Source organism: Ambystoma mexicanum, chromosome 2p, assembly GCF_040938575.1.
Source record: "Ambystoma mexicanum isolate Mex_15411 chromosome 2p, UKY_AmexF1_1, whole genome shotgun sequence".
NCBI lineage: Eukaryota > Metazoa > Chordata > Amphibia > Caudata > Ambystomatidae > Ambystoma > Ambystoma mexicanum.
The window spans coordinates 296,043,842-296,115,930 of NC_090923.1; positions in this window are offsets into that span (position 1 = coordinate 296,043,842).

The window sequence follows — 72,089 nt, forward strand, 5'->3', positions numbered from 1 at the left end:
TTGTCACTGAGCTCCTTCCAAAAATTAATTGAAATTTCAAACTGCATTGGCACCACCTTGAATATAGCAATGTCTGAGGTAAACTCAGTGTATGCTTTGTGTTTTTCTTTAGTAATGTTAAAGTGGACACGTGTGGAGGGAAAATTCATGTTTTCAATTAAAAGTGTCACATTTTTTACTAAAGTTCCTACTTCCATGTTTTGGACCAAAGGGAATAATGTTCTTTTTTTAAATACTTTAAATGGTTGCGGTTTATTAGGCAGTCACACTCAACTTAGGGTGTTCCTACCCACCCAAGCAAGGTGGCACACAATAAAGTGCTTTACGGATTAAATTTTGGTGAGGGCTCCAACCCATCTTGCACCCAAATCCATTAAATACCCTGTGCCACCAATGGGCTAGGAACCAGGCCGGTGTATAGTAAGACGATATATGTATTTATTTATTTAAGATTTAACAAAATGTTAACAGCCAATATCAGCCACTAATGCTGTGGCACAGCGAATATCACAGCAATAGCTCTGCTATTCAAACACAGAGGTGAAATCTTAAAACATGCAATAACAACTTACAAAAATGTAATTTCAATTTAACCAATAGAAAACATTCACAATACAATACAAGATCCACAGCAATTACTTAATTTGAAACAATACTTTTCTCCCAGCATCTCCACCCTCCAGGCCTCAATTAAATATTTAAAGGGAAGATGCAGAGAGTGATAGCACAATGGAAACATCGTTTTGCCTACTTATTCAAAAAGGCGCTGCTTGGGAAGGGAATTCAATGGGAAAAATCGTTTTGGGCTTGTTACTAGAAATGCAATGTTAGGGAAAAGAATACAGCAGGGAAACATTGTTTTTTCGCCTTTTATTTAAAAGGCAAGGTTGGGAAAAGGGACTCAAATGGAAATCGTTTTCCAACACGCATGAAAATAAAAAGCAGGTCTTGGTAATTTGGGGTCAGCGAAAAATGGGAACAAAAGGGAAATTTCGTTTTGTAACACACATACAGATGAGATGCATTAATTACATTGTTATTCTGATTTAAGATGAATGGGGAATTTCGTTTTGCAATGCACATACAGATGAGATGCAATACTTTGTAATTCTGATTTAAAATGAATGAGGATGAATGAGAAATTTCGTTCTTCCACCCTGCTCACTGATTTGAAAGGTGATGTTTTGTGGATTACTTATTTTGGGATTATGGACACCTCCCACCCCTTAGTATATAGAAGTCAAGGAATTCAGAAAACAGTTAACCAAGTCATTATGGGCTATACTGGCTCTAACATGCTAGGCATGAGCTTTATTATTTTTGAATTTTAACACTCTTCCCGTAATTTTCTATATGGCAATTAATTGATTTGCTTTAATCAAATGTGCTAAGAATCTACACAGTGTCTCCCCCCTTGCCCTACAATTTAATGGAACGGATTATGGCATGCAGTTCCCAACACAATGCGATTTCAACAGAGGGGTGGTTTTCTATGGGGAAATAAGTTGAATGAGTTTTAATAAACTGTGCGAAGGGCCTATCTAGTTACATCCACCCCTTTACTACCCACTAATGGAAAGGGATAAAGGCAGGTGGCTTCCCACACATTTGATGGCTTTGGGATATCTACTTACATGGGAGCTCTATGCTCTTTGGTCTGGCAGCCCGCCATATTTTTAGTACCCTCTTTTGGTAGGCAGCTCACACCAGGACTCTCCCACAGCAAGGTTTCTCCAGATAGGCCTCTCTCAGATAGGGTTCCCAGGTTTCCAGGCATCTTTCCCTGATGGTCTTGTAGCTCTCCTTTCCTCTCTGCTAGTGGTTCCTTGCTATAGTCCGGCAGCAGGCTGTCTCCCGGAATATTTAGTTACTTGTTTTGGCATTTGTAAAGCGCGCCTAAACCTGAGGCATCTGGGCGCTGAAATTCTTAGGAGGTACGTACATAGTTACATACATTATGCTATCATTGTGTAGCATGCATATTGTCAATGACAGTTAGTTACATTTGGCGGTGGAATACATGGTTAAAAATTCTTGGGTGGTATGTACATAACGTTATCATTGAGTTGCATACAAGTTATCAGAAATAGATGGTTACATCAGTCAGTGTGTTAAATACTCAGTGCATAGCTGTACGCTGAGTGAAATTGGGATGGGGTGGCAAGCAAGATTCATGGTAGTTATGGAAGGTGGGCTATGTGGGCTGTGTTGGCTAGTTTAGGTATGTTGCTCAAGTGTGAATAGTCAGGTTTTCAAGTTTTTACGGAAGGTCCAGAAGGAGGTTTCAGATGATAGAGCTGTTGGAAGGACATTCCGATGTTTAGCAGCTAGCACTGGGAAACTATTGCCTCCTGCTTTCTGAAGTTTGTATTTGGGAATTGTGAGTAGATGTGTGTACGCACTGTGCGTCAGTCTGTTGGGCTTGTATTTGGGGGCAGGTTGTGAGATGCATGTATGTGGCAGGGATAGCGTTTTGAAAAGGTTGCAGTTGTGAACTGGTAGCCAGTGAACCGAACGCCTAGTCTCGCTGATATGATTTATTTTGGGAATATTCAGTGCAGCTTTTAGTGCATTATTTTGGATTAGCTGTTTCTTTATGTTGTGTTTGTTAGTTTGTTTGATTATTGCAATAACTCTATGTAGAGTGCATTGCAATAATCCAGTCTACATAGGATGAGGGCTCTGCATAGGGTGATGCAGCTAGCTGGGGATAGGGAGAATGTGCACGCATTAATGAGCTTGAATATGGAGGCCGCTGCGGTGGCTGTGGCATTGAGTTGTCTCGTTAGAGTGACAGTAGAGTCAAAATCGATAACCTAGTGTTTTTACTTCCTTTGAAACTTTGATGTTAATGCCATCTATCGTGCAGGAGTTATAGGATTTGTCAAATTTTTGTAATCAGTGTTGAGATCTGATGAGGAGGAGCTCTGTCCTTTCATCGTTAAGGCAGAGGCCTTGTTGGGCCATCCATGCCTAGATTGTTTGGTAGATTTGGTTTAGCCCTTTTCAGTCATGCTCCTAGAAGCCTGTCTGGGGTATGAGAATTTGCGTGTCATCTGCATAGTTAGTGTAGGTGACACCCAAGTCATCCAGGTGGTCAAATAGAGGTTTAGTATGTTGTATAACATGGGCAAGACGCAAGATCCTTGCAGCACTCCACATGGGACTGGCGCTGGAGGTGCTGATGCAGAGGGGGAGAATACTCTTGTGGTTCTGTTGGAGAGGAAGGATTGTGTCCAGATTATGGCATTGGAGGAAAAATGGGTTGCTGAGGTGAGGTGATTGCAGAGTATGTTGTGGTCAACTAAATCAAAGGCTGCTGATAAATTGAGTAGGAGGAGTGCTGACTTGCCGTTGTCTTTGAAATCATCCATTTTAATTTTTAAAACAAGCAAGGCTGTTTTGGTGCCATGTACTGGTCGGAAGCCTGATTGGCGGAGACCTAGAAGGTTCTTGGATTCTAAACATTTTTTTTATTTGCAGGTATGCTGCTCGATCCAGTATCTTGAGAAGGGATGGCTCAGTTTTTATGGGGCAGTAATTTGTAGGGATGTTGAGGTCAAGTATGGGTTTCTTCATAAGTGAATAGTCAATAGATCCGCGGAGTTGGCTGCAGAGTTGCAGTCTGTGGCAGTCACTCCAATCCTTCTCTCAGAGACAGGAGTCTCTCTACTGTTTCCAGTCTTTACACGTGGGAGGACCCATAAAACCCCCACCCAGCCGCGGAGCGGCTGCGGAGTTGGCTGCAGAGTTGCAGTCTGTGGCAGTCACTCCAATCCTTCTCTCAGAGACAGGAGTCTCTCTACTGTTTCCAGTCTTTACACGTGGGAGGACCCATAAAACCCCCACCCAGCCGCGGAGCGGCCGCGGAATTGGCTGCAGAGTTGCAGTCTGTGGCAGCCACTCCAATCCTTCTCTCAGAGACAGGAGTCTCTCTACTGTTTCCAGTCTTTACATGTGGGAGGACCCATAAAACCCCCACCCAGCCGCGGAGCGGCCGCGGAGTTGGCTGCAGAGTTGCAGTCTGTGGCAGTCTGTGTACGTCTGAAATGACTGAAATGGCCTCAACATCAGCGGACCCTACTTCCATGGACATGGCCACGGACTGCGAACGCGCGGAAATAAAGGAGGGTCGTTTGCTCCGAAGCGCGTGCCCACGCCCTGCTGCAAAAGGCCTACAACATCGCGGGGCACAACTACACCATCTGCTGGGTCTACCTCATAAACATTTAAAAACCCCAACAGCAACAATTGCAAACGCCCGCTTGAAACGGGACCTTCTCGAACAACCTGGGCCAAAAACTTCAAAATCTGCAACAACCTGCCAAAAAACACGCCTAGAAGAAGCAGAGGACCCGGATCAACAGATACCTGGAACCGCGCCTCCAGCGCTGAATCCGCTGAATCCGGACCCTAAAAGTGTCCCGCTGGCGCTCCCTCACCCGCGCCAACAAGTTCCTGCTTTGGAAACGGACTCCGCCAGGACCCGGCCAGCGCTCCCTCGCCCGCGGCCCCCACCCTCACAGCTCCGGGACCCGATGACCTCCGGAGGGAGGATCGAGGACCGTGAGCGGGGGGTGCCCGCACCTGTGGAAAGTGCGGACCAGATGCCGCGAGCCAGCCCGGAGGGAGAACAAAGTCCTGCTCCCTTGGTAACGGCCATCCTGGAAATGGCCCTGAGAGAGGCTGCGCATCCGCGGGCCTTTCAGGGGGAGGAGCCTGGCTCCATCGCTCCTCCCTCTGCAGGACGCGATCAACAGTGGGAAGGGCTCGACGGTCACAAGGCCACGCCCCCCACTGAGGAGGATTTGCAGCCACCTCGTCCGCTCCGAAACGGATCAAAAGACCTCTCAGGAGAGCACAGAGGTCCCGAAAGTAGTGCAGCATCAACCAAGAAAAACCGAGACACCAATTTGTCATTACAAACCGAAGCTCAAGTGCATTCCAGAAAGCCATCAAAAGTCTTTCCTCGTAACTCGGTAGATGAGCACAGAGCCTCGGGGACCATAGGAAACGAAGACCAGGTCTCAGGCCTGGAAAAGTCTACGCCCCCCTGCCTACGCCCCTGGCAGGGTTGATAAACAAAAAAAAATGCAGCAGGAAAGAGGCGGAGTCCCCCGACACAGGAAACTCAAGACCCTCCAGGAAGAAAGTACCCTCAAAATCTGCAAATAAAACACAAAAACGCACAAACAGGTTACAAATGTCAAAAAACAAAAAAAATGGTCAAGCACCAAAAAAATCCAGGGGCTCGGAATCAATAAAGCCATCGGTCGCTACCCTCGTAACCGACTTCTTTCATGCTTTCGTGCCAGAGCCCCACTCCAGGCAAACCGACCTTACCGACGAGGAAATACTGGAGGCAATAAAAACCTGCCAACCCCCTGAAAAAGCGAGGAAAATAAACCCACTGACAAATCCGTGTGTTCAGCCCCAAAACTCTGCAAACGACATACAATCTGATTCTCCTTCGAAACGGGCCCCGCAGGAGAAATCAGCAAAGCAAATTGACCCAATTCCACACCGAGTACTGGGGCCCCAGCACACATCTAAAAGGGAAAATACGTCAAAACAAACCTCAGAAACCGATCGAGCTATCATAGCCACAGAAAAGCTTGTCGGCGTGACGCCAATAGCCATACCCAGGGAAAAATCGACTCTGGTCAAACTTAAAGCCTCACAAATCCTCAGTAAAGGCTCCCCACATCCAACCCAACCGAATCCAAATGCTTTCCCTGAAACCCCAGGGCAGTCAGGGACACAGTCGTCTCAAGATCAAGCAGCCGAAACACAGAGGCCAACCCCCCCGCAAACTGAACAAAAGCCTGAAACTCCCTCACACAATGTAGCCTCACCCAGAATAAACAAGGAACGGCCGATTGGCACCCGGCAGGATGGCGCTCCAACCGTTCTTCCACTAAAATCATACCTTCCAGGGCGACTCAGTGGTGGCCCACCTGATCTACCTCCTTCACCTGTAGTAAGACTCATTTTCGCCAGCTCCAAAACAGCGCCCACCACCCCAGGGCTCGCCAATGGAGCCTACAGCGCAACACAAGAGAGACCTTCTCTCAATAATGTCAGCTGTCACCATCTCAATGAACCCGTTTATCAAACTATACGAAGGCATTAACGAAAATTTGAAAGACAACACCGCGATGCAAGCAACAATGCTCTCGAAACTAACCTTCCTGGAAGGATACATCACAGCCTTAGACGACAAATTTAAAACCCTAAAGTTGGACATGGAATAATGCCATAAAGACATGGCAAACCTCCTCACCTCATCCTACTTGGGGGCCAAACAGGGAGGCCAAATCTCTTTAGCACAACCTTCACTTCCACCCTCTAGAACAGTCCCCCACCAGCTATTGGACCGTGGCTCACCAAATGCTGAAACGCAAGAGGTGATTGACATCACAGACGAAACAGCTAACGCTTCGCTTCCCTCGGAACCGCCAGTGAGGGCGGCAGACCCCTCGTATCCCCTGTTTACAGGCACAAGACCAGAAAAACCACCCCCTGGGGGAAAAACCAAAACCCAGAATCCAAACTCAGCGAAGCAACCAAGTTTATGTTCATCTAAAAAGAAAGAGAAAGAAAGAAATCTGGCCCGGAGTCCGGCCGCAAACCAAACAACATCAAAAGCATCAAAAGCCTCTCCCAGAACATCAGAGGACTTTCTGGAAGACGAGGTCCTGATGAATATCTCTCAACACCTAGAGGACACTCAACATACATCACCGGACAAAAGTGGGAAAATGCCCCAACCACCAAATCCGCAGACTCCTTCACTTGAAGGTGATCAAAATGCTAAAAAAGAAAACCCAAAGGAATCGTCAGAAGAGGACTCCCCATACAATTTTACCACCTTGGAAGAACGTAGGAAAATCCTCCAACGTCGGAAACCCGCTACCTCCCGTAGCCCTATGAGCTCCCGAGCGGTGTCATTCACATACCCACCAGCTCACAAGGGGTCAACTTGTAAAAAGTCAGCCTCCGGCGCCCAACACAGCCTACAGCCGGCGCGACGAACTCAGGACCTCCACCTAAAGTCCAAAGAGGACACACATTTGGAGCCAAAGAAAACCGACAAAAGGGGGCAACACCCGCGACCCCACTTCATTTCAAGGACTGAACAACACCGGAAAAGACATGGCTCCGCGAGGGAGTCCCCCATCAAGCTTGAACAACACGCTGAAAACGACAACGACATCATACTGAATAGAAGAGGGATTCTCACGCTATTCAGCCTGATCCCAACCCTCCGGAAGATCAAGTCCTCCGATCTAAAAATCATCGACCCATACCACTCTAACGAAAGAGCGAAAGCCTATATCCATCCAGTATCAAAGGGCACCAAGACGAAAATTGCGGACGCAACAAACGACCTGGCTGCGCTAGATTACATTGTGCAAAGGGATCCTCAAAATTCCCAACGTCGGGAGAAGGCTCAACCGGAAAGAAAACCGGATCGAAAGGACAAAACCCCTGAAAAAGAGAAGAAAGCGGAGCTACGAAGACCTTCAGAACTCACTCGAACAGTGGTAAACTCATCCTCAAAGCCACATGAGAGCCACCGAGAAAACAAACATGTCACCCCCAGGCGCGAAAAGCCGCAAAAGTCCATAGAAGCGACAACTTCGAAAGTCTAAACAGCCAAAAGCAGACCTACTCAATTTGACCAAGACCGTGTTTACGGCGCAGAAAAACAGGACGAACATTGGAGCCCCAACAGAGAGTGCCTCTACATCCTCAAAATCAGTCGTGAAACTACAGGGGCTGTGGGCCTGGCTCCCTAAGGCCTTATCCCACACCACAAAATAGCAATCCGCAGGTCGGCCCGCTGAGCCCACGGGAAAACGGAAAGTCGACCACTTCATATCTTCACTACATCTTTGCTCATGGAACACGAGAGGACACTTACATCTTACAACAATGGGTGATGCAAACCTAGCCTCATTTGACATCATTTGTCTCCAAGAGACCTGGCTCAGACAAAATCCAGCTATGGATGGATATGATGCAATCTTGGCCCCAGCCAATAAAGGAGCCCTAGGTCGGCCGACATCAGGTCTCCTTCTGGCCTGCCGACAGGGAATTGGGCTGACACTCAAGTCCACCCTTCAATCGAATCTCTCAATATTAGCAGTACTACTCGAATGGGCCGAAAAAACCTTCTCCAGTCCATCGCAAATAGCGTTGATTAATACCTACTGGAAATCACCGACCTACCTTTCAATGATGGAAAACTTGCTTGACGAAATTCAAGCAACACGACAGGTCTCTTCAATCATTATCTGTGGGGACTTGAACGCCAAATGCTCCAAGGAAGCGCGAATACCGGATGCATCCTCTCAAACCACAACAGCAGCGAAAAGAGGTTACCTATGGTCTTCCTTGATGTCCTCCAGAAAATTCGATAACCTGAACTTCGTCTTCCCAAATGAGAATCGTCTGCGGACTTGGGAACAAGGCTCACTAAACGCGACCATAGATTACATCTATGTATCCAGACCCCTCCTGAGCAAAGTATAAACCTTTGAAGTCCGACAGACCACAGCCAGCGACCACAATCAGCTGACGATGTCTCTGGTAAACCACTTCAAGGCGCCTGAACCCTACACCATGGAAATAGAATCAAACGCCCGTGGAAACCGCCTAAACCTGACAACTCGAGCGGTTAAATCTTTGTTGGCAAATTGTACTGGGGAAGAAAGATCCAAGGGCGCAAACAGTCTCGACTATGTACCTCTGCTGTTAAAACACCAGGTGAACTTAAAACAGAAAGCCTCGCCCTCCACATCTCCAAAGCATACTTATGATACCACCCTGGTGTTAAACTGAAGGGAGCTTCAAAAACTCAAAAGACAACTAGGCAACGATCCTTCAAATAAAGAAAAACTAAAATAGGCAATCGTAACCTATAAATCATGGGTGAAAGAACACTGACACCGACTATACCAACAAGACGCGGAAATCATGCTAAAAGCCATCAGTGGCAACAAAGCCAAAGAATTCTGGTCTTTGCTGAAATCTGCAGTGCATTCAATCAACAACTCTCCAATCAACGCAATGTCGGAGCACAATGGATCACACACTTCTCTACGGTCTTCCAAGTCCCCGCTCAAACCACCTGCCGGGATATCACAGACCAGACGACAGCCTGGATCCAACTGGACGACCAACAAGAAATCAGCAACCATATCAAAAAACTGAAGATTTCTAGAGCAGCAGACCCGGACGGGATCTCAAACATCGACCTGAAAAATAACTGTCAGGAATGGGCAGCGCTGTTAGCTTCCATCTTTCAGAAATGCTCTGAGCTGAAATCCCTGCCGCCGTCCTGGACAAAAGCAATCATCGTTCCCATCTACAAAAAGGGGGACATTACTGATCCCCGAAATTACTGTCCAATGCACTGTTGGACTGCATTGGCTAAGTCTTTGGAAGTCTGCTTCTGAACCGCTTTCAATCTTGGGCTGAATCTGCCCCATGTAACGACAAATACCAATCGGGCTTCAAGAAAAACATGGGCACGGCGGCGAACATCTTAGCGATCAGCACTTTGAAAAGCAAAGCCTTGGAAAAAAAATCTCGAATCTTTATCGCCTTCATCGACCTCTCACAGGCGTTTGTCCTTGTCAACAGATCTCGCTTATGGGAAAAACTGGAGAGGTGGAGCTGCCCACAGGAAATACTACAACCAATCAAAGCCCTCCACACGGACACTTCCCTCAGGGTTCGACTTTCCCAAAGAGGCACCCTATCAGACGAAATTCAGATTGGGTGGGGGGTAAAACAGGGATGCCCGCTAGCTCCTGCACTGTTTCTTGCATATATCAGCGATTACGGGGACTCAGAAGACCTGGAGCATACTTTTCCACCGGCTGTCGCATCCTCGAAAATAAGCCATCTGTTGTATGCTAATGACTTAATACTCCTGGATCAGACCCAGATCGGCCTCCAGAGACAGCTATCCAACCTCTTGAGCTACACTGCTGGAAACAACTTAAAAATAAACCAATAAAAAACAAAAATAATGATACTGGAAGGAGGCCAGAAGAAGAACAAAACCTCTGAAAAATTCAAATGGTTCCTTGAGGGAAAAGAGATCGAGAGGGTCACCGTCTATAAATACCTAGGCGTCCAGATTGACCCCTCGAAAAACGAATTATCTATGCAGAGCGCCCTGGAAACCAAGCTAAAGAAATTAGCCTCTCAAGCAAAGGCGATCGACTCAAAATGTGGCAAATTTTCGTGCATCCCTGCAATAGACTTTTACAAGAAAAAAGGTGTCCCTTCAATTACCTACGGAGCTGAGGCTATGCCAACAATCCCAGAAAGAACCTGGCAAAAACTGGAAAGCAAGTTCTGGAAAACGGTCCTGGGTCTTCCAAATTCCACATCCATTGCTGTAATCCGCCGGGAGCTAAGCTTATTGTCACTAACAGCAACAGTCAACCTAAACTCACTCAGGTTATTCAGGAAATGTATCACGGCCGACAGTGAGCAAATCTTTGGCCTGTTCAACAAAGAACTACAAAGTGGCAAAGTCAAAATGCTAACAACTTGGAAAGGCAAAAACACGTCCCTTTTGGATTCAGTGATGTGCTCAGAAGCTGACCTCATCACAAATCCTTCGAGAGTTTACAAGAAATTGAAAGAATTAGACTGGATCCAGACTCAAGATCTAGCCACCAGAAATAAACTCCTTCTTCATCTTCCCCCCTCGCTCTCTAAACTAAACGAGCCGATGCAATACCTCCAAAAATTCCCAAACAGGGGGGCACGAAACTACATGCTAAGAACCAGGTTGAATCTGCTCGAAACCAACGAGATTTTAAACATCAGAGGCCTATCAGACTCCAACACGTGTCGTCTGTGCAACGCCAAAACAGAATCCATCAGGCACTTACTGCTCTCATGCCCAGAAACCCTAGATCTGAGATCGGCCTACATAAAGCACTTCAGCTCAGAGGAATGTGGGTGGGACGAAGACATCTGCTGGAAAAGACTGATAGGAGGGGACCGAACCTCCTGGCTCCTAGCAACAATCAAAATACTGCAACATACTCTGCAGAGGATAGAGGGTTGATGGTCCCACCCTTGTGCAGTTACTGGACTTTTGTTTTTGTTTTCTCTGCGCAACTATCTTCTCGTCTTTTTGTAAAGTTCTTAACAAACATACACAAAAAAATAAATAAAAATAAATTGTGAAGGACCCATGTGTCTTTGAGGTTGGAGGGGACAGTGCTGGTGTCAAAGAATGCGTTGATTAGTGATGTGATGAAGGGTGCTATTTCGGATGCACATTCTTTCATCAATGGGGCTGGGCATATGTTACCTTGACATCTAGAGGGTTTAAGGCTAGTGATGATATTCAATGCTTCCAATGATGAGACTGGAGCAAAGGTGAAGTATGAGTTAGGGTTCTGTGCTGAGTATATGGGGATCTGCACTGGTTGGTTGTGTGTGAGATTCGGTTTTTTAATTCAATTTTGGATTGGAGGGTGGTAATTTTGCCAATAAGAGCTTTTTGTATGTCTGTGCACCAAGCTGCGTCTTTGTGACAGGCCTCTTGTGGGGGTACTGGTGACTGAAGCTCTCGTAGTATAGTAAATAGTTCTTTAGGGCCTGAGTTGGCGTTGGTGATTTTATCGTTGTAGGTGGAGCTTTTGGTTAGGAGGACAGCCTTTTTATAATTGTTCGAGGTGCTGGTGAAGATTTCTTTATTAAGATCTGTGGGTGATATTTTCCAGTTACTTTCTGCAGTTCTTTTGGAGCTATGTAAGGTTTTGAGTTCTGGAGTGAATCAAGAGTTGGGGTGCGCTTGGGGTTTGGCTTTGTGCATGCTTAGGGGTGCTACCTCGTCAATGGAAGGTAAGAGGGTTTAGTTGTAGAGCTCTACCATAGCAAACAGTTTATTGTTGGTATGATTTAGGTTTATGATTTGGGTCAAAACTGGCAATAGTTTCTCTTGCGTAATATTGCAAGAGTTTCTCGATGGGGCTGCTGGTGCTAGGGGTGGTGGTATGTAATGGGTTTTGTTTTTCGGAATGGTGAAGGAGATGATGTGGTGATCTGACCATGGGAAAGAGACGTTGGAGATTATTTTGGTCTGACTGTTGTGGTCAGCTAGCCAGTCAAGTGTTCGGCTTTAGTGTAGGTATGGTGTGTGGTATGGTGTGTGAAGCAAAGTGCTTCAATGGTGTTGGTAATTGTGGTGGCATCATCCTCATTACGGTCATAGAGGCCCAGGTTTAGGTCACCTAGCAGAATAATTTGCGAGGATGGCGTGGTATTTGTTGATAGGAGTTCAGTGACGTCTTCTTCAAATGTTTGTACGGCTCCTAGGGGTCTGTAGATTAGGTGGATGATCGCTGTGCTAACGTGTGAAAGTGACAATTTAATGGTGAGTAATTCTCCTGAGTGAAATGATTGGTTGGGGATTTCTCTTATTGGGAGATGGTTTTTGCCAATGAAAGCCACTCTTCCAACTTTGGCACCCTGTCTATCTGATCTGAAGGTAGTATCAGGGATGGCCAGAGAGAGCAAGGGTCCAGCTGCAGCGTGGAACCATGTTTCAGTGATGGCAAGTACGCCCATATTATTGGCTTTGATCAGGTCAGTGATGTCTAGCTCATAAACTGGGAGAGACCTTGCATTGATAAGGGTGCCTCTGAGAGTAGGGGCTTCCTGGTTGATGGGAACATATGGTGTTGGCGGGCTGGTCACAGTTGCAGGCACATGGATGTGTGGGGAGGCCACTGTGGGCGCGCTATTGATTCTGAGGGTGTGGCTACAATGGTCTGACTGGTTAGATGCGATTGATGTGGCTTTCCAGATGGCACACTAAGTATTTCGCTTGGTGACTATAGGATATGCATAGTGGAGGATTTTAAAGGTGGGGAGGCGAGTTCTTAAATTAAGATGTGTATTTCTCCATGTAAGCGAGGGTGTGGTGCATTGTAGTAGTGGTGAGCCTGTGGCTGGATGAGGCATGGGTTGTTGTTTGTCTGAGGCACGTAGGTGTGGTAGGGCGTGGATGATTGTTGTGGTCTCTAGATTGAGAGTAGTGCACGAGAGGGACTGTATCATGGGCTAACCATGCTTGTGTTCATGGTCTCTGGAAGTTGGGTGGTCATGGGGGAAGGTTGAAGGTAAGGGTGGTGGACAGTGGGTGGGAGGTATGGAGTGACAGGTAACTGGGTTGCCATGGTGATTGTGGTATTGAGTTTGTGGTAGAGGTGGTTAAGATGGCCTAGAATGGTGGGGATAGTGGTGGAAGGCATATTGGGAAGGTGATGTGCAATGCCTCTGTTGGGAAGTGCCTGGTTTGGCCTGAAATAGTGGGGATGATATGCTCAAGAGCTGTGTGCTAAGTTGGAAGTTCTTCGTGTTTTGGAGGTGGAGTGGTGTGGGGATGTTTGGTGAGTCTCAGATGGTTGATATTATGTGAACTTTGGTAGGATGTGTGTGGGTGCACCGCACCAATAGAGTGATGTTGTAACTAAAGTGAGGTATTTGGGCAAGTTTGTGCAGAAGGATGCTGCTTGCTAGTTAAAGTCTTGCAAGTGCATATGTGCTGCGCTAAAGTGATGATACATTAGCGCAGCATTAGGGAGAGCAGGCTTGGATGCATTCCAAAGTCCATCGTGTCAGAATGGTGAAGGTGTCTATGCTTTAATAGAAGCATGGTCATGCGTGTGAGTACTTTAGTGACGGAGCAGGGCTGAGTCGCAAACAGATATTTTTAGCAAAGGAATAAAGTCCAAAAAGCCCTGTTCTGCTGCAAACATACCCTTTTATAGGGCTAGTGACACTGTAACATGGTCATAATTCCGACGGTCAGGATTGGCTAATACGCGCTCTTCACCACCCTCCAAGACGCCCACTGGCTGCTGATAGGAGCAGAGTTGGGAGATTTGTATAATGTAGGATGAGGGAGGAGAAAAGATACATCATTTCAACATGACAGGGAGTTTCAAAATGTGTGTTCTGAAAAATCCCACTAATATCTCCCTTAATCTTACAGATAACCCCATGAAAATATATATATATATATATCTGGTTTCTATAATGTATGGCGAGTCAGAACATACTAATTTTATTTTGGCACACCCTTCCTGGGTGGAGTTATCATTTTGTGTGGTTTTCTGCTGTGCCGAAGTAGTTAACAATTTTACCATTTCCAATTCAAACCTTGATTTCATGATAAATCCCATTGCCTACTTTCCCATTTCTCAGGTGTATGAAAATGGCTGAATCATAGTTTTCCTCATAATTAAATTATGTACATCACAACAAGTTTGTTTTTACAGGGACATAACAGGTGTTTTCTTCTGTTTAATATGAGCCTGGATTGAGCTTGTTTGGACATCCCGCTGCACTTTTTATTTTAAAAAAAAACCTCTGTCCAACGTTTAATCAATGGCAATGCATTACACATGTCAGTAAGTTCTCTTTTCCTTAAGATTCTATTTTTGTTAGAACATGTGACCAGCTATCTGGTTTATTTTAACCTTTTGCTCAGTGCTTAATCTACAATTTATGGGAAGCTTGACCTTAAGGTCACTTCTGCAGGGCATGTTATCAGCAACTCCAATAAATAAAGCAGGGTAAAATCTGCGTGGGAGACCTTTTTCCGGACTGAATACAATGATAAATAATGCGTATGGTTGGGAACTAGTACAATCTTTCACTCTGAATATTTTTGTACAGGGTTCAGTACTTCAGTTAAGATCTACTGTTATTTACTAGTTATTAACCTTTATTGGAAACCGGCAATGATTTCATCAGAAAATTTTATCAAATCAGTGATGGCAATTATGGATCCATGTTTAACATCTTACCATGATCTAACCATTCTAATATGTGGGGATTTTAACTTCTCTTGGTTTGAGAAAAAGATCACAATCCAGTATGAGATCTATGAGAGGAGACAAATGGTTTGATGCCATGATAACGACAAACTGTGAGATGGTAAATGGCACTATCCGTGGGGATATTCCCCCTAGACCTACCTGGCAACGAGATACATCTAAAAAAATACTGGATTACATCTGGATTTCCTCGTCATTTTGCCTGAAAGTGGAAAGCATGTCCAGAATTAAAACACTTGCAAGCGATCACAATCTATTAGAACTAAGTTGTACATTGGAACGGTTACCGACATTGCAACAATATAGCTTTCCACTTGAAGTAAATGATGGATTGAATCGTTTACGAATTAAAGACCAGCATATTAGTCAGCTGAGTGACCGTCTTACAGATAAGGCAACCACACTTGCGGAAAAAAATAATTATGCACCGCTCTTGATACAATTGGGTTCTAAAACAAGGAAAACAAACTATAAAGGTCAACAACAACAGAAAAAATATGTGTTTAGTGCTCAAGTAAATCACCGTAAGAAACAAATGCATAAGAACATTAGACAAATAAAAAGGAAAGACAGTGCAATTATCGATAAAGAAGGAGCCATTAACACCTGTAAAATGAAATATCGAAATTAGCTAAAATCCTTTAAAATAACTAGAGATCAGGAACGTGCAGAATTGATGCTTGGTCTTATTATTCAACGTAAATCCAGAGACATATGGAAGATCTCAAATAATAATCAAAATCAAGACTCAAGTCTAGCAAATGGAATTTCCAGATCAACATGGGAAAACCACTTTAGAAAAGTCTTTGCAGATACATCATCACACGTTAAATTAGAGCCCATGATATCATCAGAACCTTGGGATGTGTGTGAATCCAGAGCTAATATTATTTCACGAATAAAACAACTAAAGAACTCACGTGCAGCAGGCCCTGATGGGCTTACGAATATAACGATAAAGGAGAAAATTGAGCTTTGGGCTAACTTTATTGTGGAACTATTCAAGGTAATTTCAGTAGCTAAAGAAATTCCAGTCTCCTGGAAGACTGCGGTTATCGTGCCTATTTTTAAGAAGGGCAATAGGGACGATCCTGCCAACTATCACCCTATTGCCCTCTTAGATACAATAGGCAAAATATTTGCGACCTGTTTACAACTGAAACTTGCCACATGGGCATCAACTAATAACCTATTGGATAGACGGCAAACTGGCTTTACAAAGGATGTTGGAACCAAAGTCAATCTCTTCATAGTGAACACATTAAAGCTTGAAACCTTGATGTTTAAGAAAAAAATATTTGTTGCATTCATCGATATGCGTCAAGCTTTTGATAGAATGAATCGCATAAGATTATGGAAGAAATTAACAGCATGGTCCTGTCCATCGACTTTACTTCAGCCACTTATGGCCCTCCATAATGAAACCTCTATAAAAGTTTGGATAGATAACATGGGCATTAGCAGCATTGTTATTTAAATAGTATATTGCTGACTTACCTTAGGCGCTAGATAACATACGCTGTTTTCCTCCGAAATTGAACAAACAACCAATAAGTTATGCAATGTAAGATGATGATATTGTTCTTTTTGACCAAACCGAAATAGGTCTTCAAAGCCTTCTACATGCTTTGGTCTTATATTTACAAGCAAATGACCTCGAAATCAATGCCGGTAAATCGAAGATCATGTCATTTGTCACAGCGCATAAATTAATGCATAAGAGCTTTGGTTGGTCAGCCGCAGGTGAAAAGATTGACTATGTACAATCAATACGATATTTGGGGGTACATATAAACAAATCAATCAGAGAACAGGCTTGGATTGTAGACTTGAAGCAGCAAATGTCAGCATTCACTTTACAAGGTAAACGGCTGAACAATGAATACGGTAAATTTACTCTGATCCCTGTTATGACGTTCTATCGTCAGAAAGTCATCCCAGCTCTGACATTTAGAGCGGAGGCAGGTCTGAATATCGACAACCGTATTTGGGCAGCTTTAGAAGGTCAATTCTGGAGAGGATTCTTGGCGCTACCAAGATACGTGTCTATGGTGGCGTTAAGGCATGAATTGGGCTTAGAACCATTGGCCGGCCTAATTCAATGGAAATCTATAGCCCTTTTACGCAAAATTAATCTGAACAGTGTGGCACAGGCTTATGAAATCCTAAAAGAATCTGGCAAACAACCGTATGTAGGGATTTTAGCTACATGGGCAATGAAAATTAAAAAACTGTTTGCAATTACTGATATGTCATGGACAACAGTGCGAGAAACCCCACAAAATAGCGAAATGCGTGAGGCGATGCCAACTTCGCTAAATTTGGGTTTATCATGTAATAATCTAGATAAGTTGCCAAAATATTTAGTGAGATTTCCTTCAAGACCCCATCGAAATAAATTCTTAAGACTAACATTTACCAAAGAAAAGAGATGATATACCTCAGACATGAAAAAGACACAACAGATTCAAGATGCAGGTTCAGCAAAAATGCATTAGAATCGCTTAAACACTTACTTATTGAATGTAGTCTGGTGTCTACTAAGCAAACTTTTTTTCTGCAGCATCTAAGATTGATTCTCCAACAAACTGACAATTTGTGGTATACATTGATAGCTGGAAATAATGTCAGATTAACTTGTGCTGTGGTGGATTTTCTTGAAAATATTTTAGAAGATGATTTTTGTTCAAATTAAATTTAATTTGGAGGAGCTTGAAAAAAGAAAAAAAATGATTTTGATCAATGTGACTATTGAGGTATCAAGTTGGCAATTTGGAGAAAAAATAATGAAGAATTTGTTCACAATATTCTGTAATTAAAGTTATGTAAATAACTAATTGTTACAATAAAAAAAAAGTTATCAGCAACTCCAATAAATTCAGTCTACTTCTTTGTGTATCTTAGCATTTTACACTGAGAGCCAGCCCTGTTCTCTATGGTGGGCACAGCCAAAGGTCTGGAGTTCAGATTTTCAAAGGGTCTTTATTCAGAGCTAATGCACTTTCTATGGGGAATGTGAATTTAAAGGTCGTTACTGTAAGTCATGTTATCAGAAATCCACCACAAATTCAATCTCTTTCTCTGTATATTTAAGCATCTACTTGAAACAAGTCCTGCATTCATGGAATGCACCAAACCAAAGGGTGGCAAGGTCAGAATCCACTCACACTTATTCAGTTCACAGTTCAATGGGGGATTTCAGCTCAGAGACAAAAACAAGGGGCAGCATAATATATAAAGCATATTTACATATGAAAGGCAGAGTATATACTGTATTAACAGAAATAAGTTCACTTTATCCACACAGATAGGTCATAGTTACATAAGGAAGCAGTATTCAAATCTACACTAAACGAAATAGGCCCACCCTTGTCCATGCTGTCAGTTTATATGGAGAAGTTAAGCCTCTTTCCTCCTGATTAATGTAATGTGCCCTTCACTTTATTTCTGAATTTCAAAGGCATTATTCCTCTTTTTTAGCGTCCAAATGCACAACTATTTATTGTCAGCCCATGTGCACTGCTGCAGTTTTTAAATCTGTCCATATGTATTGTATTTCTTTATTATAACACTTGAAAGGCATGAGTATCCCTTCGGTATTGTCCATGCAGAGGCCATTATTTACCATTAACTGTAAGTTTATTTGTGAAAAGTAAGTGTCTTTCTCCCCTTGCACACGTGTCCATTGCAGTAGCATTTAACTAGGCCCATTTGGCCTTAAGTCAGAAAAAGAAGTATGTCGGACTGGCCTGCATTTTTCAATGGAAAGAACCAGCAAGCTTCACTCCACTCTTAAATATTGGCCTGGCCTGGCCTTTTTATTTCTGTCATTCAGGGGCTATATTTTACCCCACATATTCCCCCCCCCAGATCTTACATTCAGGTGACTCAGAGCAAATAGCAAGAGAGAGTGGGGTTTTTGTTTCCTTTTGGCCTTGGTTCATTCCATGAATTTCCACCTCTGAGCACAAGAGCTTTTTTCTCGTCCTGAGGGAGTGGCGCTCTGGTCTGCACTACACTCTTTTTGGATTTTTGGGTTTGGTCCGGGGACCCCTCCCTTTCCGATAGCTACACCTCCGGTCTCCAGAGGCAAGGAGTTATTTAATCTGCCTAGAGTTAAAGAGGGGTTCAGTACTTTATAGAGTACTTATTTCCCCTGTATTATGGACATACACATTGACAACAAAACAACAAGTTATACATTACTTTTAACTTGACATATTCAATTCACAACTTTCTGTCATTTTCATACATTCCAAGTATGAATAGTTTTTCTTCCTGTAAATGTGTGATTGTCTCCATCTGGGTTTCCATTCTTTCCTTTCATTCTTCAGATCGTTCCTGTGCTCTACCCTCACTGGGTTCATCAGTCAGTTGCAAAGTCTGTCTGGAGTGACAGCTTTTCAACTGATTGATATGGACACATTTCTCTTCTGTCTGTTCTCCTTTAGGGACCTGGATCTTATAGGCGACAGGTGGTATTTTATCGACAATTTCAAAGGCACTGCACCAAGAGGGGAGGCACATCTACTCTTTGGTCTGGTTCCTTTAGAAATTGTTCAGGTAGACCCTGTCTCCTACTTCAAACTCCTTCTTGTTATTCTTTAAACCGTGGTGGGTTTTCATCCCCTCTGCCGACTTTTCAAATTTTTGCTGAGGGTAAGCAAAAGCATGCTGAATGTGTTTTTCATACATTTTCAATGTACTCATGGGTCGTGGACACATTGATCGGGGCCTGCTCTTGCATTCTGTAGAGCAGATGCTGAGGTAGCACCATTTCTCGTCCAGTCATGACCTCAAATGAAGACATTTTTATTTCAGAAGATGGTGTAGACCTAATGGCCATCAGGACAAGAGAAAATTGGATGTAATTGGATGTCCCAACTAGGTCCAGAGTCCACCCACAATTGTTCTATTTTACCTCACAACTCCCCTGCTCGAGTCTGGGAGGTAGGCAATGTGGAGTTTTCTCTCTACCCCTAGTATCTCCCACATCATTGTCATCACCTCGCTGGTAAAATGACTTCCTCGGTCTGACTCAATCCTTTGGGGAAGGCCGAAATGAGATAAGATGTGATTGATCAATAGTGCGGCAGCTGTCTCTGACTTACAATTTGGGGCAGAAGACATTCCACCCACTTGGTAAACATGCATTTCATGGTCAACAGGTACTTGTTTCCTTTAGAGGAGCGAATCACTGGCCCGATGAAATCAATTTGCAAATCTGACCAAGTCACTGCCATTCCACTTTTTTGTAGGGGAGCTCTGTTTTTGCGCAAACTTGGCTGAAACTGCATACACACAAGACACCCCTTTAAATATAGGTTGAGGTCCTGACCCATGTGTGGCCAGTATGCAACCTCATGCATGATTTCTAATGTTGTATGAAAACCCCAATGAACGGCAGTGGCCGTGTCATGGGCTTGACTTAACATCAGGCCTCGTAATGAGGTATGTACCACCCACTGGTCACATCCAGATATGAATTTCTGTACCAACAAACCTTGTATTCAGAAATTTTTTGAAAACTTAATCATCACCCGGAGATCCTCCTTCCTTATATAATCGGATACTGTCAAAGGAAATTCACAGGGTCATCAATATGTTGATAACATTTCCCAATAATTGGGTCCTCTTTTTGTGCAGTAATCAAATCTGCATCTGGGGTTTCTTTACTCCACAGGTCAGTTGAGAATTCATTTTTGTAATGGATTTGGGACCTGGTGACAGCAGCAACCTGGATTTCCCCCAACGGGGATTTGGTTTCTAGGAGATCCTTGTGAATGGCTCCAGTTTTGGCCAACTGCTCCACCAAGTCATTACCAGTTTTGTCTGGTCCCTCTATTTTGGAGTGACCTCTGATCTTTTTCCAATAGATGGGCATCTCATTAGAGGTTTCCAGGTCATCAATTGATTGGATTAATTTTCAGAGCTTGCGCGGTTTGTTATTCGCACACAGCATGCCTCAATTTTTCCAATTAATCAGGTGTTCCACAAACCCATTCCTGACATAATCTGAATCAGTGATTATGACCAGTTCTTTGAGTTGGTGTTGCACAGCAGTGAGAATGGCTTGATTTACCGCCATCAAGTCTGCCACCTGACTACTTTGGGGATCTATTTTGTACCAGTGTTCTGGGGCCTCATTTACCCAGGCATTCCATATGGAAGGCACTAGTCCTTTTTCCCCTGTGATTGTCATTGTGGTAGGAGCACCCATCCACATAAACTGTGGGTATCCCCTGACATGTGTCTTCCTCATAGATTTTGTGCTTGGAAGTAAGGTATGCCCCCAGATTTTCTTTTAGCCTTAGACCTTCATCCTTGATACAGTTTTCTTGAGCACACACATGAAAGTCAGCCAATCCTTGAGCTAAAGGACTCTTCTTGTTTTGGTCATACCTGACCTACACAGGAAATCCTTGCATGGACAGAATCCAGGAAGAAATTCTGGAATTATTCACGTTCCCTGTTCAGATTCAGTCACTTTGGAGATATTTCAAGGGTTGGTGAGAAGTCTTGACAATGATGCGCTCCCCCTGGATGAATGGGCAGTAATTCTTCAACACCCACACCATTGCGAGGAGTGCCTTTTCACAATCGTGGAATTTTTCCTTAACAGAGGACAAAGTCTTGCTCGCGTACAAGATTACTTTGTTGACCTTGTTGTGCTTTTGGTACAATACCAGCGTTAAGCAAGTATCTGAGAACCTTGTTTCCAAGAAGATTTCCTTGTTCTGTATAGGGTAAGCCAAACAAGGGGCTTGGGAAAGGCTTCTCTTTAGTTGTTTTACTGCCTCGGACTGTTCCAAACCCAACTCCCAGTTCACCCCGACTTTAATAAATGGACTATAGGTCATGTCACCTCTGTGTAGTCTTCAATGAACTTTCTACTATAATTAGTGCGTTCAAGAAGGCTTCTTAGTTTTTGCAGAGAAGTAGGGTATTTCAGTTTCAATAAGGCTTCCACCTTTTTCACCTGGGTCCTGAGACCCTCAGGGGTGATTTCATGCCCTAAGAAGTTCACACAGGTCTTACACCACTGTGCCTTCTGAAAGGACAGTTTTGCTCCAGCTTTCTGCAACTTGGTCAGAACATAGTGTATTTCATCTATATGTTACTCCACAGTTGAGCTCTTGATTAAAACATCATCTGCATAGGCCAGGTTTCAACTTTCGCCCAAGTCGGGCATGGCCTTATGTAGGAAGATATTACATTTGTTGCCAGAGTTTATGTACCCAAAGAGGGTTCAGGTCCACATGTATTGCTAACCCCCCAAAATTAAAGGCAAGCTTGTACTGGTATTCCCTACTCACACATTCTGCCCGGTAACGGTTGGTCAGGTCAATGGTGGCATACACCTTTGATCCTTGGATCTGGGCCAGTCTCGGATCGATGTAGGGGAGGGCCATCTTGATATGTGGATATGTTTATTTAACTCCGTAACATCTGCGCTGAGTCTCCATTAGCCATTGGGTTTGAGTAACCCCAGTACCGGGTTGTTAAAGGTACTGTGGATTGGAAAAATTATCCCACATGATTCTAAGTTTTTAATAATCTCTGTGAGTGAGTCCATAGACGCGAGAGGCAACTGGTACTGCTTCACAAATACTGGAGCCATCTCAGGGTCCATGGTTATGGTGGTTGAATGTATTTCTGTGTTTCCACAATTATAAGACTCCATTGCAAAGATATCATGGAAATCCAAAAACATCGGTTTTAGCTTCTGCTTTTGCTCCTCGGTCTCACAGGCATTAGCGAGATTGATTTGTTCTTTGACCATCTGCATAAAGCCTGGAAAGACCTTGAACTTGGCAATTTCAGCACTATCCTCCAGTTGGGTGGAAAGATCTCTTGTTATGGTGTTGGCCTGGATGTGAGGTTTCAAGGATCGGAGGTAGTCACTGTTGACTCAGAATACCACCTCGTCATTCCTGATGTCACAGGTCGCCTCTTCCCAAGCATAAGGGTAGGAAGAGTACACCAAGAAATTCCCCTGTTTCCTGATGAAAATCTTTTCTGGAGGGATATCGTAGTTAAAACTGTAGCATTCATTTGGAATTGGTCCAATTATCTCATTACCTAAATCAATAGAATAATGTTGGGCATCAAACGCCATTCCAATAAAGGTGTCCGTGACCAAAGTGACACTTCAAGGGTCACTGTTATCCACCAATATTCGAATGTGTCATGTTCTAGGTCAACTAGGGATGTCGGATGGAAATACAAACCTTGCTGTTGGAGATAATAATTCATATTTATATAGACGTCCTTGTTTTTGAGGTTCTGTCCTCGCTTAATTTTTAGGGGAATTGTAAATTGTTGCACCTGTCCTGGGATGGTAACCTCTTCTCTCACTTGAAGTTCAACTGCATATAGCAGCAATTGAGTTGACCAAAATGCTTTCTCAGTGTTGTCAAAGCCATGGGGATACCCCCAAGTTGGGACCCGGCCTGGAGATTACTTAGGTCCAAATTAATTGTAAATCGATAGAGGATGTCATTGCCTAAGTAAAATGCGCAGGGGACATCTCTCGCAACCCAACAATTGTTCTATACTTTTGTCGCAAATGGAATTTTTGAGCATCCACCTGCTAGGCTGGAGATGGTTAGAATTTGGAGTTTCCAGTCCCATTTCCAACTTATCAATCAATTTAAATGTGGGAACGGTCTGATCTTTTGGGAGTTTTGAATAATGCTTCCCTGATGAAGCTTCTTCCATTATTCAGGCATACTCTGGCGAGACCAGGCACCTCCCCCTAATTTACCTGAATGGGGGAAAAACAGCTGTTCACCCTTTATCTGGATGTGGGTCAAACTTTGAGCTGGTTTTCCAACATCTTTTGTTATGTGATTTGGTTTTTCTTCTGATTGTGGATTGGCATAACATTTCAGAGTATTTTCTTCCAGTGTGGAATGCCACTTAAAATTGGGAGGAAGGTTAATTTTAAAAAATAGAGAAGGATTTCCATCACCAGATCATTCTCATACAGAGATTACAGTGATGTATGGGACTTGATTGTTCCATAAATGGAATTCTATTTTGGCGGTCCATTGTTCAATGATATGGCATGTGCCATTCAAGCCTACATTGTTGGTGCTTTGTTTTAATTTGATTGGCCAGTTAGTCTAAGTCCAGAGGGCCTTCTTCACGCAGTCAATCATGGGTGACAACCTCCGAAGGAGGTCGTTCCCCAGTAGACAAGGTGTGCCCTCTGCAATGACGACTATCACCGGGTGTTTCTGTCACGACTCGCTCCCTTCGCTCCCGTTCCCACCACTTGGGGGCATGATTTGGGGTTTATTCCCTACTGGACTTTTCCTCCGAACCTTATGCTACAGTGCTGTGATGAGTTGGGAGCGCTAAATCCCTATTTTCCAAGCTACTTCCCTTCCGGATCCATTCCAGGTTTTTGGCAGCCAGCATGCTTCTTTAACCAAATGACTATGCTTCCCAGAATGCCTGGCCCACTGCTTCACCTCCACCCTTGCAGGACAAGGTTGGGTGGAGGATAGGCAACACCTGTGGCTGCAGGTGCAGCAGTCAGCACACCTGAGGCGTGTGCTCGTTAAGCAGCTTTAAAAGCCTCAGTCTTACTTCAGTCCAGCGCTGGTCATCGTTTGCAGTGTTCCTGTTGTGACTAGTCCCTTGTTCCTTGTTCCTTGCCTTTGTTCCTAGTTCCTGTTTTCTTGTTCCTCCGCCCTGAATCTCGGATTCATGCGCTAATTGATTTCTGCTCCCTTGATTCCCTTTTTGTCTTCCTCTGTTTGCAGGCAGCATTTCTCAGTGCTTTCCCCTTTTAGATGCAGCCCAGTTTGTCTGTGTTCTATATTTCTTTGACTCTGTCCTTTGCTGCTGTAAACCCGTATACCTTAGCCTTCCTCTTAGATTAGCTTCCTGTCTTTTCCTTGGAGGGGTAGGGAGAAGTTTGCATTGGTTATTTCGTTTTTCCCTGCTCCTGATCCTTACTTTCTATTGAGATCCATTCCATGTTTTCCATTGCACTTCTGCATTTATTTCCCATTTGATTATTAGGTGTGGTGTGCGGTTGTAGCTAGCTCCTGTGTGAATGCTTATGTTTTCCTCACTAATTTGTAATCACTATTCCAACTTAGGTATTTAGTTTTCCTCCCATTGCTGTTCTAGCCTTTCGGGGTCCCAGTTTCATCAACAGGATTCGTGGGCTAGCTGACATTCAAGAGGTTATCTCGTCCTTGTGAGTACAGTTCTTTAGTTCCCTTATTTAATACCATCAAGAGTGTTAGTTCACAGATCCTGTCATTGCTTGCCCTCCACGTGGGTTTAGCGCTGTCAGTACCTGTAACAGCAATTGGGGGTAAGGCACTTGCCGACTTTCCTCGCGGTCAGGTGCTTACCCCACATCCCTTTTCATATATTGGTTTTGTTGTCACACTCTATTTGCACTCCTGGTTTCTAGCATACATGGGTCGTTGTTCCTGTGTGCACGTAGTTTAATTCGAAGCTATTCACTGTGTGATTTAGTGCACATTTCCCTTGCCATATTCGCTGCCTTTGTACTCGCCTGACTAATCCTGACAGTTTCACCCTATGTCGCCCAAATTTTATCTCAACATCCACAGGCCCTTTGATGGAAATATCATTCCCATTGAAGTTTTGGAGTTGTGCAGGAAGAGATGTGAGGGTAAATTGGTGACTCTCACCCGTTCCTGAATCTAGTTGCTCGAAGGCATTTTTGTACATGCTTGGGATCCAGTATCCACCAGCACTGATAATGCACATTGACCCTGTACATTGACAGATCTTGGTCATTTTTCTGTGTCGGAGTCTGTGAATCTGCAAAGAAGACTTTGCACTCAGGAACAAGTGGGATTGGGAAGTCCCCTTTTTCCCCTGATTTTTCCCCTGATTCTTTTCTGTCCCCCTTTTCCTGGAGACAGTTGCCTGAACCTGTTTGCGGGGAGGATACATCAGTGCTTTCAGGGGAATCTGGGTGACATTGTGCGAGTTTAAGACTGTGTTGCTCTGGGTCAGTCTTAATACTTATCCAGTCTAGATCACGGTCTTTGTGACCCATTTTTCTTTGGAGGGATCCCTCCACCCCTGAAAGAGATGATTCTCTTCCCTTAATTCTCCAGGGAGTCTTCTCCTTCAAAAGGGATGATGTGTACGTCCTCCACAAAGTGAGTTATCTTTTGCTTTTGATTTCTCCTACTTATCCTCTGTTCCCCTAGGTTCCAGCTTTTCATGGGTAGAAGATGTATGTTCTGGTTCAGAGGTTTCCAGGGGTTTTGTTCTGGTGGGAAAGGAAGCTTCCTATAGGGCTTTGCATCTTTCTTCTACCCAGGCCCCCACCTCTGGAACCTGTTGGTTGTCAGAGGTTTCTTCCCCGTCATTGCTCCGGGGCACCAGAACCAGATGTTGAGTTATTCTGGGCAGCAGTTTCCAGTTGAGGGTTCTGCTTGAGAATATTGGTGAGTATTATACTGTTGCTGTTGTATGTTGTGATGAATCTTGTTCTTTTCTGTGATGTTGTTTTTTATCATTTTGTTCATTAGAAGATCTGTTCTTGTTCTTTGATTTGTTTTAAGAAAACTTCTTTGTAGGAGTGTATGGTTGTAGCTACGATTTTTTAATTTGCTGATACATTCATTTGCATGTGTTAAAAAGTCTTGAGTTTTGGTACAGTTGCGTTTTATCCTTAGTAGTTCACCGTATGGTATGTGTCTAGTGATATGATGAGGATGGTTTCTGGTGGCATGTAATATGCTGTTTACTGCTGTTTCCTTGATGAAGAGTGTGGTGTGTATTTTTTTGTCTTCTATGTACAATTTAAGATCCAGACAGTTAATGCTACATTTGCTATATTGAATTGTTAATTTCAAATTATAGTTGTTCGTATTCAGGTATTGGTGGTACCCTTTAAGTTGTGTTTCTGTTCCATTCCAAATCATCATGATATCATCGATGTACCTGCCCCAATATGTGACTTGATTGGTTGTGCTGTAGAAAGGATGGGTCCGTGCATGCTCTGCCTCAAAATGTCCCATGTACAGGTTTGCATAGCCAGGGGCGTATTTTGCCCCATCGCTGTTCCTTGAACTTGTCTGAATATGTCCTTATTGAATGAAAAAATGTTGTTGCAAAGTGTAAAATCTAGCATCTCCAAAAGCATGAGGTTTTGTTCTAAGAGTGATGTGGATCTTGTTTTAAGGAACTATTCTGTAGTGAGTAGACCCTTTCATGTAGAATGCTAGTATACAAACTCGATGCGTTCAATGTGACTAACCAGAAATTGGGTTCCCATTCAATATTTTCAAACTGCTGTATTATGTACTTGGTGTCTTTTATATAGGATGTGAGTCCTGCTGCCCATGGCTGTAATTGATAGTCAATATGCTCCGAGGTCCTCTCTGTTAGAGACCCTATACTGTTAATTATGGGTCTACATTGTGGTAGTGCTTCAAATTTCTTGTGTATTTTTGGCGTGAAGTAAATGGTAGGTATGATAGGATGAGAAATGTTCATATATTTGTATTCTTCATCTGTTAGAAGTCCAATGTTTCTCCAATGTTCGCTCATAATTTGCCAATCTTCCTGTAATTTGTGGATGGGATTGGTAATTAGTTTTGTGTAACATTTAGTATCTCCCAAATGTTGGTTTGCTATTGTTATGTATCTGTTGTTTTAAGTAGGACAATGTTGCCTCCTTTGTCAGCCACTTTCCCCGTTATATCTGTGTTACGTTTGAGATTCTTGATTGCCTCTTTTTCTGGCAAAGTCAAATTGTGTCATATTTTAGGTTGACAATTTTTAAGGTATACCTGCCTTAGATCTTTGTGCACTGCTTTGTAGAAGATATCTACCACATTTCCTTCTGGTAGTTGCGAGATAAATGTGGATTTAGGTTTCAAGGGGGTACTGGCTGATAATCCTAATAGTATATTCTGTTCTTCTGAAAAGGATTGAACCCTGTGTAATTCTTCTGTTTCTGGTAGATTAAGGAACCCCACGTTATTGAATACATGTCCACTGAGTATTCCGATATTGGTTGTGTCTTGAACTTTGGGTTTATATCAATATTGTTTTGAAAATGTAATATCCCGAAAAAAAGGTCAGATTTGTATCAAAGTAGTCCCAATTGCTAGATGGGAAAAATGAGAGTCCTTTGTTGAGTGCTTTGATCATTTGGGGTGAAAGCTCTGTATTTGTCAAATTTACCGTTAGGTTTTCTTCTGATATAACAGGTTCTTGGATTTTGTTTGTACTCCCCCGATGTTGTCTGCTTGATTGCTTCTGAACGTATGATATGTGTCCCCTTGACCCCCTCCACCTATGTTTGATTGTGTGTTGGGTACTTTGGCACAACTTGGGTAACTTCTCATTTTCTTGTATTGCTGGTATTCTTATATAAAAGATGTTGTAGGTGGGCTTGAATGTATTTCTTTTGCCCTAGTATTGTCCACTATGGGATGTGATGGATCCAAATCTGTATCACTGATAGAATATGAGTCTGATGTTTGAGGTGTGTGCTGTGGCGTTGGTTGTTTGGGTTTATTGGTGATCGGTCTTGATATAAATTTGCCAGGAGGTTTCTGGAACATATAGACCCTCTTAAATGTATAGTCCAATTCATCTCTTACAAATTGACATTGCTTTTTTAGTTTAGTTGCTTCCATATGTTGGTCTATAATTTTGTCTAGAATCTCATATTTTTTGAAAGTTTTCTCTGGAATGTTGAGTAATTCAATTTGTTCCTTGATGGTCGCAATTTCCTTAAGTAGTTTTTCATGAGTTTTCTTTGAGTTAATGATTAATTTGTGAATCATTTCTTTCGATGTATTCGTTAAAAGTTCTTCCCAGTCTTTTAAACTATCTATGTCGTCTTCTTCAAATGAAGGGAAGATACATATCCTGAGACCTCTTGGGATTCTTCCGACTTGTAGATATTTTTCAAGTGTTTTTATGTCCCACCATCTCTTGTTTTAATAGTTTTTCTTGTTGGATAAGGAGTTGTCTGAGAGATTTGGTGTTAGCCCCATTATTTTCTGATGTCCTATTAGTCTGGCTAGAGAAGAGCAGTTCTGCTTCTTTATCTCGATTTGCAAAGTTTTCAACATGTTCAAAATGAAGATTTTTTTGTATATATGTTGTTGTGGTCTGCCTTTGTCGCTTGGTACTAATGCAAATTGAGGATAAGAAAAATCAGCCTGGTTGCGGCTACTGGCGCCCTTGTGTCTTTATACTTGGTTAGAAAATGTATAATTGAAAAATCAACGAAAATGGTATTCTAGGATGGCAGCTCAAATTCAAAATACAGTCACCCTCAAGCTGACCAGGGGTATAAATAATAAACAGAAGAAATGATACTGTTTTGCTTGAAATGGCGCTGTTATTGGTCTTTCAGGTGTTAATCACATAATGCTTTTCACTGGAAATTATTTACTTCCTCTTTAAATCTCCTTGTATATTGTAGTTTCTTCTACATTGCTTTAAATGCCCTTCATTCACAAAAACAATCACTGCGACATTATCCATTCAGTTGGTTTGTGTAATGATGTTCTTTTTATGAGTTGTGTTTCAATCCAATTGTGATAGTTCGTAGCTTCTTCTAAATTTCTCTTTTTTAAGCTCATTGTATTTGTAGGTTCCTCAACACGTGTTTCCCCGTCTAAATATTTGGTGGTTCCTCAGGAGGTTCCTATATAAATGTTGCACTTTACGCAATCCTAAATTGTCAATAGGTTCTGTTAGTGATCACAGAGTTCCTTTCATTCTGTTAGAAATAACAGAGTTCCTTTTTAAACATTGTGAAAAAGAAATCAAATTTCATAGGTTTCTGTTAAATATCACAGAGTTCCTGTTTGCGAAAATTCAGAGATCTGTTGAAAACCACACTGTTTCCTCATTTGCCTGTATTTGTGGTTTCTTTGTTAGCTTAGAGTTGTTGAATGGTTGCTGGAAAAGAAACCCAAACATTTAATTTAATAATTGCTAAATGTTTATTAGCAGTATTTTTGTTCCAATAATGGCATAATTGAGAGAGAACCACATTTTTTTGTGAAAAGAGAGAAACTTCTTTTTGTGCATAGGTATGGACAGCATGTTTGTAATACATAAAGAAATGTTGCCTCAGAAGATAGAGTACCCCATTAAAACTGATATTTTAGTTGCAAACATTCATATTGATATAATATTTGTTTTTACCTTGTGTTTCTACTAGTCAGATGCAGTACAAAGTGTTTATTCGAAAAACCATTCTTTTCCAAGAATTATAAAGGTTTCCTGCACGGGAAAGGCAAATGTTTGTTACTGTTGCCTTTATACAATATCTTAAAGTTTCATTTGAGTCACAAATTAAATGCACTTGCTGTAGCGTTGTATTAATGTTAGCCCTTGCAGTCCGTATGGAAAACAAAATGCCATGTTTACCTTGACTTTGTTTGCTTCCCGAGTGTTTTCAGCTTGGCGCTGTTCGCCGATTAGCACCTTGGTCCATGCCGGTAAAATACCGGCACCGCCTTGGTGGAAAGGGGAATTACCGCCCTATTCCAAGGTTGGTGGGGCGGTTATTCCCCCTTCCCCCATTGCCCTTTGCCATTCCCATTTTTGCCCCATAGGGCATAATGGGAATGGGGAAGGTGCTAATTACGGCACCGCAAATTACGGTACCGTAATTAGCTCCCTGGTCCCTTTGCGGGTTGGTTTTTAACGCCTGCAAAAAGCAGGCGTTAAATTCTCCAACCCGCAAAGGGACCTCGTAGTAAGGCGGTAAGGATTTACCGGTACCGGTATAATACCGGCACCAGTAAACCCTTACCGCCTACCGTGTAATGAGGCCCTATATCTTTGTACGCATGATGACGTAGTATGCTTTTTTGTTTACTTTTACACCATCTTGGTATGGGAAACGTTTTGTGTTTTAAAATTTGCTTCTAATAGTTACGTGGGGTTTCTGTTGCTAGGATACAATGTTTTTTGTTGCTGAAAGAAGCCCCTTATATTGTTTTTACTTAATTCATATGATGGTGCAATATATTTAGTTAGATACTTACGATTTTTGGTCTAATTAGATAATTAGATAAAAAAGAATTTGGATGCAACATTATGTGATTGTAATTTGAATATTTTGCAGTGGTCACATTGATTGGAAAAATTCCACTTTTAAGTTGTATCTTCTGTAGTGTTTGATATCATCTTTGTTGTGAATTTTACCATGGAGGTTGAACGCCCTATTTTGTTATGATATGCCACGTAATTGTGTAACATAGCGTCTTAGTATTTTAAACGTTATGGTTTCTTTTTCAAGCTTTGTTTGCCATAAATTAAATATATAGCTTGATTTTTCTATAGTCAGACGAGTTTACTTCTTAAATGTTTGCGGAATTGGCATTTATACCTTGATAGAGGTGGAGCCCAATGGTGATATTGTAAAAATTGTATTTAAAGGAAGTGATGCATCTCCTTGTTGAGTCCAGTATGGCAAGTGCTCATAAGACAAATCCATAATGCTTCTCTTTTTCTTAAAATTATTTCTATGTTGCCCCCTCTTGGTGGTAGTTTGATTTTTTCAATTCCAAAATATTTAATTTTGATATCTTTTTGAGAATGGTTGGCCTGGTAGTGATGAGCCAATGATGTGTGTGATTCTTGATTCTGTATCGATCTGATATTTTCACCAATCCTTATTTTCAGATTCCGTATAGTGCTCCCAATGTAATATTTAGACGAAATGCATTGTATTGCATAGACTACGTATTTGCTATTGCAATTGATTAACTGTTGTATTTTTTTGGTTTGACCATTGGGCAGTGTAACAGTAGTTCTAGCATTATCTGAACATGTACAGAGGCTGCAGGTTCCACACTTATAATTTCCTGGTGTTGGAGGTTTGAGCCACATCATTTGCTTTGCATCGTCGGTTTTCTTCTCATAAACAAAATGTGATGGACTGAGTATATTTTTGAGTTTTTCGGCCCTGTGAAAGGTTAGACTTGGTTGTGGGTCTAACATTTGTTCTAACTCACTGTCAGTTTTTGGGTATATTCCAGTTCTTTTTGAGAATATTGCTGAGTATTTTATTGTTGCTGTTGTATGTTGTGATGAATCTTGTTCTTTCCTGTGATGTTTTTTTCAGTTTGTTCATTAGAAGATCTGTTCTTGTTCTTTGATTTGTTTTAAGAAAGCTTCTTGGTAGGAGTTTATGGTTGTAGCCACGATTTTTGAATTTGTTGATACATTCATTTGCATGTGTTACAATGTCTTGAGTTTTGGTACAGTTGCGTTTTATCCTTAGTAGTTCACCTTATGGTATGTTTCTAGTAATATGATGAGGATAGTTGCTGGTGGCATGTAATATGCTGTTTACTGTTGTTTCCTTGATGAAGAGTTTGGTGTGTATTTTGTTGTCTTCTATGTACAATTTAAGATACAGAAAGTTAATGCTACATTTGCCATATTGAATTGTTAATTACAAACTATAGTTGTTCGTATTCAGGTATTGGTGGTACTCTTTAAGTTGTGTTTCTGTTCCATTTCAAATCATCATGATATCGTCGATGTACTTGCCCCAATATGTGACTTGATTGGCTGTGCTGTAGAAAGGATGGATCCATCCATGCTCTGCCTCAAAATGTCCCATGTACAGGTTTGCATAGCCAGGGGCGTATTTTGCCCCCATCGCTGTTCCTTGAATTTGTCTGAATATGTCCTATTTGAATGAAAAAATGTTGTTGCAAAGTGTAAAATCTAGCATCTCCAAAAGCATGAGGTTTTGTTCTAAGAGTGATATGGATCTTGTTTTTAGGAAGTATTCTGTAGTGAGTAGACCCTTTTCATGTAGAATGCTAGTATACAAACCTGATACGTCCAATGTGAATAACCAGAAATTGGGTTCCCATTCAATATTCCATACATACCCCAGGATGGGTCTGGTACCCTTGTATCTTGAGCTGAAATAGGTAGCAGTGTCAGATGGAGTGCTGGTCTGATACCCTGCCTGGCTACCACCCGATTGGTATGGATCTGAGGGTCTCCTCTGCCTCTAATTCTGCTTGTTGGTGTTAGTAGGAGGAGTATTTTTAAGCCCCCCATTTCCAAATCCAAGATGGGAGTATTTTTCACCTCTGCTACCTTTGCAGCAGCGGGTGTGTTTGATAGTTTCAGTTTTTTAGGGTTGTTTTTGTTTTCACAGGGCTTCTGGACTTCATAAATCCAGGTGGCCTGTTCCATCACCCAATACAGGGTCCTACACTCATGGAAGTCCCTTACTAGATGGGTCATAATGTATTTTGGGAGCTCATGAAAGTAAGTGTCGATGAACACCCGGCTATTGGTGCTCACCCGCCTAGAGGCCTGTTCGCTTCAGCTCTTGCACAAACTCTTTAACGCAAACCCTTCCCCACACTGCAGATTGTAGGCCACTTCTCAGGCCTCCCAAGGGTATCTGTGAATGGAGAAGTGCTTTAAGATGGCCGACTTGTAGGTGGAACATTTTTGGTGATCTTGGTCCTCCAGCCATGCAAAGAAGCTGGAGTATTCAGGGGAAAATGTCAATTTGGCAAACTCCATGGAATTCTTACCATGCTTAATACCAAATGAAGTTATTATTTGGTCATAAAGCTCTAGATGCTCCCATACTGAGTATTTGGCGTTCTTGCCCTCTGACTCAGAGCTGCTGCTATTGGTGGTCCACTCCCTGTTCTCTAGGTGTTCCTTACATCTATGAGACTGGGAATCCCTCCTGGAATTGCCCGGGATGGTCTTTTCTGCCCTGTGGTGCTGTGGGCTCTCATGGTCATTTACGTTGTACTCTCCTTTCACACAGAGAAGTACTCATCCTCCTCATCCCTCCTTCTGGGTATGGCAGGGAATTACTCTTTTGAGGTCTAGACTGTGGTTCTTCTCTGTCTGCAAAGCAGACCAGGTGGTCCCTTTGTAACTTCATTTCCTGCCAGCCCAACAATCTTTTCATCATAAGAGCCCTCCTGGCAGAAGCACATGCTAGGGTATTTTTAAGTTCCCAGAGTCCATTAGTCTGGCCACCTTCCCTTCTATTGGGTAGAGATGAACATTCATCAATATCTGATAAGGACTGGCCTTCTGGCTCAGTTGGACTAGGCCTGGTTGGGTCCAGCTGCCGAATTTTTCCCTGTTCTTGAAAACTGGCAAGTATGACGTTAACTGCACCCTGTACATATGAGTTGGTGAGTTGGCTTGAGGTCCCTGGTAGAGAGGTCATCACTCCATGATCGGAGGATGCTTTTCCATACCCTGACTGGTTGGGGTGCCTCAAAGCCTGTTTGTATTTGACTATTTCATTTTCCAACCTCTCACATTTGTTTTTCTCAGTCCCTATCTCTTGATGATATACAGAGACCTGAGTTTTCAATTCTGACACAAGTGCTTGAGTGGTTTCTAGCACTTTATTTTATGCCATTAATCAGTCTCTGAGTGCCTTGTTCTCCTCACAATGGGACTCATTTGCCTTCTGTGAGGCTTGTATTGTCTGGGCTTATTCAGACCACTTCTTTTTCAGGAGACTGATCCCCTCCCCTTGTACAATTGTGGCCTCTGTTACCTGCTCTATGTCTACCTCTGCTTGCCTCAAATGTTCCATTCATTTTTTATTTTCTAGCCTCATGTCAGTCAGTTCCTGAGAACCTACTCACTTTTCTCCACGTCCGTCCTTAACTGACGCACTTCCTGAAACAGGGCACTATTCTCATGACACAATTTGTTATTCTCTTCCTCAACGGCTCTCTCTGCTGTTTCAAAGTGTTCAGATCTTCGTGCATCAGATTGAATTAACCATGTGAATGAACATCCCTAATGACTAACTGGCTGTTTTCAGCTTTCAGTTGTTTAATCTGTGCTTGATATGTGCAAATGTCCTCTAAGCAGGCTCTATTGTGAACAACTGGCTCATTTAATTTGTGTTGGCTTGTGCTCAGGTTTTCAACACATCATTGATACTCCTCTTGCAGCACAGAAAGTGGAGCCTCTAGCTCTGCATTCGCTTTCTGTTGTGTCACTAACTCATCTAGCTGCACAATAATATTTGCAGAGGTATCGTCCTGCATCAATCTAGCTTGCAATGTTTCATGGTCTTGTTCTACACATTCACCTCTAATAAACAATTTGGAAAGGAGGTGCTTCCTGGCCATATTGATTTCTATGGTGCTCATTCTGAAATGAGTTCTGCACATGATATACTCTGTGCAGGGGCAAAATTCTCAACCTTGCTCCTGACTAATTTCCATTTACAATGACAACTCCAAATCAACTGTTTTATCTATACACTGCCCTAGAACCCAGGGTACAGGTCTGAATGGCATCTTCACAATGCAACACAACTTTCCATCTACTGCAATGCAATTACACCCAAATGAATAGTCTGCTGCTACTGCACTGTCACAAGTGAAGACTCTCTACCAATCCCTGGCATGAGCCCCCAGCTTTGTCGTGGTTTATTAGGCAGTCAAACGCAACTCAGGGAGTCCCCCACAGTCCCAAGCAAGGTGGTGCACAATAAAGCACTTTACGGATTCAATTTTGGTGAGGCTTCCAACCCCTCTCACACCTAACCCAAACAAATACTCTGTGTCACCAATGAACTATAAACCAGGCCAGTGCATAGTAAGAATATTTATTCATTTAAGATTTGACAAAATGCTAACAGCCGATATCAGCCACCAAGGCTGTGGAACACCCAATATCATAACAATAGTTCTATTATTCAAACACACATGTAAATTTTTGAAACATGCAATAACATCTTACAACACATTTTATTTCAATTTAACCAATAGAAAATGTTCACAATACAAGATGTACAGGAATGACTTAATTTGAAACAATACTTTTCTCCCAGCAACCCCCATCCTCCAGGCCTCAATTAAATATGACTCCTTTAATTTAAAGATAAGTTGCAGAGAGTGAGAGCACAATGGAAAAATCATTTAGCATACCTATTCAAAAAGGTGCTGTTTGGGAAGGGGATTCAATGTGAAAACATCATTTTGGGCTTGTTACTAGAAATGCAATATTAGGGAAAGGAATAGAGTGGGAGAAATTGTTTTTCAACTTGTATTTAAAAGGCAAGGTTGGTAAAAGGGACTCAAATGGAAATCGTTTTCAAACACGCATGAAAATAAAAGGCAGGCGAACCCAGTGACCTAGGGCCCTTTAAGACGAGGTAGCAATACTTTGAGATAGATGGGAATGCAGAAGTTACTCAAACATCAATAATCACACTGACTCAGGAAGTTGGCAAAACTCAATGCTGTTTTTTGTTGCAATTGTCTAAAACGGATTTACAATGGACATCAACGGACGTTTGGTCGATTTCTCTCAGTGCATTTCAGAAAAACACAACTTTTATTGCAAAAACTCATCATTATTGACATCACACTACGTGGAAAACTACAAAAACCTACTTGGGGATGCGATAGGATTACAGGGAACATCTAAGTATACGTTCCATACTGACGGGGTTGTGATTGGGTTTCTACTGTCAGGTGGGCAACTAAGCCCATCCAAAGTGCAAATCATCTTTCGTGTCACTCTAATACTAGACACTTCATTGGTTATACAAACTATAGGGCTCTTTGATGCATAGCCCCCTACCATTGATCTGGAATATTCCACATGATAGCAGCATGCAAGCTACCATACCAGGTGCATGGAAGGTCAGCGTGATCATGCCTCCCCTTCCAATTAGCACCACATCTATCATCACTCTTAGGGTCTGCCAGTCAATTAGGCTTTGAACTTGGCCTTGTAGAAGTTCTCTGTGCCTGGGAAATAAAGGGAGTATCTTCTTGGTTTTGGTGCAGCTCGACCCAATGTCTATTTTGATCTGACCATGTGACTGGGAGACTGCATTTTTAAACCTTTTGCAGCATTTAATTCTATGAAATGAGGAACTTTTGATGTCTTCAGTGTTTTTCCTTTCCATTTCAAACAGAAGTTTGTTTCTTTCTCACATTCATTGTAACTACTGGATGAACAACCAGGCTCACGGTGGTCTTGTTTTCTTGTTGCTGGGCCAGCCAAGTCTTTCTTGTATTTCTCCATCGCCTTTATTTATTTTCCAACTGTGCCACCAATCACCGGGTTTCAAGCCTTCCTTAAATAAAATGCACTGCGGAATGTCCAGGTTCTATACATTCCTATGTATTATACATTGGTGCATCGCCGCAAACTACTCACTACGTACCCAGTATTTAGATTACTTGGTCTACTTGCGTTACTGCGTCTGTACAAGTGTAAACTGGTTTACATGTTCTTCAGCATTTCTGTAGCATGAGCATCTTCATCTCAAGCCCGAAATGTTGCTCATCTTTACCACCTCCTCTTCAGAGCTTATAGAACGTCTTTGTTCTTCTGCCTCCTGCATCTTTTCCAGGTGTGTCATCATCTGCTCCGTATGATGTTACCAGTCTTCTCTTTCACCCATTTTCATACTTCTTCTGGGACTTTGTCCAAAATGCCATTATTTCTTCATGGATGCATATACGGTTTTCTTAATGGATACCTTGTTTCCATGATTTTCTGTGGTACAGGCATATTTACTGTTACTGCACTTGTTGCAATTTGTGGATCCCAACATATATGGGGGCAGAGCTTTTGGTGGTGATACATAACTCCTCCTCTACACGGCACTTGGTAATTTGGGGTCAGAGAAAAATGGGAACAAAGGGGAAATTTAGTTTTGTAACACACATACAGATGAGATACAGTACTTTGTAATTCTGATTTAGAATGAATGGGGAATTTCGTTTTGCAACACACATACAGATGAGATGCAATACTTTGCAATTCTGATTTAAATTGAATGGGGATTTATTTCATGTTTTCACCCTGCACATTGACTTGAAAGGTGGATTACTTCTTTTAGGATTATGGACACCCCACCACCCCCTTTCTATATAGAAGTCAAGGATTTCAGAAAAAAGTCAACCCAGTCTTTTTTGGGCTATACCGGCTCTAACACACTAGGCATGCGTTTTGTTAGTTACAAATTCTAACAACACTCATCCCGTGATTTTCTATATTGAATTAATTGATTTACTTTAATCAAACATGCTAAGGATCTACACAGTGTCTACCCCCTGCCCCAAAATGTAATGGATTAAGGCAGGCCATTTACAACACAATTTTCTAATGGGTAAATAAGTTGAATGAGATTTCATAAATTGTGCGAAGGACCTATCCAGTTTCACTTTCCCCTTACTACCTACTAATGGAAAGGGATAAAGGCAGGTGGCACCGCACGCAATTGATGGCTTTGGGATATCTACTTACATGGGAGCTCTATGCTCTTTGCTCAGGAAGCCCGCCAGAGTTTTAGGACCCTGTTTTGTTAGGCAGCTCACACCAGGCCTCTCCCACAGCAAGGCTCCCAGGTTTCCAGGCACGGTTTCCCTGATGGTCTTGGCAGCTCTCCTTGCCTCTTTGCTAGTGGTTCCACAGTACGGCCCAGCAGCAGGCTCCTTCATCTCCCACCAAGGTGCCCACTGGCTGCTGATAGGACCAGAGTTGGAAGATATGTATGATGTAGGCTGAGAGAGGAGAATAGATACATCGTTTCAACATCACAGGGAGTTTTAAAATGTGTGTTCTGAAAAATCTCATCTAATATCTCCCTTAATCTTTCAGATAACCCCATGAAGATATATATATATATATATATATATATATATATATATATATATATATATATATATATATATATATATATATATTGTATGGGTTCTTTATTGTATGGCGAGTCAGATCATACTAATTTTATTCCGGCCCTCCATTCCTCGGTGGAGTTATCATTTTTTTGTGCTTTTCAACTCTGCAGAAAGAGCAAAAAATGTGACCATTTACCATTCAAAACTTGTTTTCATGATCTATCCCTTTGCCAACTTTCCCATTTCCCATTTCTCAGGTGTATGAAAATGGCAGAATTATCATTTTCCCCATAACTTAAATTATGTACATCACAAAAAGTTTGTTTTTACAGGGTCCCAATGGGTGTTTTCTTTTGTTTGATGTATGACTGGATTGAGCATGGTGGAACACCTGCTGCACTTTTTATTCAAGAAAAACATGTCTCCACAAATTAATCAATGGTAATGCATTACGTGTGTCAGTAAGTACATTTTTTCTTAAGTTAAAACATGTGAGCAAACTGGTTTATCTTAACCTTTTCTTTCACCTGGCTTCAAAGCCTTGCTAAGTGCTTAATCTACAGTTTATGGGAAGCTTGACCTTAAGGCCACTTCTGCAGGACATTTTATCAGCAACTCTAATAAATTCAGTCTAGTTCATTGTGTATCTTAACATTTTACATGGACAGGCAACCCTGTTCTCTTTGGTGGGCACAGCCAAAGGTCTGGAGTTCAGATTTTCAAAGGGTCTTTGTTTGGAGCTAATGCACTTTTTATGGGGACCCTGACCTTAAAGGTTGTTTCTGTTAGTCATGTTAACAGAAATTCACCACAAATTCAATCTCATTCTCTGTATATTTAAGCATTTTCTTGAAACCAGTCCTGCATTCCTGGTATGCATCAAACCAAAGGGCTGTGAGGTCAGGATCCAAACCCACTTATTTAGTTCACAGTTCAATGAGGAATTTCAGCACAGAGAGAAAACAGGACAGTTTACCATTCTGAAAGGCTGGAATATTAAGTTCATCATATTTACATTTGAAAGGCACAGTATAGTATTTTCTTTACATACTGTATAAAAAGAAATATGTTCACTCTATCTACACATATAGGTCATAGTTACATAAGGAAGCAATATTCAAATCTACACCAAACAAAATAGGCCCTTCTTTGTCCATGCTGTCATTTTATATGGTGAAATGAAGGGGGTAATTCATAGAATTTAGCGCACAAGTGGTGCACACGGCTGGCGCACAGTGTGCACGTGCGAATCCCTGCGCCAGCCGCGTGCGCCAAAACCCATTTCCGCGCACAGCGTATTCATGGATTCCAGCTACCAAAACCAGCCGTGGCGCACAGTGGCGCAGCGACCCTGCAGCAGCGCCAGTTACGCCCCCAAGAACGCCTCTTGCGCAGGGAAAAGCCATCAAAATCCCCAATCCAGCGCAAAGGGCTGCGCTAACCCTGTACCAGCACGTCAAGCGGGCTACGTGTATCACTGGGGTGCGCGGGAAGTACCTCACGTCATTTCAGCTGGGTACGTGTATTTCAGGGGTGCGCTTGAAGTTCCACACGCGAATGTCCTGGCTACGTGTATTTCGGGGTGCGCGGGAAGTTCCACACGCGATATCAGCAGGGTACGTGTATTCCAGGGGTGCGCTGGAAGTTCCACACACGAATGTCCTGGCTACGTTTATCTTGGGGTGCGCGGGAAGTTTCACAGGCGATATCAGCAGGGTACATGCATATCAGGGGTGCGCGGGAAGTTCCACACACGATTCCATCAAGGTACGTGTACATCAGGGGTGCGCGGGAATTTTCACACGTGAATTCAGCAGGGTACGTGTATATCAGGGGTGCGCGGGAAGTTCCACATGCGAATGTCCTGGCTACGTGTATCTTGGGGTGCGCGGGAAGTTTCACACGCGATATCAGCAGAGTACATGTATATTAGGGGTGCGCGGGAAGTTCCACACGCGAATGTCCTGGCTACGTGTATTTCGGGGTGCGTGGGAAGTTTCACACGCGAATGTCCTGGGTACGTGTATCCTGGGGTGCGCGGGAAGTTTCACACGCAAAGTGAGCAGGGTACATGTATATCAGGGGTGCGCGGGAAGTTCCACACGCGATTCCATCAGGGTACGTGTACATCAGGGGTGTGCGGGAATTTTCACACGTGAATTCAGCAGGGTACGTGTATATCAGGGGTGCGCGGGAAGTTCCACATGCGAATGTCCTGGCTACGTGTATTTCGGGGTGCGCGGGAAGTTCCACATGCGATATCAGCAGGGTACGTGTATTCCAGGGGTGCGCTGGAAGTTCCACACGCGAATGTCCTGGCTACGTGTATCTTGGGGTGCGCGGGAAGTTTCACACGCGATATCAGCAGGGTACATGTATATCAGGGGTGCGCGGGAAGTTCCACACGCGAATGTCCTGGCTACGTGTATTTCGGGGTGTGCTGGAAGTTCCACACGCGATATCAGCAGGGTACGTGTATTACAGGGGTGCGCGGGGAGCACCACACCTGAATTGCACTTGTGGGTCCTCCCAGGTGTTCCCTCTACACCCTCCACGGCCCCTGCAGGTGGCCCACACCACAGGGACCTACCCTGCACATGTCCTGCAGCCACCCCATCCAACATGGCCATGCCCCCCCGCCAACCCACATGTCAACTTGCACTACTGCCCACCAATGCATGTCCCCCTGCACCCCCAGCCTCCAGGGGCAGCCTCCAACAGGCCCCCACCCATGTCCAACTCATGTTCCCCTGCACCCCCACCCCCCAGCACTGTGGTGCACCTGCCAGCAGGCCCCCACCCATGTCCAACTCATGTTCCCCTGCACCCCCACCCCCCAGCACTGTGGTGCACCTGCCAGCAGGCCCCCACCCATGTCCAACTCATGTTCCCCTGCACCCCCACCCCCTAGCAGTGCAGGGGCAGCCTCCACCAGGCCCCCACTCCTGTCCCCTATCACCTCCAGGCCCTAGCACAGTGGGGCACATGCCAGCAGGCCCCCACCCATGTCCAACTCATGTTCCCCTGCATCCCCACCCCCAGCACTGTGGGGCACCTGCCAGCAGGCCCCCACCCATGTCCAACTCATGTTCCCCTGCACCCCCCAGCAGTGCAGGGGCAGCCTCCACCAGGCCCCCACTCCTGTCCCCTATCACCCCCACCCCCCAGCACTGTGGTGCACCTGCCAGCAGGTCCGCACCCATGTCCAACTCATGTTCCCCTGCACCCCCACCCCCCAGCAGTGCAGGGGCATCCTCCACCAGGCCCCCACTCCTGTCCCCTATCACCCCCACCCCCCAGCACTGTGGTGCACCTGCCAGCAGGTCCCCACCCATGTCCAACTCATGTTCCCCTGCACCCCCACCCCCCAGCAGTGCAGGGGCAGCCTCCACCAGGCCCCCACTCCTGTCCCCTATCACCCCCACCCCCCAGCACTGTGGGGCACCTGCCAGCAGGCCCCCACCCATGTCCAACTCATGTTCCCCTGCACCCCCACCCCCCAGCACTGTGGGGCACCTGCCAGCAGGCCCCCACTCCTGTCCCCTATCACCCCCACCCCCCAGCACTGTGGGGCACCTGCCAGCAGGCCCCCACCCATGTCCAACCCATGTTCCCCTGCACCCCCACCCCCCAGCAGTGCAGGGGCAGCCTCCACCAGGCCCTCACTCCTGTCCCCTATCACCCCTACACCCCAGCACTGTGGTGCACCTGCCAGCAGGCCCCCACCCATGTCCAACTCATGTTCCCCTGCACCCCCACCCCCCAGCAGTGCAGGGGCAGCCTCCACCAGGCCCCCACTCCTGTCCCCTATCACCCCCACCCACCAGCACTGTGGCGCACCTGCCAGCAGGCCCCCACCCATGTCCAACTCATGTTCCCCTGCACCCCCCAGCACTGTGGGGCACCTGCCAGCAGGCCCCCACCCATGGCCAACTCATGTTCCCCTGCACCCCCACCCCCCAGCACTGTGGGGCACCTGCCAGCAGGCCCCCACTCCTGTCCCCTATCACCCCCACCCCCCAGCACTGTGGGGCACCTGCTAGCAGGCCCCCACCCATGTCCAACTCATGTTCCCCTGCACCCCAACCCCCCAGCACTGTGGGGCACCTGCCGGCAGGCCCCCGCTCCTGTCCCCTATCACCCCCACCCCCCAGCACTGTGGGGAACCTGCCAGCAGTCCCCCACCCATGTCCAACTCATGTTCCCCTGCACCCCCACCCCCCAGCAGTGCAGGGGCAGCCTCCACCAGGCCCCCACTCCTGTCCCTTATCACCCCCATCCCCCAGCACTGTGGGGCACCTGCCAGCAGGCCCCCACCCATGTCCAACTCATGTTCCCCTGCACCCCCACCCCCCAGCACTGTGGGGCAGCCTCCACCAGGCCCCCACTCCTGTCCCCTATCACCCCCACCCCCCAGCAATGTGGGGCACCTGCCAGCAGGCCCCCACCCATGTCCAACTAATTTTCCCCTGCACCCCCACTCCCCAGCACTGTGGGGCACCTGCCAGCAGGCCCCCACTCCTGTCCCCTATCACCCCCACCCCCCAGCACTGTGGGGCACCTGCCAGCAGGCCCCCACCCATGTCCAACTCATGTTCCCCTGCACCCCACCCCCCAGCAGTGCAGGGGCAGCCTCCACCAGGCTCCCACTCCTGTCCCCTATCACCCCCACCCCCCAGCACTGTGGGGCACCTGCCAGCAGGCCCCCACCCATGTCCAACTCATGTTCCCCTGCACACCCACCCCCCAGCACTGCGGGGCACCTGCCAGCAGGCCCCCACCCATGTCCAACTCATGTTCCCCTGCACCCCCACCCTCCAGCACTGTGGGGCAGCCTCCACCAGGCCCCCACACCTGTCCCCTATCACCCCCACCCCCCAGCACTGTGGGGCACCTGCCAGCAGGCCCCCACCCATGTCCAACTCATGTCCCCCTGCACCCCACCCCCCAGCAGTGCAGGGGCAGCCTCCACCAGGCTCCCACTCCTGTCCCCTATCACCCCCACCCCCCAGCACTGTGGGGCACCTGCCAGCAGGCCCCCACCCATGTCCAACTCATGTTCCCCTGCACCCCCACCCCCCAGCACTGTGGGGCACCTGCCAGCAGGCCCCCACCCATGTCCAACTCATGTTCCCCTGCACCCCCAGCCCCCAGCAGTGCAGGGGCAGCCTCCACCAGGCCCCCACTCCTGTCCCCTATCACCCCCACCCCCCAGCACTGTGGTGCACCTGCCAGCAGGCCCCCACCCATGTCCAACTCATGTTCCCCTGCACCCCCAAACCCCAGCAGTGCAGGGGCAGCCTCCACCAGGCCCCCACTCCTGTCCCCTATCACCCCCACACACCAGCACTGTGGTGCACCTGCCAGCAGGCCCCCACCCATGTCCAACTCATGTTCCCCTGCACCCCCACCCTCCAGCACTGTGGGGCACCTGCCAGCAGGCCCCCACCCATGTCCAACTCATGTTCCCCTGCACCCCCACGCCCCAGCAGTGCAGGGGCAGCCTCCACCAGGCCCCCACTCCTGTCCCCTATCGCCCCCACCCCCCAGCACTGTGGGGCACCTGCCAGCAGGCCCCCACCCATGTCCAACTCATGTTCCCCTGCACCCCTACCCCCCAGCACTGTGGGGCAGCCTCCACCAGGCCCCCACTCCTGTCCCCTATCACCCCCACCCCCCAGCACTGTGGTGCACCTGCCAGCAGGCCCCCACCCATGTCCAGCTCATGTTCCCCTGCACCCCCACCCCCCAGCAGTGCAGGGGCAGCCTCCACCAGGCCCCCACCCCTGTCCCCTATCACCCCCACCCCCCAGCACTGTGGTGCACCTGCCAGCAGGCCCCCACCCATGTCCAACTCATGTTCCCCTGCACCCCCACCCCCCAGAAGTGCAGGGGCATCCTCCACCAGGCCCCCACTCCTGTCCCCTATCACCCCCACCCCCCAGCACTGTGGGGCACCTGCCAGCAGGCCCCCACCCATGTCCAACTCATGTTCCCCTGCACCCCCACCCCCCAGCAGTGCAGGGGCAGCCTCCACCAGGCCCCCGCTCCTGTCCCCTATCACCCCCACCCCCCAGCACTGCGGGGCACCTGCCAGCAGGCCCCCACCCATGTCCAACCCATGTTCCCCTGCACCCCCACACCCCAGCAGTGCAGGGGCAGCCCCCACCAGGCCCTCACTCCTGTCCCCTATCACCCCCACACCCCAGCACTCTGGTGCACCTGCCAGCAGGCCCCCACCCATGTCCAACTCATGTTCCCCTGCACCCCCACCCCCCTTGCAGTGCAGGGGCAGCCTCCACCAGGCCCCCACCCCTGTCCCCTATCACCCCCACCCCCCAGCACTGTGGGGCACCTGCCAGCAGGCCCCCACCCATGTCCAACTCATGTTCCCCTGCACCCCCCAGCACTGTGGGGCACCTGCCAGCAGGCCCCCACCCATGTCCAACTCATGTTCCCCTGCACCCCCACCCCCCAGCACTGTGGGGCACCTGCCAGCAGGCCCCAACTCCTGTCTCCTATCACCCCGACCCCCCAGCACTGTGGGGCACCTGCCAGCAGTCCCCCACCCATGTCCAACTCATGTTCCCCTGCACCCCCACCCCCCAGCAGTGCAGGGGCAGCCTCCACCAGGCCCCCACTCCTTTCCCCTATCACCCCCACCCCCCAGCACTGTGGGGCACCTGCCAGCAGGCCCCCACCCATGTCCAACTCATGTTCCCCTGCACCCCCACCCCCCAGCACTTTTCGGGCAGCCTCCACCAGGCCCCCACTCCTGTCCCCTATCACCCCCACCCCCCTGAACTGTGGGGCACCTGCCAGCAGGCCCCCACCCATGTCCAACTCATGTTCCCCTGCACCCCCACCCCCCAGCACTGTGGGGCACCTGCCAGCAGGCCCCCACTCCTGTCCCCTATCACCCCCACCCCCCAGCACTGTGGGGCACCTGCCAGCAGGCCCCCACCCATGTCCAACTCATGTTCCCCTGCACCCCCACCCCCCAGCACTGTGGGGCACCTGCCAGCAGGCCCCCACGCATGTCCAACTCATGTTCCCCTGCACCCCCACCCCCCAGCACTGTGGGGCAGCCTCCACCAGGACCCCACTCCTGTCCCCTATCACCCCCACCCCCCAGAACTGTGGGGCACCTGCAAGCAGGCCCCCACCCATGTCCAACTCATGTTCCCCTGCCCCCACAGCCCCCAGCAGTGCAGGGGCAGCCTCCACCAGGCCCCCACTCCTGTCCCCTATCACCCCCACCCCCCAGCACTGTGGTGCACCTGCCAGCAGGCCCCCACCCATGTCCAACTCATGTTCCCCTGCACCCCCACCCCCGAGCAGTGCAGGGGCAGCCTCCACCAGGCCCCCACTGCTGTCCCCTATCACCCCCACACCCCAGCACTGTGGTGCACCTGCCAGCAGGCCCCCACCCATGTCCAACTCATGTTCCCCTGCACCCCCACCCCCCAGCACTGTGGGGCACCTGCCAGCAGGCCCCCACTCCTGTCCCCTATCACCCCCACCCACCAGCACTGTGGTGCACCTGCCAGCAGGCCCCCACCCATGTCCAACTCATGTTCCCCTGCACCCCCACCCCCCAGCAGTGCAGGGGCATCCTCCACCAGGCCCCCACTCCTGTCCCCTATCACCCCCACCCCCCAGCACTGTGGGGCACCTGCCAGCATGCCCCCACCCATGTCCAACTCATGTTCCCCTGCACCCCCACCCCCCAGCAGTGCAGGGGCAGCCTCCACCAGGCCCCCACTCCTGTCCCCTATCACCCCCACCCCCCCAGCACTGTGGGGCACCTGCCAGCAGGCCCCCACCCATGTCCAACTCATGTTCCCCTACACCCCTACCCCCCAGCACTGTGGGGCAGCCTCCACCAGGCCCCCCTCCTGTCCCCTATCACCCCCACCCCCCAGCACTGTGGGGCAGCCTCCACCAGGCCCCCACTCCTGTCCCCTATCACCCCCACCCCCCAGCACTGTGGGGCACCTGCCAGCAGGCCCCCACCCATGTCCAACTCATGTTCCCCTGCACCCCCACTCCCCAGCACTGTGGGGCACCTGCCAGCAGGCCCCCACTCCTGTCCCCTATCACCCCCACCCCCCAGCACTGTGGGGCACCTGCCAGAAGCCCCCACCCATGTCCAACTCATGTTCCCCAGCCAACAAGTCATCACAATCTAGATCCCTGGTCCCTATGGTCAGCCTCCAAATGCAAAACACCCACCCGAGTATTGCATCCACCCACTCAGAAATGGCAATAACATGACAGAACACCAAATCGCAAGTTTGGAAACAAACACATGTCCCTCACATACACCCAATGGTTGTAGTGAATCTCAAAACCCATATCATGATATGCATTAAACCAATGAGATGATTCTACACATTGAAGTTCGATCAAAAAATATGTATTAAAGGAAACATAAATTGAATCAAAAATAAAGAAAGAGAAATGGGAATGTACAAAAATGAAAAGAAGCATGTCCGTGAAAAAAAGCAAAACCAAAAATCATAATCCAAAGGAATGGTGCCCAAAGTCACAGTCCACAAAAGAAAATCCAATGGAAAATTATAATTGAAAGCCATTGCTCCATGGGTAAATTGAGAAAGAAAAAGAAAATCCAACAGTGAACTATGTACAGACGAACAAGCCAGGGTCCATTATCCCAACAAAAGAAATGAAACCTATCTAACAACACTAACTAATAAAAAAAAAATATATATAAAAATGTGGCCCATTGTCCAAAAGGTGAAAAATAAATTCAAAAACAAGGGAAACCTAACACTAACTACATAACTATGTACAAGGGCACGGGGCTAGTCTGACAGCTCACTTTTGGATGTCCCGGGCCAGGGCATCATCAAACTCCTGCTCAATGTCCCGGAGGCGGTCCTCCTCCATGGCCCCAAGAGTCCGCAGGGCCGTCGACGTGTCCACCTCCAACCCCCTGCGGATTGTCTCGAGGCACTCGGCCCGCCTCAGGGCCCTCCGCATGGAGTTCTCCGCCCTGACCATTGTGAGCCGTGCCTCATCCACCTGCTGCCGCTCCGCATCTATGGCGTGGCCCAACCGCTGCCACACGGAAGACACTCTCTGTCCTGGGTCCTCCTGCCCTCCAGCCGATGCCTGCCCCTCCGATGTTGAAGGCCCCGAGCCTTCATGGCTCCCACCACGTTGCTGCTGCTGCAGTGCATTTGCCCGTGCACTGCCTCCTGCTGCCTGCACATCCTCCGCCGGCTGGGGTGCAATCGTTGATGTGGCCACCCCTGCTGGACGTCCGACTCCCGACTGTGGCAGGGATGCCTCCTCCACCAGCCTGGCCGCAGAGGCAGCTCCACAGGGCACCCAGGTGACTGATGGGTGGGAAGATGGCACGGAGGATGACTGGCGCCCACCCATGTCCCATGGCGCATAGGGGGTTCAGTTGAGGAGGGGGTCGTAGCAAGCCCCATCAAACGGGGGAATCCGGCCTGGGTGACCTGTCCCAGTAGGCCGACGCGGTCAACGAGCCATTCGAGATGACATGCAGTCTCCTCATGAAAAGACTGCAGGTCACCTCGCATGGCCCGTTGACGCAACGCCACACCAGTCAGGACAGGCTCAACCCGGACCCGGATAGCCACGTCCGCAGGCAGAGGAAGGCCAGTTGTCGTTAGCTCATCCCCTGCCTGAAAACGGGTCTGGACGTAGGCATCCCTGCTGGTGCAAGATGATGCAGGGACAGGATCAGGGACAGGATTGTACACAGGCACCTCTGCGGCAGCCTGTGCTGCCTCCTGTCCCTGGTCCTGCACTGCACCACTAGCACCAGTGGCATCCCCACCTCCAGACCCCGTCTCTGTTGCTTGCACGGCCTCCTCCTCCACCAAACCCCCCACCAACCTGGATGACTCCGTGCCATCTTCCCCCGGTGGGCCCTGTGGGGTCCCAGCTGCTCCTTCTGCTGCCGAGGAGTCCAACTCCAACCTCCGCCTCTTGGACCTCCCCCCGGCAGCTGCGGCCTGGGACGAGGCACCGGACTCCTCACTCCCCGACGAGATGACAACATGGGAGGGGAGCCGGGCCTTGCGTCTCCGGCTGGCGGCTCCACAGCACCTTCTCCGCCCTCTTCATCAGTTGACGCTGCAGACAGGGAGAAATAAAACACAGGCATCAGGGCACTGTACAATGGACACATACACACATGACAGTTGTACATGAGTGGCATTGACAAACCTCAGACATGCCATCACAATCCCCAACACACATGTCATTTCAACTCGCACACATGAGCCATACCACAGCCATATCGCAACTGCCAGCACCATCCATACACATACAACAGCATGAGCAGGCAAAGCTGAGCCAGACATCACATGCAACACAGGAAATGCACTACACATGTACACACACCACCACACTTGCATGCATGTGTACTCCTCTGCCAAGTGTTGCAGTGTTGAGATGGGCATCCATGTCACATCTGCCAATCAGGCTTCCACATCCCGCTGTCACATGCATCCATGTTGCATCACTGTTGCACCCTTGTCAAATACACACAAATGCACATGTACACAGTGCTGATACATGCAGCTGAAAACAACATACATGCGTGACATCTACTTACATACACATTCATCCAAACATGTGTGCCCACACAACTGCATTTGGCATGCAAGCCTACACACACAAGCACCATCCATGTCTCACACATTACAGCCCTCGCATGTGTTAGCCTCACGGCCCTGTACACCCCCACCGATACTCAACCCCATACAAACAGATGTGCAACCTGCACACTACTGAAACATCACCACACGCACAGCTCACAATCATGATGCATGTACACTTACCGCTCGACTCCAGACGGGACTGCCTCTCAAGGACCTGGACGTGGAGTGCTGGGGATATGCGTTCCAGGACCCTCATCTGATCTTCCGACAAGTGGCCCCGGCGCCCCTTAGCATCCGCTGCCTTCAAGAGGCGCCGGGCCTTGTTCAGGGTCCTGTACCTCAAGTCCTCCCAGCGCTTCTTGACATGTTGGAAGTCGCGGACTGCCACCCCCTCCGCGTTGATGGCAGTCACGATGTCAGTCCAGATCCGAGTCCGTCCTTCCTTGTCGGCGCGGGAACTTCCAAAGAGGGCATCATACTGCCCCAGGACTTGCTCCACCAGGACACCAACTTCCCTGGCACTGAAGCTGGTGCCCCTCTGCCTCTCTGGCCGGGGGTTGTCAGTGGTGCCAGATGTTGCAGTGGCCGACATGACAACCCCAGAGGCAGGAATGGGTGGGCAACTGGGTCCTGGGCCTGGGCTGTGGAGCGATGGGATCCCAGTCGGAAGTCTTCGGTTCCAGCAGGGGTGGTCACAGCAACAGCACCACTGGTGGATGTGCAGGCAGCAAATGGCAGGGCACGTGGGCAGCAGGCAGTCAGGCAGCAGTAGATGGCAGGTGGGAGTGTGCTCAGGGCTCTGGGGGGCAGTAATTCGGCCTTCTGGGCAGGAGCGTGGTCTTCCGTGTGCTTACGCGTGGCCAGCTTGATACGGAGTGATTTGGCACATGAAAATTCTGCACGTCAGCGTGTAATTTGAGGAAAGGCCCTTAGCGCGTAAGCGCGTCTGCACGCATACGCAATTTCATTGGACAGAAGACCCCTCAAGCGCAAGCGCCCGTGTGACGTGACGCGCACAGGCGTGCATGGGCATTTCAGCGCGCGTGAAAAACTGCACGTCCACGTGTAATACGAGGAAAGGGCCCATGCGCGTAAGTGACGTGACGCGCGCATGCGTTTCCCTCAGCACGGGTTAAAGGTGAGCAGGCCCAGCAGTTCGCTGTACGTGCCTTTCATGGAGACCGACGTGTGTTGCTGCTTCCTGTTGTTTCGCGCGCCATCACAACTTCACAGCTATCAAGGACGTATCTCTTCTTTTGGCGGGGGTATTGGCTACGCGTGTTTTTCTGCATCGCGCTAGTCAGACAGTGAGTCGCACACGCTCTTTTTCCCACTGCGGCTGCCCCTGTGTATCGCACCCATTTTCGATGTCATAGTAGCCTGCGTGACCCACGCGTACGCGTTATTCGTGTTACTGGGTGCCACCGCGTACTGCGGGAGGTTGAATCCACGCACGTAGGCTGCAGGGTTGCGTGCACGGTTTTACTGTAGTTTTGGGGTGCCTGAGCGTTGCGTGACCCGTCACTACATCACCAGGGTCACATAGAGCCTTGCAGGTGCAAGGGGGCTGTTAACATCTTGCTTCCCACCCCCTTCACCCCAATTGCCCAGGTCAATTGTGGTGTACACCTCCAATTGGCACCACTCCATCTGTGCCGGCACTACTACATCTTAGCCATGGTTGGAAGGCCACCAAAGGTGAGGGGCGCCTCAGCTGGGCGTCCTCCTCGTGGCGAGCGTGGTCGGGGACGTGGCCGTGGTGACCAGGGAGTAGGGGGACTCAAGGGTGTCCAGGGCGGCCACAGAGGGGGAAGATGCAGGGTTGCGCCACTTGAGCACAATGTTGTGCCATGTGTCGGTGCAGTCATGCCACCACCCCCTTGGTTCCGGGGGATGCAGCTTCTGCATCTGGCACTGGCGCCCGTGTGACCCGGCAGTCCGCTCCATCGACTGCCACGGGCCCAAGGGTAGTGGTAGCTGCAGGTGCAGCTGTGGACACCGCCACCCAGGCTCGGGGTCTGCCAGCGCAGGCTGCGTTGGCACTTGAGGAGCCCTTGGTAGATCTCCAACAGGCCAGGAGGGAAACCATAGGGGCAGGCCGGGCTGCTCAGGCCACGACATGTGTCCCTGGGGCAGTCATGTCATCTGCTGCCCCGAACAGCCGGGTGTTGGCAAGTGCAGGGGCAGATGCACCCAACAGCACCCCGGTTGTGAGTCTGCCAACCAGGACCCTTGCGGTCAATGACCCTGCCACAGCTGATGTTGCTGCGCAGGGTCCATTAGTGGGCACCCAGCTGCCACTGACACAAGTCAGGCCTTTGGTCATCCCTCCACCTGCCACTCCCTTGGCTCAATCCACCGAACCCACTGGCCATACTGGTCAGGGCGGCATTAGCCATCCAGGGTCTGCGCCACAGTCCAAGAGGAGGAAGGTTGCATCTGCAGCACAGGCTGGGACCCCACACACAGCCAAGACCTCCTGCACGTCGAGGAAGAAGCCTTTCGGTAAGCAGGAACTGGACTTCCTCGTGGACTACGTGCGGGGCCACAGCCGTGACATGCTAGTGGGTGCCAATAGTCAGACTACGGCTGCCCAACGTGACACCCACTGGAAGCATGTTGCGGAACATGTCAGTTCATTCGGCCATGAGGTGCGCACGGCGCAAGAGTGCAAAAAGCGTTGGAATGACATCAAACGCAGCACTAAGGCTAAGCGTGCCTCTAATTACAACTTGACTCTGGTGACTGGCGGTGGGCCTGAACCAGAGGAGGAAGAGCTCACTCCGCATGAGGCACTCGTTGCGGAGTTCATACCACCTGAATTGGTCGAAGGAGTGGGAGAGATGCTGGACTTTGATGCCCAGTCCAGTGAGTGTTGATGCGTGTTTGTTGAGGACGTGTGTGTTTCACTTGTGGGATGTGTTGTGCATGATTGCCGCTACATGTGACATGTACATGGTTCTGATGTGTAAGTAATGCAATGCTTCCGTCATGCATGTCTCCTCTGCCTGCATGCGGGGACTCCATGTAGGCATGCTCCCTTGCCCCTCCTCCGCCACTCTGCACCCCAGTTCCACCTTTGCACTGGTGTTCTTCAATCTTGCCAATGTGTACTTTCTTGTTCATACGTCCTGTGTAGATGCTAACTTCCAGTGTAGAATCTGCCAAACATATGCCGTGTGGTACAGCCTTAGTACTTGATGCAGGGTATCTCACTTGCATAGGTCAGATGTCCCGCATTCATGCTCAATGTGGATTGCACGCATGCCCCTATGTGTCCTTGACTGTATGATCACTGTCCTTGGTTACATACATTGCCTGACATCTCATCAGCCTTCCCATGTCAACTGTGGCTCAGTCCTGCGTTCCACACATGTTTAGGGTCTGACAATCTGTGTGGCTCACAGGCCTCAGCCTGTACAATGGCCAATGACTCTGTCCGACTGTTGTTGTGTCTTTTTCACACATGGGTGGAATCCAGAGTTTTCATCATGTGTCATGCTTACTGTCCCAGCATCATTTGCAGTGTTGTCACTTGAATCACATTAAGCTGTTGATGCCCGTCAACACTGCCTGTCAATACACAGGTGCATGGTCAGCCTTTTGATACCATGCTAGGCATCCCTGCTTTGGTACTGGGGTGGAGGGGTGCTTGGCTTCTAGATATGGTACACATTGAATGCACAATGCCCGTGATGTCTGAATTTGACATTGCACTGCCTTCACATTTCCTGGCACACACCATGGAGTCCTTGTACATGTAGGTAGTGAGTGGCATACACATTTTCTGCACTGCATAGACCCACTTCCATGTAAACTGCCACCTTTCAACAGGTCTGATCACAGAAGCAATTCAAAGTTGACCCAGCATGCATGCCAGGTTATATGTTGTGTGTTACATGTCTGCCTGATGCGTTTGCTGTCGGTGTGTGTGTGTGTTGTGTGCTTCTGACATGTGTAGTGACCTTTTTAATCTCTATTTTTCAGGTGATGACGCAATGGAGGCAGAGGATGGTGTTGTCATGCCAGACACAGGGTTGTTACCACTACATCAACCCGGCACTAGTGGGGGTCGTGGGGTGGTAGGCCACGAAAACCCCCAAGTGCTACAGTCCATCTTGTCTCTGGCTGCCTATGAATCCAGCCTTGATGACGACTCTGATGTCCATGTTGAGTTGGATGAGCATCAAGTCCATGTGCCAGGGGTGAGTGATTCTGATGTGGACACTCCTCTGTCTGTGACCCCTGCACTGAGGGATCAGACAGTCTTGGTTCCTCCGCCCGTGGTGGATCGGGACGCAGGGTCACCCTCCACACCAGTCACTGATGTGCCTGGGACATCACGTCGACGGGGGCATGTAGTCGTGCAGCCGCGGGCGGTGCCAACACAGCGAGGACCCCCGGTCCTTGGGTCCCGCAGGGGTCTAGCCCGGCAACGCGGTCGCCGTGCGCAACCGCAGTATACTGAGTGGAGCAAGACATGACTGCCAATTCAGAACGGCAGGGGGCAGCAATGGAGAACATCGCTGAGAGCATGGAGCTTGTGGCCCGATCTGTGCTCCCCCCTGCTAGGCAGGTGCTTCTCCAGCAGCAGGCGGCACGGTCCACGGCCCGCTCGCTCAGGCTGGGCATGGCGGCCTCAGACAGGGCACGTCAGGCTGAAATGTCGTCTCTGCGTCAAGCAATTGCTGCTCACACAGAGGCGCACATGGATGCCCTGAGGGAGGAGTATGCTTCCCTCAGATCCACTCTGGGTGTCCTTATGATGTCCCAGAGGCAGCAGGCAGAGGAGAGGTTTGCACAGCTTGTGCGTACCATCTCGGCTGAGCAACAGGCTTGCCGGAGGTGCAGCGGTTGTCCAGCCAGGCCTTGCAAGAGGAACTCTGTGTTACACGTGCTACCTTGCAAGAGGAAGCACGTGTATCACGTGAGGTTCTGCATGCAGACCTACGTCACATCGCCACACAGAACCAGGTTCACCCGTCCGGCAGACTTGCTGCCGATGAGGGGCAAGCTGCGGCTAGGCGTGGCCAGGCTACTGTGCCACGTCCTCCTTTACAGGTTGAGCCAGACTCGGACGACCATCTATCTCCCACATAGGTCGGGCTGTGCAGGCGTTGAGCCCATGGAGGTTTTTTTTTTGGCTCAGCATCATCGCATGTGGGTCTTGAGCTGCACCATGTACCTCCCCCCTCCTGGGTGCCTCCCCTCCCCCCCTGGTCGTATGTGGCCATTTTTGATTTTTCTTTTAGTTTAGTTAGTTAAGTTTCTATTTGATAGTTAGTTTAATTAGGTAATGTAGGTTTTCCATAGTTAGTGTAATTAGTTAATATTGTTTAAAATTGCTTGTCTATTGTGCTTTCATGTGACAGTGCGGTGCTTTGTAGCTTTTGAAGGCATCCACTGTCTGTTCCAGCTGGGCCCTTCAGGCTTGTCTTGTGTATGTGTTTGCTGCTTGGGGTCCTTGACTCACATATGCCACTCCTGCCTCCCTTATCCATGGGCTCGCAAGGATCGTTCGGTGTCACAAACTTTTACACAAGGGCTTTGGACTGTCATATCTGTGGCATGTCTGGTGCTGTGTGACTTGTGTTTACACCCCTAGTGGGGATGATTTTGGTGTTATTGTCCACTGTTCAGCTTTTGCTAGATGGGGTGTTTCATGATTAATGTGTACATTAATTGCTATGCATTGTGTAGTATGTTTCTTATCTTTACTGTACACGTGCGTGTTGCAATTCATGCTGTAGATAGTGTTCCACACTTTGGATGTGAAAGACAGTGTGATTTATGATGTGACTCTCTGACATGGTCACGTAATGAGATGCCTGAAGAGACACACACAGATGACTTTGAAGCATTAATCATGTGTTTCATGCTCTTTCTGCAGGGGGATGAGCCTCCAGAGCACCTTTGCCAGCAGACATGGCCCATTGTACGACGGAATTCTGGACACGTTTGTTGGTGCCCACATGCACATGTGTGCACAAGCAGAGGCACAGGGATTGCAGACCTACATCCTAGAACTGCTGACGTGTTCCAAGGAACTCCAGGCAAGGTGAGAAGCACAGGGGGGGCACAACACAGCAAAGCTTGCACCAGGCGAGTTGCACATGCAGGCTTAGTCACAGCACTGAGGGTGAGCTTGGACGAATATTGGTGTTGAAGCACACAATGCAGCTCAGATGTGTTGGTGGACTGATGGGTGTTGATTGTGAGGTTGTCTGGGACACCTGCAAGGGCAGTGGCACATACCCTCTGGTACACCAAGGTCCATCGAGGCACTTGTATCAACCATGTAGCCTTCAGAGACATGGAAAGGGGCAGCTCACAGGGATATACAGCAAGGGACATACTCGGGTGCAGTGCATTTCATTTCCATGTACTTTATGATGAATGCACTGCCAACTTTGTCTCGGTCATGGTGGTACGCAACTTTCTCTGAAGTCACGGCTTGCTATATGGGTCTGTCTGCTTACCCAGGGAACATTGCATGCTGTGTGAATTGTGACACATTGGTTTTCCATTTGCCACGCACCCACCGGCGGCTGACTTACTGCATTGACTGTGTATGACCCGTCACAGGGGTAATGTTATATATGGGTACGAAGCATCTACACCAGATTGTCTGTTTGTAGAGTAGTTTGTTGCTATGGGGCATGTTTGGTGGTGTGTTTTTGTGTAATTGGCACGTACAGGTTGTTGACTGTGGCTCTGTTTGCAGCATTGCAGTGCTCCTGTAACCGGACCTGAGAGTGCGCAGGCAGGAGGCCAGCACTCAAAACCAGAGCTAAGTGTCTTGTTGTTTTTCTTTCAAACTGCTCTGCATAGGCTTGCTGGGGGGTGCACTAATGCATGGATGTATGTGTGATTGAATTTGGTATGTTTTTTTCCCCCTAATCACCCGGAATCCTATGCAATTTTGAACCCTGTACCTTCTACGCGGTGTTCCTGCTTCCCGTACCTATCCAAGCAACGTTCCCTAACCCTCTTTCCCCGCTGGGATTGCGGATGCCTGTGTAAGCCCCGAACTTGCAGGCGCCAAAACCCTAGAGGGGGTGGTTGGTTCGTACCACTCCTAAGCCTGGACTACAGAAGGCCATGACAATGATGTCCAAGTTTGTTTGGATTGTGTATGTGTTCATGCAGGTAGTACATTTTCGTGCATTCCCTACTTTCATGTGTCATTCCTCCTCCCCTCTCCTGCCACTCATTCCAGTTATCCAGTGTGCCAACACCTGTCCCGACTGCATATCCCTGAACCTCCTTCCCCACCAGGGTCTCAGGGCCCTTTGTGAGTTTGACCTTGCAGGCACCCGGGACACGGTGGGGGTGGTTGTTTCGTGACACTCCCGCGCCTGTACACGGGACCTGTGACAGTACACATCCGTTCATGGTGCATCATCCTATGTTATGTACCACACATGGTTCACATCCTGTTGTGACATTGTTTTACTGTGCTACCTTGGTTGTTGCATCATTGTGGTAGTACTTGGCCTTTGTGAGGTACTGCTACGTCAAGTCTTCTACTGGAGGGTGTTCTGGTTCGTTTTTATGGCTTGGATTTTGTGATTTTGGAAATGAGTGTGGATTCTGAGGGTGCAGGCACCTTTTTACACACAAGGTGGGAGATGGTGACGAAGGGTAAAGGTGATGCTGTGGCCAGGTGGAATTGAGGGTTGAAGGCTCCATGACCCAGGTGCAGTTGTTCAGTGGGTCATGGTCATTTGTGAGGGAGGGGGGGGTTGTTGTTGATAGTTGCCTTGCCCTGCAGTGTGATGGGAACCCTGACATTGTAATGGTGGTATCCTATGTACATGTTCTGCTGATCAATGCCTGTTCATGTGTTGTGTTTACCTTTCAGGTGTGAGGGGATAGTTATGGTTTGACATGCTGGGGTGTACACATGGTGAATGTTCACATGTTGTGGGATGTATTTACCCATGCATCCGAGCCCTACCTCAAAACTGTGCAGTATTGACATGGAAAACATCATGATGGCCAGAGCTTCCCAGAAAATGCACAGGGAAATGCATGAAGAATAGGCTGCCACTCATTTTTGCCGATGTTATGGGCACAGAAGGACGCTGTCTAAAACTACCATTGGACTACCCACACAGTAGTCTGAAACCATTGGGAGTGGCAATGCTGATTGCCAAAAGCAAACCCATAACTGTTGGTAATTCATTTTCTTAAATCCCAAAAAGGGGTGCAGTACCAGTACTCACCACTATCCAAAAGCCGGCGTTTTAAAACCACCAGATTTTGTAGAAAACTGAATAAATGAACCCAAAACATGCCAAAGAAAGACTTACTAAGAGGTGGATCCAATGTAAAGTTATATTCTGAAGTGACTTGAAGGTTTATAACAAGACTGGCTGAGCTGTGGATTTCAGCAGTTTAAGTAAATTTGGACTGAAAGACACTACAAATCTAAATGTTTAAAAGAAATGAGTGACCTACTTTGAGTGTCACATAGGTTGCAATTGTTTAAATGTCATAGTTTTAAACTTAGAATCAGCATCCTAGCTGCATATGTAAAAAAATGTCTTGACCTAAACTGGGGAACAAAAAGTGACATTTTATCTGAAACCTGGCTTGAGAAACTGAATTCTGCCTGACAACTACCCCCATCAGGAGTGAAACTTGAGTCACAGCTGTATTCCCAGGCCTATCTGCCTTTTGCTGGCCACACTAAGGATATGCCATCTCTCTGATAATTGAATTAAGGGGAGCCCCCACAGAATACAGGAGCTCTGAACAAAGCCCTGTCCTGACCCAGGCAGATGGTTTATTGCAGATGTCGTAAATGTAGCTTCCTCCTGGAAGTAAAGGGGAGGAGCACTGCCTGTGAGAGCAAGCTGGCTTGGCAGAACTGGAAAAACCAGAAATTCAACCTTGTGCTGGGGGAAGACCACACCCCTTTGGGGCCAGAACATAACTCTAAAAAGATGAATAACTCATAGTACGGACTTGTGAAAATTATTTAAATGACACCATAATTCTTGTGATTTTTCTGCCCACATTTTAAGAGGTTTTCAGAACCGGTGGCATGTTCAGGGGGGTTTTAGCGGAAAAGAGGATATTACTCAAAATGTGTGCATGTGAAAAATCTGACACTTCATCAACTTAAGTCCATACTCCTTGCGCACATGTGTGTAAATTTGGGGTAACGTCCGGTATTGCAAACCAGTTAAAAAGTGCAAAATATTGCCATTTCTGAATGCAAGCCCCCAGGAAGAGCAGAGTTGGAACAGGGGATACCTCCTGTGATATGTGATGGGTGCATGTAATTTCAAACCACTGTGTAGCTATGAAATATGTATTTGGTCCAAATCTAGATTTGTGTGCAAGTTGACAGGAGGAGTGTACTTTCTGCAGGCTGTAAAATGACATCACTCTGACACAACTTAGCTCCCCCAATCAGGGGAGAAATGAAAGCTTGGCCAATGATAAGTGGAGAGGGGCTGGCTAGTGATGCTGCTCACACACACCCATTTTCAAAACACATAAAAGCAGAGAGACAGGACAGATAGGGACCTTCAAATTCATTTGCAGCTGGAAGCTCTGCCGGGAAAATCCATACTTTACCTCCATCAACCTTCAGAGACCCAGACCAGACCAGCAGAGTAGAGCTGACCTGTTAGCAGAACCAGAGAGAGCTGACCCAGACCACTGTGAAGTGCAGAGACCAGAGTCCAGTCTAAAACCTGACCAGATCCGTGGCCCCTATAGTTTTGCCGCAATCGTAAAAATCTGCTGCTGCTTGCCTTTCATTTGCCAGAAATTCGTTTAACCTGCTAATTATCCCTGAATCATTGCAAGAGTGAGCCTGGACTAATATTAACTAGATACCACTCACCCTGAACCTCTAGAGGGAATTAAAAGCATTTTAATATATTTTCACTCCATTGCCAGCACATATCAAAGCATTTTGCCTGTGTTGTAAACTTCTATAGTCTAAGTTGCTGGGGTGAACTGAATCACATTTGATTGCATTTCTGAGAACTGTGTGCTCTTCATTCCATTTCCTTGCATTGCATAAAAGGGGGGGGGGGGTGAATTGTCCAAGAAAGTGATTACATTGTCTTTTGCTGAAATCCTATCAAGTTATTTTCTGTACTGCATTTCATTCCACATTGCATCCATTGGAAACCATAAAAGTATTGTTGCTATCTTATCCATTTCATGTCAACTCCTTAGTGATTATAAAGAAGTGTGCTAGTGCCAGATTCTCCGTTGTTAATCTTTATCATATCAGATTAAGTGTGATATTCAATTATTAATTTATTATAAAGCGTTATATATATATATATATATTGTTTAAATTATCAATTAAACCTTTTAACTTGCAAAACAGAACTACTTCTTGGCTCAGTGGGGTCAGGAGGATTCCAAGAGAGGGGTGTTATATAGGGGTAGTCATCCAGAACGCATGAACTGGACATTAAGATATATCAATAAGGGTTTTCATTCAGTATTCTAGACTAGGCGTTGACTGGGCTGTAGTGCTGAATTGAATCCTCTTACAAATTGGGGGCTCGTGCCGGACGTTTGGATTAGATCTATCACTTGTGCAGATTAATACAGCGTGCCAGCTGACCAGATACACATATCCGGTCGGATCACCACGCTGTGTTACGCTGTAAAGCACTCCTCATAGGAACGCTCTTAGGAAAAGGTCTGTTTTGCAAAAATAAAATACAAACTTCTGTAAGTCAGGACAGAGACCAATCTCTAGAATGACGACCTTAGTAGACATGAAAATAGCCAGAGAGCACCTCTTACATAAACTATTTGTGAGAGGTGAATGGACTGAACAGGGCCAGGATGCCTGGTTGCAGGCCATCACGCGACAGGTCACTGAAACAGGGTCAGACCTATGGAGAGATCAGGGTCCATTACATGTGGCCCTGAGTGAACTATATATGGCTCCTAAAGCCAAGGATGAACACAATAAGATTGCCAGGATAGCAGCATACCTGTACCTATATATGGGAGACATGCAGGATAAATGCACTGAAAGCCAAGATCTGGCAAATAGGCAACAGATGGCATTAGAGAAGGCCCGATCTGATCTGGCCTCTTCTGAGCAGAGGCTGCAGAGGAGCCAGGAGTCAGAAAATGATAGTAGGCAATATATCATTAAAATAAAAGAGGATATGGGCATCCTACAACAGGAAAAGACAGACCAGGATACCAGATTTCTGGCCCTGCAGAAGGAGCACCAAGACAGTTTGGACTCCTTACTGCAGAACCAGAAAAAGTTGGAGCAACAGATCAATTTCAACAGGGCATGCGCGGAGCAGGTAGTCACCCTGCAACGCCAGCTAGATAGAAAGAGGAGAGAAATAAACTGATTCTGAAAGACCTGGATACCCAGGCAGAGTTTGATGAGGAGCGCCAAAAAGCTGGTGCCTTTCAACGACAGAGGGACGACCTGGCAGCGCAGATGCAGGCTCTCAGTCAGGAAAGAGACACTTTAGGCCAGGAAGTCTGCCACTTAAAAAAGGAAATTGAAGAAAATCACCTGGCCCTCCAGGGGCTGGGTGACCTCCAAAAAGAAAACCAGAACTTGGTAGAGCACACCAGAAGGGTGGAAGATGCTCTGGCAAGAAAGGAGCAGGCCAGTAGGGATGGGATCAGGAGGTAAACCTCCTGCAGCAAAGACTGGCCCAGTTCTCCAGGACCAACCAGGAAGCACAGAGGGAAAATGAGGCCCTTTGTCAACACAATGATAGGCTCAAACAACAGGTAGCGATGCAGGAGAGACTGATAGAGTCTAGTAAGGCCTTGACTGAGGAACTGAAAGCACAAATGCAGGCTCTTGCATTGCAACAGGGAGCAGGGGCGGATAGAGATGAGGTCCGCTGGGAAAGAGAGACTCCTGACCATAACCTCAGGAGCCCTAACACCAGGGGCCTTCATCTCTCCCAGTCCCTGGACTCTACCACCCCCATGTCCCCTGGCGCACATGAGCACAGGGCCACAGGGATGGCAGATTACTATCCAGCTAAAAGTATGGGGCTCATAGGCCAGTACCACTCAGGAATGGAGGGGTGGGCATCCGGGTATGGGCACCCAAGTACAGTACAGTTCAGTGGGGAACCCCAGGAGAGTAGGCCCCTTAAGGGCATCCTGAAAACCTCTGCCCAGTTAGGTCAGTGGGGGGGGTACCCAGCAAATCCTGGCAGCAAGGAGGGATCTGAGGACTCCTCTGAGCACCACAGGAAACAGGAGACCAGGTCCCCACATTCTGCCAGCCATTCCCAGGCTCGCAGAATCCGGGAAAACCTGGAAGAACAGACAGGAACCTCTGGGAGCAGTGCCTCTGAGTCAGAGGATGAATGGACAAGGGTTACCCGAACCAAAAAGGCCAATAAGGCAAAAAGGGCCTTGCTTAAGGACCCCTTAAAGCAGATTAAGGCGATCAGGAGTGTCATCACGCCTTACCATAAGAACGCCAAGTATTCTGTTTGGGAGCACTTAGAGTTGTTTGAGCAAATGATGGAGACTTTCCATTTGAAGGACAGCCAAAGCTGTATTCAATATGTAAAGTGGACCTTCTCGCCGGAATACTCCAGTTTCTTTGCGGGGCTGGAGGACCAAAATCATTTAAGATGGTCCACCTATAAGGCGGCCATCTTGAAACATTTTTCCATTCATAGAAATCCTCAAGAGGCTCGCAAGGCAGCCTACAATTTGCAATGTGGGGAGGATCAGGCCCCACAAGAATTTGTGCAAGAACTGAAACGTGCTTTTGCGCAGACCACCAGAAGGGTGCGCACAGACAGTAGAGAATTCATTAATACATTTTTTCATGCCTTGCCAAAATACATAATGACCCAGCTCGTGAGGGATTTTCACGAGAAAAGATCTTTAGACTGGGTCATTGAACAGGCTACCCGGATCTATGAGGTGCAGAAACCGGTAGATAGCAAAAATAATGCCCAGAAAAACCCCAAAGCCAACAGCACCCCTGCTGCTGCCAAGGTGGCAGAGGTAAAGGTCACCCCCGTTTTAGAGTTGGAGATGGGGGGGCCTAAAAACCTACCTGCACCTAATAATGCTAGGCCCAGAAGGTCCTCGGGCCAGTCACAGACAGGGAGCCAGGGAGGCAGCCCCACAAATGGGGTCCCTCGCTCTCCTGATTATGTAAGCCCCCGTTACAAGGGAAACAGACCCATCCTGGGTTATGTGTGGACTCCTCCAGCCCAAGGGGGGGGATCCAGCCAAGCACCTAACCCAGGGAACTTCCCTCCCAACTTCCCACAGGAGGGCAGAAATTCTCCAAACCCTGGGCAGGACTTTTTCCCCAGGTATCCACCCAATTTCCAGCCCCAAAATCCTCCACCCTTCTTTCCCCAATTCCCTGAGCCCAGACAACCTAATCCGGGAGAGGGGAGGCCAAGGGTGGAGGGGTACCCAAATCTTCCCAACCCGGGGTATTACCAGAGGAGGGACAGCTACCCTTCCCGGGATCAGCCCAGGGGACAAAACAGGGCCCCGTATCAGCCTGAGCGGGTTTCCCAGTTAGAGCGCCAGGTTCAAAACATGGCGCGGGATCTGGGTCACATACTGAGGGCTCAGCAGAACCCTCAGATCGGCATGCCGGCGCAGAACGCACCCAACTCTGGACCTGGTGCTCCAGAACAATGACGGGGGCAGCACCCCGATAACTCACCGGTTCCCAGGGAGGAGGCACAAAGGGAAGGGGGGTGTAAAGCCTTGGAGGAAGCTTCCTTCCTCACTTGTAAACAGCCCCTGGAAACCCAGGAACCGGAAACAAAATCTCTTGCCCCTGAAAGTCTGCCTCCTAAGGAGCAGAGGGGGGGTAGGAGAAACAAAAGACCCAAACAGACTCAGTTTGAGGAGGAGGTACAGATCTTCCAATTTGAGGGAGAGGGATCCTCAGAGGATCCTGGGAAAAGGATCTTCTCCTTCAGAGAGGGGGGAACTCCTCCCAAAGAAAAATGGGTCCCTAGGGATGCAAATCCAGACTGGGGAGATGTGGAGACTGAGCTACCGCCGCCCACCATCTCATCCCAGAACCAACAGCAAGAAAATCCCCTGGTTCAAACCCATCCTGGTGACTGCCTCCAAAAAGGGGGGGCGGCCCGGAACCGGAGCCAGGGGAACCCACAATGGCTCTGATCTCCAGTTGCCAAATTTTTCTTTCAGATTCCCAAGGCTCTCCACAGAATTCCGCCCAAATCTCTTCTCTTGCAATGTCCAAAACCAGAAAGCTAGCCCACCAGTTGTCCAAAAACGTGCATTATCTGTGCCCCCTTGAGGAGAAGGAGGGAAGATATTATGCCCTGGTACAAGTACAGGGGCAGGGTACAATTTTAGCGCTGGTGGACACAGGATCTCAAGCTACCCTTCTGTCCAGAAGGGCCTTTGATGAACTGAATGCAGGAAGGGGAGGGAATTACCAAATTCCTCTCACCTCACTTCCTGGACAACTCCAGAACTTTGACGGGAAGGAAATTCCCGTCGAGGGGACGGCAGATTTGGACATTAAAATTGGGCGACACAAGTTGAAACACCCGGTCATAGTTGTGACTCCAGAGGGCACCCCTTGTTTACTAGGGAATGACCTCCTGAGAAGGTTGTCACCCCTAATAGATTGCGTAAACAAGGTCCTCTGGACCCAGACTAGCCGACCCATAAAATTAAAACAGAGTGTCAACCATGTTAGTTTAAACGGCACCTGCCACATGGTTGAACAACAATCTGACCAAGTAAAATTTCACTTCCAGAATAGCCAAATTCCAGACGTGACAGTAATAGCAGTAGGACAACAGACTGGTGATGGGGGGTCCTCTCTATTTCTGAAAATCAACCTTCCTTCCAGCCTAAAGTGGTACTCCACGCTGGAAGGAAACACTCTGAAATTCTATACTAATCCACAATCAGAAACTCCCACTCCTATAGTCCAGAAAGATGTGAAATCAGCTCAGAGCCTGGCTGATATTCAGCAAATTGGAGAGCAGTTGTTCATCCCTGTCCAATTAAATGATGGGAAGGACTCTGTTCTCGCTCGAGTGTGTGTGAACAACGGTAAGAGCTTCATCAGCGAAGCCATGTTCCGCCAACTCCCAAAAGATCCAGCCATTCCCACATTCAAACTGATAGACAAATGGGAAATGGACCTGGAAGCACCCAATTCCAAACATCTCCTGCCAAGCAGGTGTATGCTCAAAATCTCCATTGGCAACAAGAGCATGCTCCATAATTGTTGGGTCGTGCGAGACGTCCCTGCCGCCTTTTACTTAGGCAGTGACATTCTCAATCGCTTTGCCATTAGTTTGGACCTAATAAACTTCAAAGCTTGGTCCCGATTAGCGGATAATCCCATGGGCTTTGATGATCCAGAAAAAGCATTTAGGTCAGCTCAATTGCTACCTTATGCAGTTGAAATTCAGATCAAAGAGGAAGTTACCATCCCAGAAAGGACCCGACAATTCTCCCTGGAAGTGAAAGTTAAAAGAGGACAACATTTGAAAAACCCTGATGCTTACATACATCTAAACGCTTCTCTCCAACAGCAAGGGTTAGGGGTAAACCCAACACCATTAGTCAACATAGAACATGACACCATTCCAATAGAGGTGGATAACAGCGACTTGAAGAGTATTACTCTAGCCGCAGGCACCATTATTGGAATGGCGGTTGTTGACCGACATTTTTCCATAGACTCAGGTAATGAACTGTTAGGGCCAATCCCCAAGGACTGCTTTGACAGTGACAGTGATGACAATACAACACCAGACAGGATTTTTACCCGGCATGGGGGGAACTTCCTGGTGTACACTTCTTGCCCTTATGGTAAGGAAGATGTGACTTGTGACTTCAGGAGGGATGAGGTGATTTTCCAAGTCCATGAGGGCTGCCTTTCCCACCTGAAGCCTCCAGTCCAAATCAGCACTCTGACCAGGGACTTCTCAACCCAGCTGGAGGAGGCCGCTGAGATAGCCAAACCAGAAGTCTTTCCAGGCTTCAGGCAGATGGTGGAAGAGAGAGTCAACCTAGCTGATGCCTGTGTGACTCTGGAACAAAAGCAAAAGTTGAAACAAGTTTTCTTGGATTTCCAAGATCTCTTTGCGGTAGACTCATATGACTGTGGTCGCACTGACATCCACACAACAACAATCCCCACGGACCCTGGCATGACTCCTGTGTTTGTGAAGCAATATCGCTTGCCTCTCGCATCAATGGAGTCCCTTACTGGAATAATTAAGAACCTTGAGTCCCGGGGAATAATCCGTCCAGTTCACAGCACCTTCAATAATCCGGTGCTGGGAATATTAAAGCCAAACGGCCAGTGGAGACTCTGTGCTGACCTTAGGGAGCTCAACAAACGGGTCCATACTTCCCGATGGCCGTTGCCCTACATTGACCAAGGGCTGGCCCAGATCCAGGGGTCACAGGTATTCACTGCAATAGACCTGACCAATGGATACTGGACCGTGCCGGTCAGTAGGGAGGACCAATACAAGCTGGCTTTTACCTTTGGGGGCCAGCAGTACACATGGACCCGGACTCCTTTCGGATACCTTAACTCCGGTAATGAGTTCAACATTTTCCTTCATAAGGCCATGCCCGACCTGGGTGCGAGGGGTAACCTGGCTTATGTAGATGATGTCCTCATCAAAAGTTCATCTGTGGAGGAACACATAGCGGAGATCCGTTATGTTCTGACCCAGTTGAGGGCCGCCGGAGCAAAACTTTCCTTTCAGAAAGCACAGTGGTGTAGAACCCGTGTTAATTTCTTGGGGCATGAGATTACTCCTCAGGGTCTCTGTCCCCAGGAAAAGAAAGTGGAAGCACTTCAGAAACTGAAAGACCCCACAACTCTGCGGGAACTAAGGAGCCTCCTTGGACTGACTAATTACAGCAGAAAGTTCATTGAGGGCTACGCAGAGATCACCAGACCCCTGATTCATCTCCTGAAGGGGGGGGTCAAGTGGGAATGGGGTCCAGAACAAGCCGAGGCAGTAAGACAACTCAAGAGAAGCCTCTCGCAAGCGCCTTGCCTAGCTTACCCTGTCAGAAACAAGGAGTTCTTCCTGGAGACGGGGTTCTCTAATACGTGCTTGACGGCAGTTTTATACCAAAAGCATGACAAGGTCAATAAAGTAATCTCCTATGCGAGCAAAACTTTATCCTCTGTGGAGGAAAAATTCAACGATTGTGAGAAGGCACTCCTGGCGACGGTGTGGGCATTGAAGAATTACCGCCCGATTATCCAGGGGGAACACATCATAGTGGAGACTCCACACCAGCCTCTGCAATATCTCCAAAGTGACAGAATCCGGGCCGGAAATGTGAGTAATTCCCGAATTACTTCCTGGATTCTGTCAATGCAAGGCTTTCCTGTGGAGGTCAGATATGGCCAAAACAAGAAGAGTCCCCTCGCGCAAGGTCTGGCTGACTTGCATGATTGTGCCAGAGAAAACTGTCTCGAGGACGAAAGTCTAAAAATCAAGGACAACATGGAGGCATACCTTAATTCCCCACACAAAGTCTTTGAAGAGGACAAGTGTGAGGGAATGCCCACTGTCTATGTGGATGGATACTCTTACCATGTTGACAACAACGGGGAGAAAGAACTGGTGGCCGGCGTAGGGAATGCATGGGTGAATGAGTCCCCAGAACCCTCCGCTGGATACAAAATTGGTCCCCGAAGTAGTCAGGTGGCAGAATTGATGGCTGTGCATCAGGCCATCCTCACTGCTGTCCAGCATCAACTCCACGAACTGGGCATAATCACAGATTCGGATTATGTACGGAACGGGTTCGTGGAGCACCTGGTTAATTGGAAAACCAGAGGCATGTTATGTGCTAACAACAAACCCTTGAAACATGGGAAGTTGATCCAAAACATTGATGATCTGGTCACCTCGAATGAGATGACCATCTATTGGAAAAAGATCAAGGGTCATTCCAAAGTAGAAGGACCAGACAAAACTGGAAACGACTTAGCTGATCAGCTGGCCAAAACCGGGGCCATCCAAGGGGATCTAATTGAGATTGAGTCCCTGTTGGGGGAAATCCAGGTCACTGCTATCACTAGGTCCCAGACAAATGCTCACAACGACCTTTCAATTGCACAATGGAGTAAGGAGACCCCTGATGCTGATTTGATTACCGCTCAGAAGGGGGATCCAATTATTGGTAAGTTTTACCAGCACCTTGAGGACCCTGAGAACTTTCCCCTGACGGATACCGATTACATTGGGAAAGAGGACCTAAGAGTGTTGATGAAATGTCCAAAAATGTTCCGAATTCAAGACGGTTTGCTGGTAAGGAAATCCAAAGCTGGCCACGATCAGTGGGTGGTCCCTACCTCATTCCGAAGCCTGATGTTAAGTCACGCCCATGATGCGGCCACCGCCGGTCATAGGTGGTTTCACACAACATTGGAAATCTTAAGAGAGGTTGCATACTGGCCACACATGGGGCAGGACCTCGACCAATACTTGAAGGGGTGTCTTGTGTGTGCACAATTTCAGCCATCCTCCCTCACGCACCGTGCGCCTCTCCAAAAGCGGGGGATGACACTGCCATGGTCAGATTTACAAATCGACTTTGTAGGCCCCGTGATTCGCTCTGCTAGGGGGAATAAGTACATGTTGACTGTGACATGCTTGTTTACCAAGTGGGTGGAATGTCTCCCAGCCCCAAACTGCAAGGCAGAAACTGCAGCTGCCTTGATGATTAACCACATCTTTTCCCGTTTTGGTCTACCTCAAAGGATTGAGTCAGACAGAAGTAGCCACTTCACCAGTGAAGTGATGACAAATATGTGGGAGATACTGGGGGTCAAAAGGAAGTTGCATATTGCTTACAGGCCAGCTTCTTCTGGGGCAGTAGAGAGATATAACCGAACCATTGTGAGCATATTAAAGAAGTTTGTGGCAGATTCTGGGCCAAGTTGGGACATCCGATTACCTCTGGTCCTAATGGCCATCAGATCTACCCCTTCATCTGCAACCAAAATGTCACCATTTGAGTTGATGACTGGGCGCAAGATGGTGCTTCCGCAGCATTTGCTCTATAGGACCCAAGAGCAGACACTGATAAATGCCTCCACTACTCATGAGTATGTGGAGAATTTAAGGAAACACCTTCAACATGCTTTTGCTTATGCTCAGCGGAATCTAGAAAGATCAGCTGATAGCATGAAGACCCACTATGGTTAACAATTGGGGTCTGTTCTGACATGTAACATTTAGGGGGGCTACTTATTGATTGTAGTAGGCCTTGTTAAGTTCTATTGTGTCTCAGAGAGTACAAAAACGCATTCAATGTGAAGATGTACAGTGAGAAATTCAGACAAAAATAGATATAATTCAGACAGCTATTAAATTTATTTTGCTGCTGGATGCATTTAGTAGTCATGCATCAATAGCATTCAAAAAGAGAGGTATTTGTAAAGATAGCAGACACAAATGCAAATAAATTCTTCACAAATGCTAGGTGTGAAGGGAGGTTAATTCTTAGTCTTAGCCTTACCCTTACACAATCATTTATAAGGTAAGTTGCAAAAAAATTCAATGATAAAACTGGGTAATGCTATAAAGAGCACTGTGTAACCACCACCTTTTGTGACAAGTGATTAATGTGTATTCAATACAGGACAATCCAAACAGAAGCAAAAGATGCAAAAACTCTTTGTTGTCTATAGCCAGACTGAAGGGTGACCTCATACATGGTCGACGTCTAGAAGTGGATCAAAAAGATGTTGGGACCAGGAGAGAAATCTAAGAATTGGTCCTTAGGACGTTTCGGCTGAAAGCCTTCATCTTGGGCCTGGGGTAGGTCTCCCTAGGGTAGAGATATAAGGACACTATTAGTGTCTGAATTGAAAGTTAAAAACTATTTAAAAACACAATAAAGAGTCTGTTCCAAGACTTTGGTACACCACAATCAAATAGGGCGGCAAGGGAGTAAACAGGGGACTGACCTTAGGGGCTGCAATGCTGCATGTATTTGGCGGTTGCTTGTAGCACCAAGGTAAAGTGAGGTGCGCAAAAAAACAGGTATATTATTGGCTGCAGGCTGTGGACGGCTACAGGAGTAAAAAAACAATATTGGGTAAATTTTCAGTTAAAGATGTACATAACTAGACAATGGTAGCATTGAGTAAGGCGGGCTCTCACCTTGCTGATAGACTTTTGTGTGAAAGTTTCACATGAGAGGCGAGGGCAGTAAACCAGCTAGTGTCCGTAGAATTACAGACCCGTCTGGAATGGTGGCTGTGTTATGTCCAAAGCGTTATTTGGTCTTGGGCTGTTGAAAAGAGCGAGAAATAAGTGCCCGTTTTTTTGGAAAATGCAAGTAAGATATGAAATTTGGGTGCAGGGATAGAGGGTATGATTACCTGAAATCCGAGTCCAAAGCTCTCTGTTGGTTTAGCGATCGAAGTCGCGTGTGCGGCTTGTGAATTAATCGCCGCGTACACCGGAGAGAAAGCACCAAGAAAAAGTGCCGAGCAGTGTAGGGCTATACTGGATAGCGCATGCGCATTGCGGGTAGTGTTGCCTGTACTGCCCAGCGAATGCGCATGTCTGTGCGCACGCTCCTGTAGCGTTTCTGAGAGAGCCTGCTAGAGTGAAATGCTAATCACTGGCTCCTGCGCATAAGGCACCGGAGTATCCATTGCCTAGCGAACATGAAGTGGAGGGATAAAAAGCTGCCCCGTGACTTGTATGGGCTGTTATGAAGTAAAAATGTGTTTAATCAGGAAGAAGATAGTTCATATTAAACGGGGTGGAGCAGGAAACAATGTAGTACTATGGGCCAATATGTTAGGACTGAAATATGAGATTGTATATTCAAGAGAAAACAAGGGGGGGTGAAAGTTTTAATGAGATAGGACCCCCAGATGTGTAGTTATCTACAAAAGCGAGTGGCGTCCATCTCATTTAGGCCATTGGTAATGCTTTTGAGTTTAAAAATCCACCACGCTTCTTTGTGGTTGAGAGAGTTAGTGGCGTTGCTTGTGTTGGGTACTAAGTCTGCTATCCACCACAGGATATCATCTGGGCCATGATGATTTTCAATGAAGTGTTGTACCAATGGGGCATTGGCAGATTTGCAGCGGATGCGAGATTTGTGTTCACCTATCCTTTTGTGGATTTGGCGAGTTGTTTGACCCACGTAACGGAGACCACAACGGCATTCAATGATGTAAATTACATTGGCTGTTTTGCAATTGGAGAACTGTCTGAGTTCCCAGTCTTTACCACCAATTTTGAATGAAGACATTTTTCTAGTGGAACGGCATGCTGTACAGGTACCACAGGGGTGATGCCCCCTTATTTCCCGCATGTTCCAGAGCGTGGATCTTTGAGACTTCTTCTCCAGTCTGGCATGAGATAGGATGTCTTTAAGATTCTTAGATCTTTTGAGCGCCATTCTTGGTATCTTTTCTTCTGGCAGACTTAATTGTACCAAGGGCCAACATTTTTTCAATATCCTTTTTAGTTTGGTTGTGTCAGGGCCAAAAGTGGAAACAAAAGTGAGAATGTTCTCTTGATCCAAATCGTTCAATCTTGGTGTTAGCAGGCTTTCTCTGGGCGTATACTTTGCTCTTTTTATAGTCCGTCTGATGAGTTTTCTTGGGTACCCTCGTGCTAGTAGTTTATTTTGTAGTTTTGTAGCGTTTTCTTGGAATGTATCCATCTCTGTACAGTTGCGCCTGAGTCTCAAAAATTGACCGTATGGGAGATTATCCCTCAGGTTTCTTGGGTGATGGCTATTGTAGTGAAGTAGGGTATTTCTCTCAGTTTCCTTCGTAAAAAGATCACATTGTAGTTTACCATTCTTGACTAGGATGGTAAGGTCCAGAAAATTGATGGCCGTGTTGCTATTTTGCATAGTGAATTTAATCTCTGGGGTCTGTGCATTAATCCACTCAAAAAATGAGGTAAGGCTGTTTTCATTTCCATTCCATATCAAGATGACATCGTCAATGTATCTATACCACGAGAAGATTTTGTCCAGGAAAGGGTTGGATGTGTCAATGACATGTTGCTTTTCAAATTCTGCCATAAAAATGATGGCTAAACTGGGGGCAAAAGCTGCTCCCATGGCGGTTCCACTTGTTTGAAGATAATATTCGTCATCAAAGGCAAAAAAGTTGTTGGTTAACGCAATCTCAAGCAGTTCTACTATGAAGTTGGTGGGAACTCTTTTCTGGGTCATAAAGTGGGTTAAGTGATGGCGGATGCACTCTACCGCTGCTTCTTGTGGGATGTTGGTGTAGAGGCTGACCACGTCCATGGTGACTAAGATTTCTTGTTCGCTGTTAAATTGGCGTCCTTCAAATTTGGAGATGGTTGACATGGTGTCTTTAAGGTACGTGGGTGTTTGCTGGCTTAGGGGCTTCAAAAAGTGGTCTATGAATTTGCTGATTGGTTCTAGAATAGAACCACAACCTGACACAATTGGTCTCCCTGGAGGATTTAAGCTGTCTTTGTGGAGTTTGGGAAGAGCATAAAAAGCTGGTATTCTGTTTTGAGACGTGTTAAGGAAGATTTCTTCCCGCTCCGTGATCCAATCCTGCTCAAGGCCGAATCTAGTTGTTTCCTGGATTTTTTGTTTAATGGCAGCCGTGGGGTCCTTCCTAAGTTTTTTATAGTTGCCTTCTGCATTTAATAGTTGCATCACCATTCCTTTGTATTGCGTGATGTTCTGAATTACAATTCCTCCACCTTTATCAGCTGTTTTTATAATCAAATTCTTGTTTTCTGCTAAGGTTGTTAAAGCCTTGCGTTCACCAATAGTCAAGTTCTGTCTCATCTGTTGAGAATTTGTTTGGAGTTTACTAATTTCTTTTGTTATACATTTTTCAAAAGTAAGCAAGGAAC